Genomic DNA, 72,089 nt, shown 5'->3' on the forward strand with positions numbered 1-72,089 from the left:
ATTTACAGACTTCAAGATCATGCTGTTGATCTTCCCCTGCTGGGACAATCTGAAGATACAATCCTGATCACTGTTGAAAGAGAAGATGATGTTCCCACTATTCTCCAGATTCCACGACAGATTCCCAGGGAAGAATTAAAGCAACTCATTCCTATGGAATGGATTTCCAGCTATGAACAACTTCATCAACAATCGTCACCCATCCATATCTCAGATCCCAAGTTTCAGAGACTTTCAGATGGAATGGTAAAGACGGTGTTCAACCCAAAAGATACAGCTTCATCAAGCACTCCTCTAGTGTTCCAATCCTTAATGATAAAGCCTATAACTTTTGAAGATGACATTCTTGTCAGCCACGTTGAAGTAGACGAATCCCCCATCTACACTGACAAAATTGAAGGACATTTCATTTGGGATGTTGATCCTTCGATGTGCAATCTAGATTGCACTTGCTTCCAATCAAACCAGAGAGAAACCAAACCATCTTATAAACCTTTCTCTCCTCACAAAAAACCTGATGACCCAAGCAGCCCATGGATAGGAATCCGACGTCCAGATCCTAAACCTAAGCCCCTATGGATTTATGATAGAGCCCTTGAAATTCTTCGTGAAGAAGGACTCCTTCCTCCAAAAGAACCTAATCCAGAACCTTACCAAACTCCAGTTTCTAAACTACCCCAATCTCAGCCAATTCCCTATTTCATGGCCTCTCCGTATGACAAATAATTTCCACCCTTGGAACCAAGATCATACACAGACTCCAACCTTCATACCAGACCCTTCATCCAACCCTCTGAAGTCCAACTAGACGGTTCCAAAAAGCTTCCATCATAAGCTGAACAAGTTCTGAACTGGCAAACTCAGAATGCCAAAACCCATAATACAACTTTAACCGCCATTGATCACAAGGTCGATAAACTCATACATCATGGCACTCAGATAGACCAACGATTTGGCAACCTTGATTATAGAATTGATTGTCTTGATGCTGAACTTAGACAGTTCTTTTCTGCAAGATATTTTGGATCCATGTTTAATGATAAAGAAGCAGAAATTAGAAGACTCAAATATCAATTATCTCAGATTGAATGAGATCATCATCCAATCCCCTCAACTACTTACATTCCTAAAGCCTTTCCATATATACCACCGTACTTTTTCATTCCTCAGTCTCCACCGACTCCGTCCTACCAACAGCCAGATTATTCCAAACATTTCAAATCCACTGTTGAAATTTTTAAGAGACATTCTCTTATTCCATCAACACCTGTTCCTCCAAGATTTCCAATCCCGGCAAAACCTTTGCCTCCTGAGCCTATTGATCATAAACTCAAAAGCCCATTTCCATCACCCGACCAATCTCCATCTTTCCTTGCTGACTTTGTTCCTGAAGTACCCACTGATGATAACAGTGATGTTTCCACTGAAACGACGTCCTCCTCCTCGGACCAAGAGATCACTGATCTCACCAATATAATGATGACATCTCCCACTAATCCAGGATTATCCAGAACACAAGAATTTCATGAAGAGACCGACACCACAGTTCCTATTATGGAAGAACCTTCTGAAGCTACTTCAACTACTCCTCAATCGGTTCCCCATCATTCAACTAATGGTTCTTGGTTCTCTTTTGATGGATTACCTCCAACAAAATGGAGAGATCGAATTGGTGAATTTGGTGCATGGATTGACCTCCAACTTTCAAAGCATGGGAATAATTTAGAAATAATTCTCATTGAATTCACATCTAGATTTACTGAAACTCTAAGAGATTGGTTTCAAAGTCTTGGTGAATACAGACAAGTAACATTCATTAAATTCCAGACTCCCTCTTTTGCTTTGGGCACACTTTATAGAGAATTTGTTGGAGATCCAGATATTCATGCCAATGAAGTTCGACAAGAATATTTTGAAATGAGATGCTGTTCCTTAAAAAGAAAATACCTTGATTTTCACTATCAAAGGATGTCCAAACGATATTATCTTTTTGGTGGATTTTATGATGATAATCTCAAACAAGTTTACATAAACTCTCTACCAGAAGATATCCAGCCATAGTTATAGAGAAAGATTGCATCTCTCTCATGACCACTCAAAGATATCTCATTAGGGGAAATTCATCAACTGGCACTCTCTACTCTTGAAAAATTATGTGATACTCACCAGTTGTTTTCAAAGATGATGAAGCAGAATTATAAGTTCACAAAACAATGCAAGAAGCCTTACTTGCAGATCAAATGCAAAGAAAAAGATTGCATCTGTAGTCCTAAAAAGAAGAAGCATTTCAAAGACTATGGTTCTGACAATCATTTCAGAAAAGATCCCAGAAAGAAGAAAAAGTTCAGATTCTTCAAAAAGAAGTTCCGACAAGGACATGATAAGTCTCCTCGATGTTTCATTTGCAAAAAGAAAGGCCACTATGCAAAGCAATGCCCAATGAACAAGACAAAATCTGCAAAACTTGCCCAGCAGCTACAGAATGAAGAACTTGATGCAGATGCAGAATCTGTTCTTTCAAAACAAGAAGAGATCATTGAAGAAACTATTCTCGTCCTTACTGATTCAGAAAATTCTGATTCAGAAGATGACTATCATTCAGATGAAACTCTTCAAGTCCAACCTATTCTCTCTTCTCAAGATTCTCGGATAAGTTCTCATGTTCAAATTCAGCTCCTTCCTGAAAAATATGGTAAACCCATTCCTACTGTTGCATTCATTGATACAGGATCCCATAAGACCATGATTAATCCAAAAGTTCTACCATCAGATTGTTGGTCTTCCCATACTCAATTCTTAGAGCTGCTAATGATCAAATTTTTACTACCACTTTGATTTCCAAAAGGAAAATTGGGATTAAACGCCTTCCTAATTGCATCATTTGGACTCATGTTATCGGTAGTCCACTTCCTCAAAAAGATGTTTTATTAGGATGGGATGTTTATTGCCTTTCAAAATCCTTAAGGATTTTTCCCACTAGAATTAAGTACAAAAGAGAATTCAAGCCTTCTACCTAGACAAACAAAATCTATTCTCTTTCGTATTCTCCTCCAGATTTCCAGCCCATTCAAAATAAACTTTTGAAATTGTGTGCAGAAAGTCATTACCAGTTCATCCATAATCATCCACTCTAGAAAAACCCAGACTTTTTAATTCATATTCCCTTCAAGCTCAATGAAGATATTAGTCCGATTGAACCAACCAATTCCTTTTGGGCATGTCAAGTATTTTATGTTGAGAAAAGATAAGAGAAAATTAGAGGAAAAAAGAGATTGGTTATTGATTACAAGCCATTGAATGTGTTCATCAGGGATCATAAATTCCCTATTCCAAAAGCTAAGACACAGTTTATCCATCTTGTTGAGGCTGAAATATTTTCAAAGTTTGATCTCAAAGGTGTTTTTTGGCAACTCGGCATTCATTCAGATGACAGATACAAGACAGCTTTCTGTATTCCAAATGAACAGTTCCAATGGATAGTTTTGCCCCTTGGCTTAAAGATCGCACCATCACTATTCCAAAAGGTGATGACCAGGATTTTCAATCCTATTCTGCATAGTACCCTAATTTATATTGATGATATTTTATTATTCTCAAAAAGTCTTGCAGATCATCATCACCTTCTTGATCATATCTACCAGCTGGCATCACAATATGGGATAATGCTGTCAGAGAAGAAAAGCATGATTGGACAAAAAGAAATTGATTTTCTAGGGATGAAAATATCCCATGGAACTATCTGTCCAGGTCCTCATCTCGCTAAACAATTATTGCAGTTTCCTGATGATAATCTTTCTATCAAAGAAATACAACAATTTCTTGGCATCATTAATTACAACAGAGACTTTATCCCGCATGCAAGTCAATTCATCAGTGCCCTGTCACAGCTGTTGAAAAAGAAGCCACCCCCATGGGGCCCTGACCAGACAAAGGCTGTCAAATACCTTAAGAAAGCTACAAAGGATCCACCGCCTCTAACTATTCCATCCACAGGAAAACTTATCCTCTAGTCAGATGCAAGTGACCATTATTGGGGTGCCTTACTGCTTGAAGATAAGGATAACAAAAGGTCTTATTGCGGACATGCCAGTGGAGAATTCAAAGATTCTCAAAAGCACTATCACACTGTGTTCAAAGAAATAATTGCAGAAAAAAATGAAATTTAGAAATTTGACTTCACGTCAGATCAAAGCACTTCACAGTTGAAATGGACAATTCATCTTTCTCAAAGATGCTTGAATTTCGAAATAAGATTCTCCCTGATCCACAGATTCTCAAACTGAAAGACTGGTTTTCCAGATATGACTTCTCCGTGAAGAATATAAAAGGCGATCACAATACCCTTGCTGATATGTTATCTCGCCCTCGGAAAACATCCTTCCTCATATCCAAATACCGAGTCATTCTACTAATCCTCATGGCCTCATCCTCTTCCTCACCACCAGATATCCTCTACCTTGGAGCCTCTACCCAGATACATTTCCCGCTAGAAATACCTCCAGAAACCACTGATGTCTCCTTGATCAAATTCTATGCAAAACTCTTCTGTAGCCAGTATGCTGATTTGATAAACCATCACCTAACCTTCCCAGCATACCCTTTCCTCAATCCTTATGTCATCAAATCATCATCCTTCAATACTCATGTATTGGTATCTATGGTATCTCTCTATTTTGCAGGTACATATTGTTTTCCTCCCTCTTCAAGAGACGTACGCCCATCTTGATGATCCAGCCAACCAGAAATCCCTATCCTGGACTTTCCTCTAACTGTTTGATCCTCTGTTCACATGGAGAAAGAAGCTGACTACCCTCATGGATAATCACAATCTTTGGAAGATGGACCCAGCTGAAGCAGCCGTAGTACACAGTATCTTCATTTTACATAGGCCGTATTTCTACAATCCAAACAGGAACCTCTCATGGTCCCAGAATCAAGCCTACGAATGAGATACGCTATACAACTTCCCTAGTTCATGGCCAAGTTACAAGCCCTCACTATTGAACCATCTCTGTGAAATGAACGACCTGAAGTTCTGTTCTGAGCTCATCAAAGCCATTCCAGACGAGATTCCTGCTCCCAAGCCACCTGACAAGGACCCTCCTGATCAAGATCCAATGGATACAGATAAAGATGAAGACAATCCCTAGAAGCAGAAGATGTACTACCATCCGATCCATGGAGAAATCATGGATGAAGACTACGTCAACCTCAACCTCTCGCCATCTCACCGAAGTCCATAATGACAGGCTACTTTATGTATTATTATCTCCTAAAGTCCACAATGGTAGGCCGCTATTGTCTGATTGTATGATAAGTTTGCTTGTAAGTCAGAGTTTGTTGGCTTAAGAGTTGTTGCATAATTAAAGGTGGTAGATCACTCCCGCACAAATGTAGCTGCCTATGTGCTGTCACCTTTTAATTATGTCTGTTGTCAGTTGTTAGGTCGTCTTTGTCGGTAGTCAGTTGACACGACAAAAGTCCTTGCCTTATGTCATCGTCTATCTTTATATCTTTATCAGGTTTGCTTTATGTCGTCCTCGATGTCTGCTTAGCGTGTAAACTTTGAGGTTTCAGACCTCTATATAAGGGATTGCCTTCCCTCTTGTAAGGCAGAGCTCCATAGAGAGCATAATTAGAAATAAAATTCCTCCTTGATTTTAGAGCTGCCTATGGAACTTCTTTATTCTTTCCTTGCTACTTCACTTGATCAATATACCAAAAAGCAAAGAATAATTTTAGGAAGCCAATCTCCTTCACCTCAACTTGCAGCACACAATCATATATATATATATATATATATATATATTGAGAGAGAGAGAGAGAGAGAGAGATCAAATTTGGCTTCAAAGTTCTTCACTACAATTCGCAAATCCAAGTTCAATTTGGGCCGCGTGGAAACCCAGTTAGATTGGGACCGTTGGGTGCCTTCCAGGCCCATTTGGTTTTTCTTCTTTTCCAAAAAAAACATAACACCCCCCCGACCTCTCGAGAGTTCTACGAGGGCCGCTCCTCCTTCTCACTCTCTCCGTTGGTATCCATGGAGGCGACGTCGCTGGTGTATTCTGCAGCAATGGTGACTTTGGAAAAGGTTTGGCTTCCATCAATGTTCGTCTCTCGTATCTTTTATCTTTTATCTCTATTTTGACGTTCCCACTTCTGCAACACAAAACCCTAATTTATACCATATATATACTCATTCTCTGCACGCAGTGCGAGCGAAATGGCTAGGGATGGAGAGAAGACCAGAAGGTAGCTACAAGCGGCGTCGAACATGTTCAGAAGGAAACCTGAATGCAGGGGATGGCGATGGCTCTCCATTAATCCAATCGCTGCTCGTTCCTTCTCCTTCTCTCTCTCCGAAGTTCTTTCATTCGCTCCACCGGACCTTGTGGTGATGCCGTTAGGGTTCCCAGGGTCCGCATTTCTTCAATTTCTTTCTTTTATTTCTGTTTGGATTTGTCCCTGGTTGTCGTGTAGATGTTTGATCTTTATTTTGTGTTCTTTAATTCTTCTGCTAGGGTTGCGATTGAAATTCATGGCGGTTCACATTTGAAACCCTTGATTGTTGAGGAGAAAGAAGATGAAAGGTAAGAATTTTTATTTGTCTTTTTTTGGTTATCCTATATATATACATTTATTAATTTACGATTTTCTCCCCCAAAAATGAACGGAAATGATTGGTTAGAAAATTTATTTTCATAAATTTGAAGTGAGTTAGTATGCTGAATTGTATTTTGACATTTGTTTTTTTATTTATTTATAATTTTTATTTTCAGCTTTGCCTTTTGATTTTAAATATCCACACAAAAGTACCAATTTAACAACACAACCATTCATTTTTATGAAATTGAGGTCTTCATGTCCTAAATAGTTTTGTTTGACATCATTCATAAGGTAGTTCTTGAGCAGTTGACCAAGTTTCCAACCTTATTAACATTCAACACTTCCTTTGCTTCTTTTTCTTGGTAACTTTTTCCCCCATTAAATTTCTTTTGTATTGAAAAGTGTATTTGAACTGATAGTTTGTATTGACCTTGAATCCTATCTTATGGTGCTGTAGTGACACAATATTCATGATGGTGAGAAAAATTAATGAATTGAAATCCCTTATAGATGTTTGATTATGTCATGTTGATATGTTGGAAATATATGGATTTAAGAGTTAGGAAGTTTTGGTTGGGCTTTGGATTAATACTAGAAAGGACTATTTAGTTTTGGAAAATAATTTTTATTTTTTATTTTAATTTTTTGTAGAGTTATAAAAAACAATAAGCTAAGATTTCAGTTTTACGATATTAGTATAAAACCAATGAAAAACAATAAAAAAATTTTAATACTATTTGCTTGTGGAAATAGTTTTATTTTATATTTCTAATATAGTCACGAAATTATCCCATTATATTTCTATTTTATAAATTTATATATGGAAGTTAGATGACATATTTTTATTGTTTTCTTAATTTCTTATATCTAACTTCTCTTTGAGAACATGAAGTTTGGATTTTGAATTCGAATTTATGTAAATCTAGACAAAATATAATATAAATTATATTTAGTTTCATTTAAATTCATACAAATCCAAATTCAAGTTTCAAAATCCATTAAGATGACATTGGCATGTTAATGATGGAGCACACAACCTTCCTCTTGTATTGACTATTCAACTGCCTTTTTTGCTTTGCTTCCATCAAGATTGCCAAGTCATACAAAAACCTTGCAATTTGCCTGGCTTGGGGTTAGACACTTGCTTCGGACCCTAGTCCTCACCTATTCATCTTGTGGGATGGCGGATCTCATTTCATTAAAGGTGGAAGGCTCAATATTTGTTAGTTGGACTAGTCCTTTATGGATCTTCATACCCTTGTTCTTTGCATACTTCCTTCACTTGACTAACAAATCTTCCTCATTTTTGGCCATGAAATCTGCACTAGTGTGTGCTTAAACCTTCTTCCTTGGGTTGCATAGGGCTATCAACACTTAGAATCTCAAGCTCTACTTTATGATGGAGAAAGGACCTAATGGCACCCTTTTTGAATTTCAAGCTCTACATTGTGAAGGAGAAAGGACCTAGTGGCACTGTTTCTTCCCTCCTCGTTTTGGTCAATTATGGTTACGATAGGATATTGAAGATGTATAGACCATTGTCTTAATGTCTCACAATCTCCACTACCAAATAATGAAGGATCTAAAAATCAATGTGGGGAGGAGCTATATAACCTCCATTTCTATGCAAGGCAATTTGGTCTCATACAGTTCATCCTAATTCCTTTCCAAGCCAAACTTGTGAAGAAAAATTCTTGGGGAGATTGATTTTTTAATGATTGGGTTGACGTCGAGTGGATAACTTGTGGAAACGAATTATTTCTTGTCCATATCTACTTTACTTACTATTGACTTTGCCATGAAATAACCAAGCTGTATGATAAGTGGGGCTGGCTTTGTGGGTTAGGAGGTATCTGGCACAACCCTTTAATGACTTTTAGAAAAGTTTGACCCTTCATAAGGACGCTCTCAAACTACTGCCTGGATGGGGAAGGTGTTAGGAGAGAATTGCCAAAAGCCCAACTTTGAAACCCCTCGCCCATTAGTGCAAAGCATAAGTGGCGTGGCTTCATTTGCTGAAGGTTGCATAGTGACTAAAAATAGTAAGATAAGAAGCATTGGGCGAGTAATATTAAGTCCATTTTGGATTTTAAGGCTACATATAAAACTACATACAACCTTAGAAATAGATCTATCATGGAAATGTGAGATTAGAGGCATTGAAATGCTTTAAAGTTCATGAGGTGAGGTTAATCTATCGCTTTGCCTAGCATCTTCAAAAGTTTCCCATGGGTTCTTTCTATTGGGCTTATGGACCATTTGACTTGAGCAATTATCCCTCATGTTGGAACTAGATTTTGATATGTGAAAAAACTTATATATGTGTGTTAAATATATGTTTGGATTGCTAGATGAATTACATATGCATTCATAGATGGAACAATGCAGTCCTTGGAGAATAACTAGAATAGAAAGAACTAGGAAGAAACAACTCTAGCAACTGGGAAAGATAACTCCTAAGAGTAAGAGCGACTATTGGTGTAGGAGCGATGACCACTTGCCTTTAGTCCAAATTTCAGTAGGTGTCACAAAGAAAATTTGTCACACTAAATTAAACAGAACAATGCGTTATTCATCTTAAACACATGTTGAATGAAATTCTTTAGAAGACTATAGTGGCTCATGTACAATGATGTTCTTCTAGGGACCAAGACTATTGGCCCCTTTTCTTTTTGTAAACATGCCCCAACCTTGTCTTCCTTTCTTCTTATCTTAGAATTGTGCAAGTTCAGTTGTTGGCCTGGTAGATCTGCTTTATATGGCCTTATTTAGCGAACTGAGTTCTTTTAATCAATTTCTAGGTTGACGTCCTTAAATAGATGAAGTCAATACTCTTAGAGCTACAAAAGGATTATCATAGCACACCATATGTAGGATAATACTTAATGACAAAATGAGATGAAATATAATGTGCATAGAGATTTTCTGAAAATATTTTCTTTTCCTTTTTTTTTTTTTTAGAGAAAACAAATATAGAATCATGAATTCACTTGGAATTAAACAACATCGCACGTGCTCATCCCCATTGCGATGAGACTTTAACTCAATCAAGTACACCCAACTTTTTCTCTAGTTTCATGACACCATAGAGTTCAATCCACAAAATTAAAAGGACAAAATGTACATTATCAAAAAAGAATTACTTTTGCAATGGTTGTGCAATAGTCGAACATTGCAAAGAAATTTGCATGCTTAAGATTCCTTGTATTTTTAAATTCATGAATAAATGCATGAATGCATGGATACGGGGATGAACACATGGATGGTTGCATGAATGACTTATGTATAAATGCATGGATGGCTTATAGTGGATGCATGAACGAATGCATTTAGTAAATGATTGAATGAATGGGTATACACTTATTAGTGAATTGAATCCATGATTTTCTTATATAATGATATGGATGGAGTGAATTTCCACTCATAGGGATTGGAGGCATGGCCCCGAAATGCTTTCATGTTAGACCAAAGAGGGAATGATGCTCACAAGTTGAGCATGCATGGAAAAATTACTACTTGAGATGTTTGAGGCTAAGCATGCGTAGATGTTATGTAATATATATGTATTAATGCTCATAACTTGAATATGAAAAGACAAATGACCACCTTAAGCATGGATTGGTAGATGCTTTCACATTGATTATAGACCTATGAGTGCCCCAGATTGGGCATGAGAGATAGATGCCTAGGGATGGATGTTTTCTCACAAACAAGCATGGATGGGTAGATAGTCACATTTAGGCATCACTAAATGCTCTCACATCGTGCATAAACTGATAAATTCCCTAGTCTGTGAGATGCCTACTACGAGTTTAACCTAGATTGTTACATGCTCACAGATTGAGCATAGAGAGATAAATGTTTATAAAGAGATTATTTTGCCTAGGTGGTGACATGCCAATAGATTGGGCAGAAGGGATGTCACAGATTGAGCATAAGAAAAAATGCCTTAAACTAGACATTGATGGTGCAGTGATGAGCATGTAGTAGGATATTCCAAATTGAGCATAAGTGGATGCTCACAAGTCAAGCATAGAAGGACTCAAGTTCACAAATTGAGCATGGAAGAAATGTGCTCACAGGTTGAGCACAAATAGGCGGGTGCCCTAGCCATGGAAAAACAATGAGTTCCTAGTAGGATGTGCTTAGTGGAGCATGAATGGATGTTTACAGGTTAAGCATAGAAGATCTCAAACTCACAGATTGAGCATAAGAAATAGGTGCTCATAGATTGAGCAAAGACAGATGGATGTCTCAAATGCAAGAAACAATGAGTTTTTAGGGGGGATGTTCCAAATTTTATCATGGATTTTGGCTTAATGCTCATAGACTAAGCTTAGATGGATTGAACACAATTTGGTATTCACATAAATGGGTGGATGCTCACAGATTGAGCATGGTTGATTAAGGTCCACAAATGAGTACTTCATTATGAAAGTTGAAAAACATGTTCTTATAGTTTGAGCATAAACTAATGGAAGGAACAAATGGGCGCTCAAGTTAAGCATAGCTAGAGTGCTAAAGGATTGAGCATGAGTATCTAGTGCTTGCAAATGGAGCATGGAATGGGTGGATGGGTGGATGCTCACAGCTTGAGCATGGAATCATGAGTGCTCACATCTTGAGCATAACTGAGAGCGTTGCCCCCCTAGACGAAGGGATGGATAGTGGATGCTCATGTATTGAGCATGAGAACCTAAGTTAAGGTGTAAGTACCCCATTTTTTTTTTATTGAATAATGCATTCTAGCTTTAGGATGGAACACATTACACGCTAAAAATGATCACATCATTCATAATCAAGGGATTAAGGAAATATACGAAACAAAATTTAATAGATAGGCAAGCCAACACTCATATGGAGTGTCGATAGTTAATTTTTGACCAAACACATTGTATATCTTCTTTAGGTGGTTAACCGACCACACTAATTGGTCAATTGCCTTTCTTCTTTTTGAAAATGTAGCCATTGGCTATAAGTGGTCGATTAGCCCTTAGATGTGGTTGACTGCCAATTCCTAGGCCGGTCTACTGCCAATTCTCGGGAGTGTATATTTTGCATTTTCTCTTGATTTCTTTGGTGATTTCAAGTATGTCAATGTCTATAAACATGGTAGACTACCCATGATTGATGTTAGGGATATTTTATTTTGTGTTTTCATGATTTTTCCACAAAAAGCACTTCTTTATCAAATCATTTGGGGTCATACATCTATGAAGTGGAATTTGAGTGTGCTCCAATCATTTCATATCAAAAACATGATTTTATTTATTTATGTTTTTACAAAAGTTTTCATTTTACTTGGGATCAAACACCCATGAAGCGGCATTTGAGTGTTTTCCAATCTTTTCAAACTGACAGTCAAGGCGGGCTTGTGGTTCTCCTTCCTAAAATCTAAATTTTTCAAATGATATTATGATTTTTTCTGCAAAATAAACTGAACATGTCTTTTAAAAATTTTATTTGTTTTAATGGGACCATTCGTGATGCGGCTCTTGAGTGGATTAAAAGGCCTCTTTTCTAAAAGATACTTTGAGAGATCTCAACTTAGGTTTTATTATTTTCCTCCTAAAGAAACCAAAATGTTGCAAATTCATGTTATATGATATCTTTTTGAAAAATCAAATTGTTTTTCAAACTATAGATGACTTGATTCCTTTTTTAAGGATATATAGGCACCTTACTTCCTAAATTCAGCTATAACAAACAAAATACTCAAATCCCTTTGTGTTTCTCACTTATTTGGTATGCATGTGTATATTATGTGTGTTCTTTGTGTTCTTTGTTTTGTTTTTTATTTGACTTCAAAGTAATAGGTTTTTAATAAATCCTATGAAAGCCTTTTCAAGGGTTGGTTCTTTCAAAAATCAATTTTAGATAGGATGTATACACACACACACATGCAAGGTAGGCACAACAACCATTCAATGGAATGACTGTTTAGGGTGCTAAACCTTTGAATTTGCAAAAATGAGGATTAGTGTTACCTTCCTTATGCACAATCGTACTCCCGAACTCAAACTTTTCAAAATGTTTCTTTTATTTTTCCTTAGTAAAATAAAGTGGTGACTCTGTTTTCGCAATTTATTTATGGCCATCAAATGTTGGCAGTCGAAAGGTGTCCAAAAAACTTGATATCAACAAATTTGGCAACCTTGCTGGAGACACTTGAGAGTCAGGCCGCTTCTTGTATGTTTTGTGTGCGTTTATTTATTTATTTTTATGTACCTGTGATTGCATTGTTCATTCTTTCCATGTCATGTATGTATGCTATGTATGTGATGTTATGTTGTTTATTTATATGCCATGATGTTTATGTTTTGCCATGCCCATGCATTTGCATTTCATAAGTGCTCTCTAATTCACTTATTTCACTACATTGCACGAGTCCTATACTTGGGCTCTTACCTTGTAGGAAATAGGAGAAGAAAAAATTAGTGAGGACCTTTGAGGGGCTAGTCTCCCTCATAGGCTTTGTGAAAATTCTTTTACTCAATTTGTTCTCTTTAAAGACATTTTGTGAGCCTTTAGAGTCCTTGTTACATAGAGTCTTACCATGCACTAAATAACTTTCATCCTTACCATAGGATAAAGACTTCACTTGGTGTTTGGTGTTAAATAAGAATGCTAAGACATATAAAGCATTGACATTATTCCCAAGGGTTCATTCATTGTGTGTTTTGTCTTCATTCTTGTAGAATTTGGTTCGATAAAAGGTATTACATGCCAATTGGATTGATTAAAGAGGTTTGTCAACTAAAATTATAGCAAAACCATTTGATATGTTGTACAAGTTATGCTATTGAATTTTGTCTTTTTTGTCACTTATGCATTGTTTAGTAGAGTGTTTGCTTTATTTATTTATTTATTTATTTTTCATAAACTTTGATTCGTACATTCCACAGGGTAATTAAAATTTCACCAAGATGGAAAATCTAGCTTACTACTTGTGACTCAATCATTACTAGAGTTTGGTCATAAGACATGAAGTTACTAGAATCTAGTCAAAATGAAGAGAATGAGAGGAGAATGAAATTTCCATTGGGTAAAATGATTAAGACTTTGGAAAGTCTATAGCGAATCTAGTTCAACTTATAAAAAGAAAGCCACTTGGGATGGAGTTACACAATTACTTACTCAAGAATTTGTTTTCATCAATATTACTGGATAAGGGGCAACTAGTGAATCGATAAGGTTTGAATCGAAATCAATCTAATCCAAGGATGATGAAAGTTATTCAATTAGAGGCAAAGATTGCATGACTTATATAGAAGAGTTGTTGAGACCAATGCAGAACATATAGGACGGAGATGTAGGAGACTTTGAACATATATGCCTTCTCACTTATATAAACATTCCAAAAAGGTTCAAAGTACTTGACTTTGATAAATATAGTGGAATTGATTGTCCTAAGAAACATCTTTAGATGCATGCTGGTAAGATGATACCATATGCTAAGAATCATAAGTTGTTGATTCATATATTCCATGAAAGTTTACTTGGACCAACTTTGAGTTGGTATGCTTCACTTGACAAAAATTAAGTTCAAGAATGGTGGGACTTGGCTAATTTGTCCTTGAAACAATACCAGTTCAATGCCGAGATGGCTATAGATTGTTTGAGTCTTCAAAACATGGAAAAGAAGAGTTTAGACTCTTTTAAGGAATATGCTCAAAGATGGAGAATGACTGCTGCTCAAGTAAATCTACCATTGTTGGATACTGAAATGGTCAGCTCTTTGGTGGATACATTGAAAGGTGTATACTATGACAAGCTGATTTCACAAAGTCTATCCAATTTTACAATAGTTGTGGCCGTTGAGGAAAGAATTGAAGGTGGACTGAAGTCTAGGAAACTAACTGATTACATTACCTTGAAATTAGTTGAGCAAGTGCTCGAAAGAAAATTTTTGTCAAGAAAGAGAAAATTAAAGGAGAAGCGGATGTAGTTTCTAGAACAAGGCACATAATCCAAGTACAACTCAAGCTATTTGCACCTATATCACCCAACCTGTCATCAACTCACAACCAAATCAAGCCAATCCTAACTCGGTACTAAGAAGATAATTCACTACTCTTCCAATTTCCTTAGTTGAGATACCATTAGTTGCTAGCTCAAGAGAAAATTGTGCCAACACCCATGAAATTGGGGCAAAATATGAAAATTTATGATTCAAATCAAAATTGTGAATATCATATAAATGCACTTGATCATGCTACAAATAATTGCCTAGCTTTGAAGCACCAAGTCCAATACCTCATTGATGCCAATGTTTTGAAATTTTAGCTAGTTAGGAGTACTTCGAACCCCATTGTGAAAACAAATCCATTGTTGGATCGTAGTAGCACATCCATTAATGCTTTTGAAGTATTTGAAATTCACGTATCAATCGATCCACACCTTTCACATCTTCTATTACCATCATCTTCACACCAACAATCATCTAATAGAAACCATAATCCATATCCAACACCGAAACCTTGATTTTCAAAGCACCTACCCCATTTCCATATTCCTCAAATTGAGTTGTGCCTTGGAAATATGAAATAGAAGTATTGAAGTAAGTGAGCTGTCAGAAGTGGTTGATTTATTTGGTATTGGTGGCATGACAAGATGTAGTTGTTGTTACACTCCAAAAGACTTAGAAAGGAGAAGAAATATTAAAGAGAAAATGAATGAAGAGAAAGAAAATGAAGTAAGCATGGAGAAGAGCAAAGAAGTTGATGAAAAAGTTCAGAAGTTCTTACAATAACTAAGTATTAATAACTATATTGTGGAGCAATTGAACAAAACTCCAGTTCGAATCTCCATACCCAACTTGCTTGCATCCTAAAAGGTCACAGGAATGCCTTTTTTTTTTTTTTTTGGTATTAACAACAGTATCCCAGACATATATTTTTTTTACCCAGACTAATCTGTTGCCTACGCCAGTCGTGCCCACAGCCAACACGCAGGTGGTAAATTACGGATGTGCAGTGCGAGTAGCTGGAATCGAACCCAGACCACTGAGGTTACCAACATGTTTTAAGGCTCGCCCTTACCACTCGGCCATATGCTTAGGGGCAATAGGAATGCCTTTTTTGAAAGTATTTAAGGAAGCTCATATACCTCAGAAAGTATTAGTGAAATAGTTTGAAAATGTTGTCAATGCTAGTTGTAAATAATGTCGCTTATGCGGATGATGAAATTTTACTAGATGGAAGAGGTCATGTGAATCCTTTACACATAATTGTAAAACATGGGCAGAAGATCATACCATAAGTTTTGGTAGATAGTGGTTCAATATTTAGCATATGTCCATATTCAACAATAGTGAAATTGGGAATAGATAAGTCCTTAGTAAGAGAAAGTCATACAATAGTTAAGACTTTTGATGGAACCATGTAAGGAGTTGCGGGAGAGTTGATCTTAGACATTGAGGTTAGTCCTCGAATCTTCACAATTGAATTCCAAGTCTTGGAAATTGAGCCTTTTTTCAATTTGTTGCTGGGTAGGCCATAGATGCATATAGTTGGGGTAGTGCCATCTTTATTACATCAAAACTTAAAGTTCATTCTTGGCAATCATTTGATTATTGTGAAAGAAGACAAAAACATTGGGGTAATTCAACCAAATGTGGTACTCTACATTAAAGCTGAGCGAAAGGATTGAATCTTTCATAATGAAAACCTAGAGGTTGTCAAAATCAACATTGTAACTACAGAAAGGATGTTGGAACAAGAAGGTAAAACAAAAGGAGACAATTTGTATGATTCTAGTTAGTAAACTCAAATATTTGCTACAATTTTTCTAAGTCGTCGCATGTTATGAAACATATATTGGAGATTGTCCTAGAAGAAGACGTCAAGATGAAGCAGCTTACTAGATTGTTCGAAAGCAAGTCATCATTGATCCAGGGGGCATCAGCTAGATGTTCCCATGCATGAGTGATTTGCTAAGCACTTACTTTTCTTTGGTTTGACACGTAGCCAAAGAATAGGTCATCTTTGTACAAACTTATCTCTTCTAATTTCCCTTGTATATCTACAACTTCCTTGTACCATTCCTTAAATCCTAAAACATTGTTGGTTGCAATGAGTAAACCTTATCTAGTCTGAGTGGAATAAATAAGAGATTAGAGATATATGGAAGCTTTTGAAGATGATTGAAGCATGAAGATCAAGCATATGGAAGATACAAAAGGAAAGTTCATTATAAAAATAACTATGTTATCTCGTTGAATCAAAAGCGATGGAGTTCAAGGATGTATTTATTTAATCAAAGCAAATATGGAGTTTTGAAGATGACAACAACATCACCAAGGAAAGATCTACATTACCAAGAGCCTTGTGTAGTGAGGGTAATTCTTTGGAAGAGTGATGTAAAAAAAAAGTCTAAATCTTGTCAGTTTTGATTCTCAAAAATGATGTAATGATCTTTTAATAAGCAATAAATTCAAGTTTTTACCTTAATATATATTCAATTTCATTGTTATTTTATTATTATCTATGGGAGATTGTTATTGAAAAAGGAAAAAAAAAAAAAAAAGAAAAAGAAAGCAAGAGCAAAGAAAAAAGAAATTACAAGTACCATCTCAATAACATCTAAACTACGAATGGGACGCTTGAAATGGGGTACATAGGCAACCTATCAAATAAAATAATGAGTTCAATTTAAATAGCTACAAGATTTTGGTTTTCCAATGAAAATTTAATGCATGCCAATTGACCATAGAAATCAAAGCTCAATTCATTAAAAAACTTGGAATATTGGATGGAAGATTGACTCAATTAAGATTGGGATAGTTAAAGATGTTCTTCGAAGTCTTAACGATATTAATTAGGACAACTTTAAAAGATAATGGACAGTCATTTTTAAAATATTATTCTTTTACACTCTAATATATTATATATTTCATAAAAAACATGGGAGGTTTTGTCAAAACAATCAACAATGATCTTGCTATCATACCAAATTTTTCCTTAACCTTAATTTCCAATAATTTTTCATTTTCCTAACCTCATCACTTAAAATTTCAAATAAATACTGTTTACAAAATGTTTAGCAATATTAGTGATGACAAGAGTGCAAATGCAGAAAACTTCTTGAAGAAGCAGGTGTGAAGAATGAAAAAGTATAAATAAGTTTTGAAGATTTCAAAAGTTCTTAAAAAGTGCTTGGCTAAAATAATAACCAAGTCATGGGAGGCAATTTATATCTTTTTAGTTGGAGTTTGGTTAAAAAAAAATGACATCTCTATCTTTTCCTAATATTTTAATTAAAAAATTTCAGTAAAAAAAGGCAATTGTAGATAGTCAATTTTTTACCAAACACATTCAATTCAAATGAAGGTACAAAAATTCAGGAAAATGAAGAAAAAAGCTAAACATTACACTAGCAGTTGATCGGTCCCTTAGGGTTGTCGACTAGCCCTTCTCCAAATTAGTTGTTGGTTAGACCCTTTAGGTGGTTGACCAGTGATAAATTTGATTTTTTTGATATGTCCTCATAAGATTGACTCTATATTCTTAGCCAACCATGTGTCCCATTAAAGTCATATGTCAACCTATGACATTGGTAGTTAATGGATGACGATTATTGATAGTTATTTTCGAATTCGAATTTTGAAATTATAAAAGAATATTTTTTGTGAGACTTTATGGCAGATTGAAGAGAGGACGAAGTTGAGGATTTTCAAAAGGATCTTCATTTGAAGGAGAGAGAAGAGATATCACACTTATCTTCCCTTAAAGGAGAATTTGGGGGCGTAATTCGAAGTGAGGGGTCTTCCATTTGATCTACAATGGGTTTTTCTTTAAAGAGTTTAGTGTCAAACCCTTAAACTTCATTCATTTCCATGCATTACAGTGATTTTAGTATGTCAAAACATGTTTATGTTTTCTTAAATGTTATGTTTGATATTTCATGATTTCTTCCCCTTATGTTAAAAATGCATGTTAGGGATCATAAAACATGTTTCTTTCATATTTGCATAGAAAAAAGCATGATAGGATGTCAAAATCATGCGTGTGCATTGAAGATCTTCTTCAGGGAGTCACGACTGCACTGGGTTGTTGACTAGCCTTTCTTTGTTTTTTTGTTTTTTTTTTTTTGGGGAAATGTAGTTGTTGGTTACAAGCAGTCAATCTGCCCCTGCTTCTAGTTTATTGCCACTTCCTGAGAGTGCATATTTTGCATATTCTCTTGATTTCTTTAGTGATTTTGACTATGTAAATATCTCTACATATGGTACACTACCATTCACAATGCACTCGATGAGTGGATTAAAAAGCTTATTTTCTAAAAAATACTTCAAGGGATTTCAATTCGAGTTTATGATTTTTCTCCTCAAAAAATAAAAATCATGAAAATTCATGTTGATATCTTTTTCAAAAATCAAATTGTTTTTCGAATTATAGATGGCTTGTATCCTTTTTTTTGAGGATGTGTTGGCAATAGATTTAGCCATAGAAACTAAAAAACTCAAATCCCCTTCCATTTCTCACTTATTTGGTGTGCATATATATATATATCTCTGTGTGTGTGTGTTCTTTGTGTTATTTGTTTTGTTTTTTATTTGACTTCAATGTAGTAGGATTTTTATAAATTCTATGAAAGCCTTTTCAAGGGTTGGCTTTTTTGAAAAATTATTTTCAAATAGGTTGTACACACACAAGGTTAGCATGACAATCATTCAATGTAATGGATGTTTAAGGGTGCTAACCCTTTTGAGTTCTCAAAAACGAGGATTTGAAATGTTACCTTCCCTATGCACAATCATGCTCCTAAACTCAACCTCTTCAAAATGCTTTCTTTTATTTTACCTTTTGAAAAATAAAATAAAGTGGCGATTTCGTTTTCAAAATTTGTTTACGATCACCAAATGTTGGCAACTCAAATAGGTCCTCAAAACCCAATGTCGACATAGAGAAGGAAGAAGCCTTTGTCCTAAGATGGTAGGTCTCTAAGCATGAGGTCTTTAGCCCATTATGTGAGGTTAGGCTCTAAACCCTAAAAATTGTAGGTTCCGAGCCTGTCTTTGTGTGCACTAAGGCTAGCAAAGCCCTAGTCAGAACTCATTACATGTTATAAATGGATAAGGTACATTCTAAGTGGAATGTTTCTGGTGTTCTAAAGGAGACTCATGTCTCTCAAAAGCTAACACTACAACAATTCAAACTATAATCTTAGAAAAGGAACAACGTAGGTATAGGGCTTGTGAAGTTTGTTCAGGAAAATGCTTAAGAAACCTTCAACCCAAGCACATAGAATGCATGGGGTTTGATTATTCATGCTAAGAACCTAAGAAAAGACACATGTATTTAGAAAGAATATCAAATCTTGATTGTCAACTCATTCCAGAAGGTCTCCTCTTCAGGGCGAATCTTCAAACTGCCTCAACATGAGTGACAAACTCGAATTGTGAAATTGATATTTAGGAATGCGATATGAGTCAATAATATGTCAACGAAGTTGCCACTAACTTATTTGCCATAGGTAAGGTTAAAACACCTATTTAATTACTATCGATTGATTTGGTCGAATAGCTATCCGAATAATTGATGGTCAAAGGTCTACGAACTAGAACCAAATTTGGGAGTGTGATTATGCAAAGGAAAGGTACTAGCACTATTGTGCACCCATTTTGACGGTACCTCATTAATATATGATTATCTTCGAATTCAACCTATCATGACTTTAATTCTTTTATTTTGCATTTATTTGCCATTAATATATTGGATAAACCTGCACAAGACTACGATTATCCTCACTTTGAGATCCTCGAAGGTATGCACAAGATGCCACTTTGAGATCCATCGTGAGATGAATTTTATGTATGAATGTGTTTTGATGTATATTTACCTTTCAATAGATATTGAGTCAACCTTGCACAAGATGACAATCACTGTCACCTTGAGATCCTCAAGGTATGCATAAGACACCACTTTGAGGTATGTCATCGAATTTATTAAAGTATTTGAAGGTTTTTTGTATTTCTACTCATTCTAGACCATTCCACATTCAAGTACGGATACAAAACACTTCACAATAAAGTGACAACCAAATCATAGTAAGCATTATACATGTCATTGGGGTGTCATGCATGATTTGGCCCAAACACACATCATAAGCGTATCATTCCACTAAAATTTTAAACAATTCAGTCATCCAAACATTTGTATGAAATGAAGTACCACGGTCCATAGAGGCTCTATTTCCATACATTCATTGATATTCACATTCAAATTAGGGTGCAAAGAGGCTCCAAAAAAAAAAAAAAAAGCCTTTTAAAACCTTAAAAACAAAATGAAAGTCTCTTTATAAAAGTTTTGTATTTTTCAAGAATTTTTTGTAATTTTTATGAATTTTTATCAATTTGTGAAGCTAAAAACACAAGAAAATGCTATAAAAATCAAATAAAAAAATATTTAAGATGAACAAAAACCCAACTAAAAATCCCTCAATGTTGAAAAAGGATTGCCTAAAATTACCAAACTTAAGTTTTAAAAAGCCTAAAAGAAAATATTTTTAGAATTAGGGATAATCCAATTAAAATAAATATAAAAATGAATAAATAAATAAAGTAAATTAGGATTTTTCTTTGAAAAAAAAATATGATTCAATTTTTTTAGGCTGCCTCCTATGTTTTCAAAATTTTCTACAATAAAAAAGATATTTTTTATGAAACTTTTTTTTTTAAATTAAAATAGTTTATTAAAATAAAAAAAATAAAATTGGTGGACCGGTCAATTGATCGGCTGAGACTGGTCCAAGGGGGCAGAGCATGTGATACATGTGGGGGAATTCATCACCTTAGTTACTATTTTGGCATCCTCTCTAATAATAGCATTAGAACCCTAAAACTTTTAAAAACCATGTCTTCTTCATTTGTACTACAAAATGAGTGTCCCTTTTTATTTTTATTTTTATCCCAGGAATCTTTTCTAGCAAAAAAAATAGCCTAAAATCCATGAAATATGACCTGACTCAAGCTTGACCAGTCGTCACCAATGACCATGGCAACGATCAAAATTTGGCTATTTTAGGACTTAGCGTCCTACTTTTTCTACTTAATTTAACCGTGGGAGTTCCATTTTATCTTCTCATCTCCCTTTTTCCAAGTTGGCGAAGCGCCATCAAGCCCTCTTTGTCATTCTGTCTCTAAAAAACCTAAAAATAATTGATTCTACATAGCCAAAACCTTACAGTAAAGGAAAATATAGAGTTTAAGGCATGAAAATCTGAACTTTCAATAAAACAAAACCAAAAACCCTTGCCTTTAAGCAATTTTACCTTCTCGTGCGTGTCAGGTCATCATCTCCAATCATAAATTAGAGTTTAAAGTACCAAATACTAAATTTTGTTGAGAAATCATGATTAAAAGAATTTCCTCCTATCTTGGTACTTTGAATTTTTAACAAATCCTATGTTTTCCCACGTTAGCGTCTCGATTTCGGCAGTCTCATAAGCATCAAAACATGCTTTTTTTTTTTTTTTTTTTTAAAAAAAATTTTTTAAAATTTTTTTTATAAAATTTTTGCAATAGTAGTGTCCGAGATCCTTTGGACACTCGACTAATTCACCAAGAGAATGGTCTAGCCTCTTACCAATCTCCACTTAAATACCAAGGTATTGTCTCAAATGGAACTCCATAGTCTCTAAGACTTGAACTTTGGTTATTTAACTAGGAGAACCTTGAGTTTACCACATACTTGGGGGCATATTTAAACATGAAATTAAAGCTCCATATTACTCTAGGTGCAAGATTCGCACACTGAAATGCAGAGAGAGAGAGGGCCGACTTTCCATTGATTGCTCGTGAACTAAAATTCACCCCTCATTGTCCATTGAACTCCAAATTATTCCATATTTTTGGCAAAATTGACTGTAAACAAAATTAGGTGTCTACAGACGTCAACAAATTCAAAACACGAACATACAAATCTTGAAAAGCATTCTCATTTATCATTTCTCAAGCATTACAAAAAATGTTAAAGATTAATTTCATCTAACATCGATTGTAAACAATTTAATACTCACACGTTAGCTCCCATTTTTTTTTTTTTTTCCCTCCAATTATTTATAGCATCCATCAATTATGAATTTCATGATCTTTGTCATAGGCATAGAATTGGAGCAACTTGGGTCTCTTCCCTAAGTCTACTAGCAAGCAACCAATTTTATGAAAATTTGATCAATTAACACAAAGATGCATGGACTGCGTCCATCGACCACAGTTTGATTAATTTTTGTACTGGTCAAAGTAAAACACAACATTAATAGCAAGCAACCAATTTTATGAAATTTTGATCAATCAACGCAAAGATCCATCTACCACAGTTTGACTAATTTTTGTACTAGTCAAAGTAAAACACAACATTAAGTTATATGTTCTTATACTTCTTCTGAATCTTGAATCACCACCACATGATTGTTGCAATAAACGAAGAGTGGTTGGCGACAAGGCAACGCCATTGCCCATCTTCATGGTAGCGGTAAACTCAGGTTACTTTTTGTGCTTGCTCACTCGTCATCCAACCATAAAAGGGTCTTACAAGAACATCAAACAACTATTCTATTACCAAGCTCCAAGTTGGCAGATAATATTTCTTCTAGAAGGAAACGTTCAGTGACAACGTGCAGCATCATTAATATGTATATATGCATTAATGACATCATACACCCTATCTTACATAATTATATTAAATAGTTGTCTTTCAAAAATTACCATCAACTCAAGGACTACTATAGATCATCCTCGATTCATATAATTGATCCTCTTGTCCACACCATTCATTCAATGTCTACCATGATGAAGAAAATTAATGAAATATATAAATAGAAAGGTTTATTTTAGTGAACACTATTATGGAGTATTTCTTTGACTTTGGCCTAAGAGTTCCCTTGAGCTGAAAAAACTTGGCTTTACTAGAACACCCTTAAAATCTTCTATAAAGAGTTCCTTGGTGTTAACAAGAATGTTAAGCTTCACAAAAAATGTTCGGAAACATACTTTCAAGAGGGAAGCATATTTTATATTGTCTGTCTTAAACCCCTAGAAAGACATACCCTTTGAGGAGAAGTAGAAGACAAATGGGAAGTTGAAGGATAAGGGGAATGAGACTTGGTTTTATTCCTAAAAAGGAAGCATGATTCAGGAAAAAAAATCAAAATCTATAATGCAAAACTAATTAAGAGGTATTTCAAGCAGGAGGGCAAACAAAGAAACAAGCCATGCATACCTTAAAGCCTGAAGAAAGCCTAATACCTCTAATGGAAGAGGATGAATGTTAGGGGTGAACATAAGAAAAGGAGAATCACATTGGAGAGAGCATTGTAAGGAAAGTAACGCGAAGGAAAGGAGACTCGTAGAGATAAATCAAGAAAGTGTTAATAAGATGCATTTGGGTTTAAATACCTAAAGGACATAAACTTAACAAAACTACAATGCAGAGGACATGTTTTGGATCCAACAATGTGAGGAATCTTAGAACATTGCATATGCCACACATACACTTGCCTTGAGCCAAAACATTGCACATGATAGTCATACAAGCCTCCTTAAGTTGCTATCTATTGCCATCAAACTCAGTGACCCATTTATAGCCAACAAGTTTGATGACCATTTTGAAAAAGGAGAGGAGTATAAAAAACTGAACCATCGGTTCCCTAACTCACTCTTTATTTTAAATGGAGCCGCTACTTCATTTTTTTTTTGAAATTTTTTGAAAAGGTATATATAAAGGAAAGGTTTTTTTTTTAGAGAGTTGAGTTCAAGAGTGCTTTTGTAAATAGGAAAGATAACCCATTAATTCTTGAAAAAGGAATTAATTGATTAGCACACTATAACACTCGTTTTAAAATAGTTATTGCGCTTATATTGTGCGTCTTCCTTTAGAAGATATGTTTTTTTTTTAATTAGATTTTTTTGAAAATATTACAAAAAAAAAAATAATAATAAGAGAAAGCACGGATCAGTCTACTGGGCCTTATTCTTTAGTAAGGACCATTCCTTAATTGGCGATTGACTTCCTATAGTAGGCTGCCATACCTTTTTCAATGTTTTAGAAATTATGTGATCATGACTCTTTGGAAAGGCTTTCACAAGGTTTGCATAGAGGACTATGCTACATAAGACTATTACTTCATTTGTCTTTTCAAATTGCAAAAAATAAAATAAAACATAAAAAATGGCTCAAAAATGAAAGACAAGGATTTGCTTTTTTAATTTTTGTTTATGTTATGTTGGATATGCATTAAAGTAGTTTGCTTACATACCCTCCAAAAATAGGGATAAAGCCATTTGTAGTTCCCAAAAGATGTTTAAATTTTAACTTTAAAACATTTTGTGTTTTATTTGAGAATAACCTTGACTTCTTGAAAAAATCAATATATAAAGAAAAAAAATGATTTTTTTTCCAATAATAAAAATCCTTGAAAAATGTAGAACCTTGAATCCACACATTTTTTTTAAAAGAAAAATTCACTTTTACCACCCTAACATCATGGTAGTTGTCTTTAAAAAGAGATCTTTTAAAAATTTGAATTTTTGGCTTCTTTTTGATCGAGAATGATACAAATTTGTCTTATATTGGAATTGGTGTATTCCGAAGAGGGGGGAGGGGATGAATTGGGTATTTAAAAATTTGTCTTAAGTTTAACTAATCTAACAATCAGTATTACATAAATCTAGTATCTATCTATGTAATCGCAAACTCAATCAAATATTCAAACAATAAACATAAACATACAGGTGCAGAAAGTGAATTGTGAAAAATAAAACTAATACTAGATATGTTATCGGGGCTTGACCAATATTGCCTATGTCCCCGCCTCAGCGCGCAAGCCAGAGGATTACTACTATTGTTCACTTAATAGGTGAAGCAATACTATTTACAATGAGGTCAAAATACAGTAGGGTTGACCTCAACCTTTACAAGTTCTCCTTACGAGGCGGAGAAGACCCTACCGATCCTTACTAGGTAGATTAACGCCCCCTCAGATTATGCCTGAAATACAGCAATGAAATACAAATTTGTGTACAATTTAAATGCTTCTCTAATAAGCAGATATGTAACGATATCAATTAATACACAACGCAGAGATATGAACTATAAGCTTAGTGCTAATGATGTGTAATCACACTCAATCTAATGTTAATAGGCAATCAAGTGTAAGAGTGTATTTACGAACAATCTTTGAAATAATGAACCAAAGTATATCAATCACATGTATGGTTTCAAAGATCTCCAACAAGTGTAATGAAAAATATCTTATAAAATATTTTTCTCAACAATCTAGCACAAGAGGTATTTGTAGTATAAGCTTGTCAAAAGTTTTTGCAAGAACACAATACAAGACAAGCTTAATGAGTCTTGCAACAATAGTGCAAAGACTCACTAGCTAAAAGTTTACCCCACTCAATGAGTTTATTAGTTAAATCGGGGGGAAAAACATTGGCTGAAAACTCTTAATCAAAAATCAACAAGCGATTAAACTAATGAGAGTTTGTGCAAGTAAGAACAATGTGGAATCACTCAGGAACACTCTAACCAAGTTTGTTTTAGTAAGGGAATAACAATGTGTGAGTGTATAAGATGTGTATTGAAAAAATAAGCTCTCAAAATATTCAGAGGATTTTTGGCTAATCTAATCACTAATCTCTTTTTAATTGTGCAAAGGAACACATATTTATAGACTTGACCAAAATTATAGCCGTTGGGCACACCAAGGGAATTATTAAAATTGTTTTAATTGAATTTTAAAAAATTAACCTTGTTTAACCCCAATTAACCTCGATAAAAATTATGTCAACCTGAGAGTTTCGGTTGACCGAGCCATAGGTTCGGTCGCCCGAACAGATATGTGAAGAAAAGTAGTTTTTGAATTTTAGGTGCCTGAAAAAAGGTTCGGATGGCTGAACAAGGCGATTTTCCAAACTGTTTGAGGTTTGGTCACTCATTCTCAAGTTCGGTCGCCTAAGGGTATTTTGAACATAAACGTTCGAGCGCCTGAGTTGTTGGTAAAAGTCAAGGTAAATGTTCGGTTGACCAAAAACACTAAGGTCTTTTTAGTTTGGTTGCCTGAAGTCAGGTCAAGACTCTGATTTTTCTTATGTTCGGTCGCTTGAAACCTTACTATTTTAGGACTTGAGTAGTATATGTTCCCCTAATTGCATATTTGAAAGTGGAGACTTATTCTAAGTGTATGTGCAAGGTCCTAGGGTCTTTCTAAGGTCTTTGAGCTTATCAGTTCCTATATGAATGATATGCATATTATTACAGATTGATAATTAAATATTATAGACCTAATGAATTGAATATGAATTACAAAGAAATTAGACACTTTGGGTTTTTTTTTTTTTTCAAGTCACTGTGTGCCATCTTATGATTTTGCCAATTTGATCCTGCATACAAACTTGGCAAACATTAAATACCTTGTATTTCTCATTATAAAAAATAAGATAAGACTCAAAAAGCCAACAATCTTCCCTTTTTTGGTTATGACAAATACAAATGAAAAAAATGAGTACAACTAAATAAAGCTTCCCCTAAGAATATGCATACCAATTTTTGCAAGTGTATTTCTTCCCTTTTTGGCATCAGCAAAAAAGGTTAAGTTAAGTAAAACAATTTGAGCATTTTGAAAAAAAAAAATATTAGCTTAAGAGAACATCCCTTATTTAAAAGAATTTTGGGTATATAAAAAATATAACTGTTTTTGAAAAGAATGGCAATTGAGCACACAAACAGTATAACTAGTCATTAAGAATTGACATGACATGGCAAACAAGGTTAGACCATAAATATATACAAACTATTGCAAATGAAACATATCATAATACTCGTGAAAGATTGAGTTTAAAGCACATGATATATGATAGCAAATAGTTGGTTTGAGCACAGATATAGTCTAACTAGTTCGCATGCATTTCCATGTGTAGTCACTGAACTAGTTATGCATTTCAAAAGTGTATATATATATATATATATATATATATATATATATATATATATATATATATATATATATGAATATTAATAAGGCAAGACATAAATGATTTTTGTTTTGAAAGAATTTCTTGCCAAAAAAAAAATTTTTTTTTCCCCTGAAAGATTTATCAAAAGGTACTAGGGGGTGGTGCTTGCTAAAAAAAAAAAAATTTAAAGATCATGCAAGCAAGCAACATGATTATGGTTAAACATTTAAGCACACTTCATAAAACAACCAGAATAGGACAACCATATAGATCTTAAGAATTTAACAATCACATGCAAGACTATATGGTAAAGAAGAACTATTGTGGCTAAACAATATGTATCTAATCATGATTTCAATAAAAAAAAACATTATTTTAACACATAAACCACAATGAATTCAAGAACTGATCTAAGCAAACATTTGTGAGCATAATATGATAGACATTTTAATTTTTGGATGCTTACCCTATCGATTTGAATTCTAACTTAGATATAGTGAACTACTTATACTAGTCAAAGATTAAATTCATTTAATATGTCAATCAGTATAAGCCTTCATTTTAAATCTCTTAAAATAAATATACTGATAAAGATTAATTTACTCTTTTATGCAACCAATATAGCTATCCCTATGGATTACACATGCATCAGAAAAGATATATTAAGACATAATTTTGTGTTCACAACCAAGAATAATCTATATCTAAATATATAACTTTAAGAGCTCGATATAATGTTTAGGGATCTTAGAAGAGCCTCAATATTCAAAAATCAAAGTATGATGCATATAAGTTCTTTATGCTCTTTCTCTAGGGATGGAGTTAAGCTCCTCTAAGTGTTCGATGATTATGCCAGGATGAATCGTAATATTTTTAGTTTGCACTCATCATTTCAAAATTTTTTTAACATTTATTCTATCATAATCATCATTGTACAAGGTTTTATTTTTGAAAAAATTCTGGCAAAATTTCGGCAGCATGTCGTTTGTATATAGGACATTTTCCCATCAAATCTATACCTGATAGATGGTTGTTCTTAAAAGATAGATCATATATAGTATGCAACAACCTAAATTCAACTACCAACATATAGTTCACATCCACTGTATCCATCATGTAGGAGACATTCTAGACTATGCATGCAATCAAATAACACAATTAATAATTCACATAACATATAAATCATTCATAAAAGAGATTCAATCGTTTAATGCATTATGGATATCAATTTGCAATGCTGTTTTTAACGACATATGAGCACAAAAGATATGATATCAAGGGAGCATTTCAATTTATAACAATGAAAGATAAATACTCTCCCTGAGTTATGCACTCGACTCATTTTATGCCTTTTTCATTTCTAAATATTTTAGCCAAGGTGCTTAAGATTTTCAATAGTTTAAACTTGGCGATGGATGCATTAGGCTTGTCGGACCAAAAAGTCACAATGAGTATTCATTTAGGTAATAAGCCTATGTCTATCTCTTTTCTTATGAATTTAATACATGTGAGAGGCACAAGTTCGAATGGTTTCCAATTTAAAAGTGCGCGTGCATAGGTCTACTTGAATTTTATGCATTCATCTAGATTAAAATCTAGTGCAATCAACTTAGCCATTCAACTCATCTCTAAGGATATGAAGCTCTAAAGGATATGTTTTTACTATTGAGAGCTTGTGAGAGAAGTAAAGAATAAATACTCTTAACATTTAAATTTCTATTTAGTTCAGAAGATTATTTAAGAGAGGTAAAATGTATTCGTGCTAGCTAATATGTCTTAACAGTTAGACTAAGAGCAACTAGGAGTATATTATTATTTATGGAATATTGCTCTTTGGAGGATGGAAAGTATCCTTTAGATATGATTACAATTTAGAGTAAGGATACGGATCAAGGAATGGGAGAAACCTTATCGAATATGATCGTGGTTTGGTAAGGAGTCCTATGGATGGGATGGTGAACCAAAATAGAGGATTTTTATATTTTAAGTTTAAAGGGAATATTTTGATTTAATCAATAAAACTTGAATCCCTTAGTGGTTACCTCTAATCTTGATTGTAGCGAGATGTCTTATGAAAAACACACTTAATATATATTAATCATTTATAATCAATAGCGTTTTAAGCCTTAAGTAATGACTTGATTTTGATTTAGGCCTTTCATATTCAAAAATGAGTTTAGGGTATAGTGATATATGATATAAGATGGATTCCTAACACTCAAATCTTGTGCAATGGACAATAGTGGCTTAACTTAAAGTATTATATTTAAGCAAGAAATTAATTACCTGGCAAAGATGTCATGTCCATTTGGAAGTGGATTTAGATACTAGGTTTATATGTGTTAACCCCAAACCACTTCCTAAGCTTGCAGTCATCACAACCTCAAACCTAAGATTTAAGGATGGATTAAATGAATATGTAATTTAAATCTGAATCCATTCATCTTTTGGTTCTGAGAGGTTCGCCTGTAGGATTACCCAAATCATTTTCTTATTTAAGCCTTTGACATTTCTACATTTACAAGAACATTTGATGTGCCCTTTCTTTTTGTTATATAAGCAAGTATTATATGCATGTGAAGAATTTCGCTTATATCTCCTATTTTCATTTGATGAGGTAGTTGAATGACTGTGAGTTTAATGAATCAAGCCTGAACCCTTTTTAAAGTGATTTTTCTTTTTGATTCCTAAAGATTTAGTATTCTTATCATTTTTAGCTGTGGATGTCATTCTAGAATGATCGTTTGTTTTTCCCTCAAAGTAGATAATTTTCAAGATTTTCTCCAACTTTTTCTTCTCTAGGGCGGTATAATATTATTTTAAATCTTTTAATTGTTTTGCCACTTTCTTATTCTTGTTTTTCAAAAACTTTTTCTTTTCAGATATCCTAACTAGAAGCTTATGTATTTTCAATGAAGTTTTTTCTAGTTCTTCATACACATGTGACATCCCGAACTCGGAAATGAGCCCTAGAGTGTGATTTAGTAACCTAACCTGTCTCTGTATCATACAACCATCCATGATACTACACAATATAAGGGTCCGACCTCGTAGGGTTCACGTATACCCTATACACAGTAACATACACAATATACGTAGCGGAATAATTTTACCTATTAAATCATAACACCATACCAGAGTCTATATAAAACCAGGATCTAGTCCCATAATACAACGCATAGCCCCGAGCGCCTACATAACCCAAAAATGACAACTTGACCAAAGATTAGTACTTACACAAGTACTTAGACAATACTAACCAACAACCACGCTCCTAAAACGCTAGGACGCTAGTGTTGGCTACTCAAAAGACCTAAAAAACATTTGTATGATAGGGGTGAGACACTTTTCGGTAAGGGAGAATTAGGTTATATCAGTGTGTGGCACATGAGTGTAATTTCAACAGTAAAACATAATACTTCACAATTCAAGTATTTTCGCAAGCAATTCCAGAATATTTCACAAACACAGTTTCAGTATATTTCTCAAAACACATCAATTGATCTATCTAGTGTCGTCACACTCTTCGGCTTAAGCCGGCCGCATTATATGATGCCCCCGGTAACCTGGCATAGCATAAGCCCCCACAACGTTGAACCGACGCAAATATGGTGACTCACACCCTTCGGTGATAAATCGGTATAATAGGTGGTATTTCACACTCTCGGCAAAAGTCGGACCTCTCAGCCTACGATATTATTCTGATTCGGCTCAATATCTTTGCCTACGATATTATTCTGACCCGATAAGAATATCTCAGCCTACAGTATTAGTCCGACTCGACATCAATATCTCAACCTACGATATTATTCTGACTTGGCTCAATATCTGAGCCTACGGTATTATTCCGACACGGCATTTTCACAAAACTTGGAATATTTTGAAACTCCTGTTCCTATATCTTATTTCAACATTTCACCAGTCAAATCATTTAAATATACAAGCTCATGCCACATTTATTTGGGTAAATAAATAATCACATCACATTCGATCCTAGAATGCAATTTAACATAGATGAAGGTACAGTCATCTCTATATTATAATTTATTCAAATATGTGATTTTCCAATAGAAACTGAGATGACACCTGAAACCCCAATTTTCCCAAAAAAATTGTAATCCGAAAATTCCGTCATTTCACTCGATAAATTTTCCCAAATAAGTATTCAAAACATCCACATGATGGTAAACAACAGTTTTACTGAATCATATTTCACAAATAACTGATATAAACAAAATCCTCTTAGCTTTCTCTGAAAATCGAAACACGAGCTAAATGGCTCCAAAAGTGCGAACCGAGTTCCGAAAACCTAAAAACAAAGAATAATATTTCAATACAATCCTATTTACTGCATATCTACCAAACCAAAATTGAACTTAAGCCTTTACCTAGATTTCAGTATAAAACCAGGAAATCTTCAAAATGAAGATTCGATCCACTATTAAAAATTCTCCCCTTGATCCACGTAATAACGTTGGATCGTTGGTTCGGGTAACAAACAATTCGAGATCTTAGAGAGAGAGAGAGAGAGAGTCGGTTCGAGTTCTAGAGAGAGAGAGGGAGGATTTGAGTTTTTTCAACCCTTAAGAAAATGAAAATTCAACTTATAGACCTACATAGCAGCCCCATCTCAAATATATTACATACCCTCACTTATGGCGAAGGAATACCATAATTACATATGCACTATCTGGGGAGCTCTCAATATCACAACACTTTCCCAAAGACTAACCACACATCATTACTCTAATTAAAAGAAACATTACATACCTACCTAATCGATTCTGCAACTCTATTCCTCATAACAAATGTGGATATTTCCGGCGTATTTTCGTCTCTAATTCCCAAGAAGCTTTCTCAAACGCGTGATTTCGCCACAACACTTTCACTAATGGTATCTTCTTGGTACGTAGCTTCTGTACCTTTTGGTCCAGAATTTGAACGGGTATCTCCTCATACGCCAAAGCATCCCCAATCTCCAAAGATTCATAATTAATCACATGTGACGGATCCAACACGTACCTCCTCAACATAGATACGTGGAACACATCATGGATCCTAGAGAGTGCTGGGGGTACTGCAATCATGTAGGCCACTGGACCCACTCTCTCAAGTACCTCAAATGGTCCAATATACCTCAGGTTCAACTTGCCCTTCTTCCCGAACCTCATCACTTCCTTCATCGGAGCAATCCTTAGGAATATCTTACCCCCCACCTCGAATTCCAATTCCTGAAGGCACACATCCGCGTAACTCTTTTACCGACTCTAAGCTAATTTAATTCTATTCCATATCAATCTAACCTTCTCAGAAGCCTGTTACACGAGTTCAGGTCCCAATATCTACCATTCACCGACCTCATCCTAGTATAGAGGAGACCGATACCTCCGACCATATAATGCCTCGAATGGTGACATACCAATATTAGTTTGGAAGCTATTGTTATAGGCCCACCAACGATAGGAACCAATCCAGCTACCGCTAAAGTCTAACACACAAGCCCGTAATATATCTTCCAAGATCTGTATCGTCCTCTCTGACTGTCCGTCATTTTGGGGGTGGAAAGTTGTACTAAAAGTAAGCTTTGTCCCAGTGCTTCCTACAAACTCTTCTAGAACCAAGAAGTGAATCTTGGATCTTGATATGAAACCTCGTGCATTCTGACTATCTCCTGCATGTATAGGTCTGCTAGCCTACTCAAAGGGTAACTAGCCTTCATCGGCACAAAGTGAGCAGATTTAGTCAACCTGTCAACGATCGCCCAGATTGCATTCTTCCCGTGAAGCGCTGGTGGTAACCCGATGACAAAGTCCATGGATATGTGCTCCCATTTCCACACCGGAATGCTTAATGGCTGCAACGGTCCTACCGGCCTATGATGTTCAGCATTTACCTGCTGACACGTCAGACATTACTCTGCAAATTGAGTAATCTCCCTTTTCATACCACTCCACCAAAAGGATTTGCGCAAATCCCGATACATCTTTGTGCTACCCAAATGTATCGTATACAAAGAATGATGTGCCTCCTCCAAAATTGTCCTCTTTATCTCCTTATCATTTGGAACACACAATCTGGTTCCAAACCTCAATACACCACCATCAGAGATACTAAAATATGTAGCCAACCTCTGCTGTACTTTCTCACAATCTCCACTAACTCCAACAACTTTAATACTTGCAAACAATGTGGGCCGGATCACCAAACTAGCAATGAAAGCGTGGTGATTTTCGTCCACCAATTCCACACCAAGACCCTCCAGGTCCCTCCTAATATGATGCTGATCTACCATTGTGATACTAACGCATGCTCTAACTTCCTAGTCAACGCATCAGCTACCACGTTAGCCTTCTAAGGGTGATAGGTAATGGTACAATCGTAGTCCTTGATCAGTTTAAGTCACCTCCTCTGCCTCATGTTCAACTCCTTCTACGTAAAAAAGTATTTGAGGCTCTCGTGGTCTATGAAGATCTCACACTTCTTGCCGTATAAGTAGTGTCTCTAGATTTTCAGCTCATACACCACTGTCATCAACTCCAAATTATGCATAGGGTAATTCTTCTCATACTCCTTGAGTTGCTGAGAAGCATAAGCAATTACTTTCCTATTGTTGCATCAGTACACATCCCAAACTCTTCAGAGATGCATCACTATAAATCACAAAACCACCGTCCCCATATGGGATAATCAAAATTGGAGCAGTGACCAGTCAATGTTTCAACTCCTGAAAATTCTGCTCACAATCATCGGTCCAAACAAATTTCACGTCCTTCCTCATTAATCGTGTCAGAGGGCTAGAAAACTTAGAGAATCCCTCCACGAATCGACGATAATACCCTGTCAGTCCAAGGAAACTCCAAACTTCCTACATGCTCTTTGGTTTCACCCAGTCAACCACAGCTTCAATCTTACCTGGATCAACTGAGATACCATCTCCTAACACGATATGACCCAGAAATGCAACCTGATTCAACCAGAACTCGCATTTCTTCAGCTTAGTATACAACTTCCTTTCCTACAATATTTGAAGCACCAACCTCAAATGATTTTCATGCTCTTTCGGACTCCTAGAGTATACCACAATATTATCAATGAATTTCACTACGAATTGGTCCAAGTATTCATGGAAAACCCTGTTCATTAGATCCATAAATACCGCCGAAGTGTTAGTCAACTTGAATGACATGACCAAAAATTTGTAGTGATCATATCTGGTTCGGAAAGCAACCTTCGCAACATCCCCAGTCTTAACTTTAACCTGGTGATACCTTGACTGTAGATCGATCTTCAAAAACACTTGCGTTCCATACAACTGGTCAAACAGATTATCTATACAAGGTAATGGGTATCTGTTCTTCACTGTTATCTTGTTAATCTCATGGTAATCAATGCACATTCTCATTGATCCGTCCTTATTCTTCACAAATAATACTGAAGCTCCCCAAGGTGAAACATTGGGTTTGATAAAACCTTTATTTAGTAGTTCCTACAACTGCTCCTTCAACTCTTTAAGTTCTGTTGGAGTCATTTGGTATGGAGCTTTAGAAATTGGTACCTTACTTGGTAGCAATTCAATAACGAACTCCACCTCACGATCAAGAGGTAAACCGGGTAAGTCTTCCGAGAATACATCTGAAAATTCGTTCACCACTTGGATATCTTCGAGCTTCAGATCATCTCGAAGTGGTTCCTTCACACAAGTTAGGTACCCCTAACACCCGTCCAAGAGTAACCTTCTTGCCTGCATTGCCAAAAGAATCTGTGGCGTCGAACGCAAACACGATCCTATGAACTCATACTTTTGTTTCCCAGGAGGTCTGAACACCACTACTTTCCCATGACAGTCAATCACAGAAAAACTGGAGGATAACCAATCCATCCCTAGTATGACATCAAACCCGAACATATCGTATACTACCAGATTCACTGGCAGCGACCTTCCCTAAATTACCGCTGGTCAGTTCCCTAACATCTTCCTACAGATCACCACACTCCTAGATGGTGTAGCAACGGAGAGCCCCTCATCCATCACTTGGGTTTCAACCCCACACAGTTTCACAAAGTTTGCAGATATAAAGGAGTGGGTTGCTTCTGAATCAAATAAGATAGCAACTTTATTTGAAAGCAGTAACATGGTAACTATTACCACGTTGCCAGCATGCTCTGCATCGGCTGGAGTAAGTGAGTATACTCTCACTTGAGCTGTGTTTCCCTGAAAGTTTCCCTGAGGCACCTAATTATTTTCCCAGTTCTGACTCGGTGCAGGTGTACCAATCATCTGCATACGACAGTCTCGGGCTTTGTGGCCCAATTTTCCACAGCTATAACAATTACCCACAAACAGCTAGTATTCACCATTATGTCATCTGTTGCACTTGGTACAACGCTCGCGAGATCGATTCCCCTGTGGACCCCACGGTTTCGTACCCAGGCGATTACTCAAACTATAGTTCCTCTTCGTCCACTGCCCCTGACGAGAACTAATCTGAGAACTAGAAGGCATTGACCTCTTCTTCTGATTTTGTACCACCTCATCTTTCAAGAGACCAACCTCAACCACGACGACTTTATCCACTAGAACAGGAAACTCCCGAATCTGCAGCATTCCCACCAGCCTACGAATATCTTTCCTCAGACCCTTCTCGAACCTCCGAGTCTTCTCATACTCGTTCGAGATCAGAAACGACACAAAGCGAGACAGCTCGATGTATCTAGCTGCATAACTCTGCACTATCAAGGTCCCTTGGGTTAGACTCGAGAATTCGTTTGCCTTTGCGTCACAGACGGAAGCCGGGAAGTATCTCTCAAAGAATACCTCTTTAAAATGGCCCCACGTCATCCCTGATGGATCAACTCTATGCTCCTTCAACAAACTAACATTCGTCCAGTATCTCTTAGCTTCTCCTGCCAGCTAAAACGTAGCATAGAGAACTTTATGCTCGTTGGTGCAATGCATAACTTTCAGTATCTTTTTTGTCTTCTACGCCCAATTCTCTGCCACAATCAGGTCGGATCCTCTAGTAAATGTCGGAGGATGCATGCGGGTGAACTTCTCAATGGTGTAACCCACAGCCATAGGTGGACGCTCCCATCCCCTAACACTTCGTTCGATCTCTCGTATAATCTTCCGGGTCAATCCTTGAGGCACGGAAGGTGACCCTTCACTCGTAGTCACCTCTGAGCTACTATCTTAGTTGCTATCCTTGGGCTTCATTCTAAAAATATGATAGGAATATATTAGTATTCCTTTATCATAGTACAATTAACACAATCATTGTAGAATAATCATGTTAACTTCTAAACTCTCGGGTCCAGGTCTACCCCACCGCACAAACACGAAACCATTAATAGTTTGTCGTGGTTTTACTAAAATCGTCATTCCAAGAAAAACACATAACACCATCAATAAATCCTTATCTGGCTACAAGACAACCCTCGACCTACTTTACCAATTCCCTACATTCCTATACTCTGGTAAGTTCATACAATCATGCATAACCAAGTCTACAAGACCTAACAACCCGGTTGATACCAAGTTGTCATGCCCCGAACCTAGAAATGGGCCCCAGGGTGTGATTTATTGACCTAACCTGTCCTTATATCATACAACCATCCATGATACTACACAATATAAGGGTCCAACTTGTAGGGTTCATGTATACCTTATCCACAATCACATACACAATATACGCAGCAGAATAATTCAACCTATTAAATCATAACACCATACTAGAGTTTATACAAAATCAAGATCTAGTCCCATAATACAACACATACCCCTGGGCGCCTACATAACCCAAAAATGACAACGTGGCCAAAGATCAGTACTTACACAAGTACTTAGACAATGCTAACTAACAACCACGCTCCTGAAAAGCTAGGATGCTAGTGTCGGCTACTTGAAGGACCTGAAAAACATTTGTATAATAGGGGTGAGACACTTCTCAGTAAGGGAGAATCAGGTTATATCAATGTGTGGCACATGAGTGTAATTTGAACAGTAGAACATAATACTTCACAATTTTAGTATTTTCACAAGCAATTTTAGAATATTTCACAAACACAGTTCCAATATATTTATCAAAACACATAAATCGATCTATCTAGTGTCGCCACACTCTTCGGCCTAAGCCGACCGCATTATACGTCACCCTTGGTAAATTGGCATGTAAGAACCCGAACCGTGATTAATGGATTTAAATAAAAAAGAGGGGCAAATTGGAAATTTGGCACATTTCGTCGACGAAGCCAGATTTCATCGACGAAGCCTTTGTTCTTCTCGTCAACGAAATTCAGAGACTCGTCGAGGAGGAGAAGCCGAGGAGTTTCGGAAAAATGGGTGATCTCAAATTCGTCGACGAGGTCACTGATTCTTCGACGACGGTAGTGAAAGATTTGTCGATGAAGGCACCATTTCTTCGATGAATTGGGCCGGGTCAAAGGGCTGTAAATAGGATTTTTCATTACTTCGTCACTAAGTTACTTCAATCTTATCTCTCACTCTCTCTCTAAAACTCTCCCTACTCTCTCTCTCTAGATTTCTTCGCCGATTGTTGATGGAATAAAAAATCTGAAGTTACCATGAGGATCGTGGAAGGATTCTTTACAATTTCTATGGATCGAAATCTGGTTTCGGAGATTTTCGGGTTTTGGCGAAAAATCGAGGTAAGACTCGATTTTCATTTCTGATCCGGTAGTTTTGTAGGTAACTATTTTGTGAGTATATTCTATACTGTGATTTGTAGGTTTTGGAACTCAGTTTACTGTTTAGGGGCCTTGGAGTTCGAAATTTGTTATTCGGGGAAAAAGTAAGGAGAACTATGTTTATATTGGTTATTTTTGAAATCGGACTCAATAGAATTGTGGTTCACGGTCTTGTGTGTATTTTGGCTACTCATTTGGAGGGATCTAACAGGGGAAAACTATGATTTTTTCATTATTACAGTTTTTAGAAAAATGGGACGAGGGGCTGCATCCCTGATTTTGTTGAAAACTGAGTATATGTTGATTTATACTGTGATATTGGGATGGCCGTGCCTTGACTTGTTTAAACTGTATTTTTTTGAAAAACCATGATTTAAATTACCAAATGAGTGTGGTTAGTTTGGTTATATAAGCATGCATGTGTGTGTGATATGTTGAAATGCTAGTAAGAACTGGGTTCCAAAAATTGTTTCAGGTACTGAGAGTGTCCGACTCTATATTCGAGGGCGTGTGTTTATTGCCTGCCACGTAGGCAAAAGTGTCTGGCTCTATATCCGAGGGCGTGAGCCTATACTGGCAGATCAGACCGAAGGGTGTGGATCCACCAGTTAGTACCGGTACGATGCCATGGGAGTCGGGGACTAGCCATGTGCCAGTGGCGCCGTGCTTCGCGGGTTGGCCGGACCAATGCCGGATTGTTGCAGACCGGGATTGCTGATTGAAAAATAAAGAGCTAACCCATATCTACAAATCTTTAAGGTGAAGAGGGACTTGAGGGCGGTCATGGAGAGGTCGATCTCATCAAAGTAGTTGGTGAGGCGGTGAGGCGAATGAGGAGGAGATTGTGTTGCAAAGGACAGCGATAGAGAGGCTAGATCTACAAATATTTTATGGTGAACTAATGAGGGACTTGAGGACAATGATAGAGAGGTCGAGTCATCGGAGTAGTCGGCGAGGTGGAGGAGGAGAAGGTAGTAGAAGAGTTTGGAGTCACCACAAGCGGTAGCATTGTGGTCCCATCGAGGGTGGCGACAAAGGTTTGAGGAGTTGTCATTAAGGGTGGTGGTTGGTGCGATGTTGCATGCTGTTAGAAGCTTGGAAGCTGGGGAGCGGAGAGATTGAAAAGAGAAGAAGGGAGCTAGGGTTTGATGTTTAATTTTTAATTTTTTTTTTCTTCTTCTTTTGAGTTTTGATCAAGTATGGTTAGTCTCGCATTATGTTTAACTAAACTACTAACAAAATATACACACGTCTCATCATTTTTAATTGAAAGCATTATATATATATATATATATAATAATGTATTATCTAAACCAAAATCAAACTGAAAAAATTGATTAATTGAATTTTAGGTTCAATTCAGTTTGGTTCGATTTTTCAAATCGGTTCAAGTTTCAAATATTTTTAATAGCCCTACTTATAACACCTCCCTCACCTGCCCCCCCCCCCCCACCAAACACAAAAAAAAAGTGCAATCCCTAGGTTTCATTTAGAGATTCTTATGTTACACTTTTCTTATCTTCTTGGAGATAAGCTCATTATATCATTATAGTTAGATTTTCCCTCTTAGTAATCCCATCCTTCCAAAAAATAATGAGGGGAATGATGTAGTCCCAAGAAAGGGAGGGGATGAATTGGAATTTTAAAAACTTTTGCGGATAATGTACACGTTTCACCCAATAATATCTCAATCAAACTAAGATGCGCGTATGTAAAGCAGTCACAGCAATTAATAGATAAACATACATTTGTAGGAATTTAAAGTGCGGTAAGACAGAGAGAGAGAGAGAGAGAGAGAGAGAGAGAGAGAGAGAGAGAGAGAGAGAGCCCTTAAAGGATGAAGCCCTCCTCTTCAGGCGATACCCCACGCTTGGTACACTCCTTACAGAATGGAGCCCTCCTCCTCAGGTTGTAACGCCCCGAACCCTTAAGCCTGGGTCCGATGCATTATACCTGATAAAATCCTTGATAATGCATAATCAACATATACGCAGTGGAAAACATAAATATAATCTCCACAAATATAATACCAGAGTTTTCTAAAATCTATCTACATACCTCCCAAAACATTTCAGTAGTTTCAAAATCATTCCTTACTCAACAACCTTAAAACATAAAGATATAAAACATAAATATTTACATTCCCCAAAATTAACATAGAAATATACCATTTTCTTTTTCTATTTCCTAATAATGCTATAAAAACCTCGAGCTCTCAAAGCTCGATCTTAAGAAAATCCTGAAAAAGATAAATTCATATTCGAACAAGACATATCTCAGTAAGGGAAGAAATAATACATTAAACACAGTGTGTGGTTAGCATGAGTTTATATATAGCATATTATTTAACATTTGAAAATCGTTAACACAATTTCTGAAATCATTTTCTGATCCTAATCAAACACACATCCAAAAGATTTAACCCACGAGATTACCCGAGGATAAGGGTGATTACCCGCCCATACAAGTAGCACCCCTCTGCTTTGATATTTAGGCAATCCTAAGGTCACTAATAAAGCATACCAGGGCACTCACCTTATTTAGTAAGCCCTCAAGTGTTAGATTGATCTCGTACTCACACCGTTCAACAATAGCTTACCGGAAAATGCCCTACGGATAGGAAAATTTACCTGCCCATACAAGTAGGTTCCCTCTGCCCTAGTATGTTATGCAGCTACTGCCACATCTGAAGCTACTAGTGCACTCGCCTTTCTCAACAAGCCCTCAGGCGAAGAGTACGCCCCACCAAATCGTAGCACATTCTACGTACATAAGTACTTCTAATATCATAATGCATCATTCTTTTTTGTCATTATTCAATCAAACACATCTGTTCATGTTCATAGCTTAAATATTGCATTTTATTTCACTTTAAGTGACTCTTTCCCATTTTACATTGTTCACATTTCACATTTTATTTCTATTTCATTCATTTCCCTTTTCATTTCATTTCATTTCATTTGATACCCAGCATTTTTCAACTGTTTTATCCAACATCTTTCAACTATTTTACCCAACATCTTGCAGCTGTTTTACCCAACATTTTTCAACTGTTTACCCAACATTTTTCAGCTATTCATATGGTTGCATTAACACACACAAGCAACATAGTCAATATCATGTTTGATTCACAATGCATTACTTACTTAACCTGTATCTCGTACATTTAACGTATATTTGCACAAAATTTACATTTACTCATGCCACACAATTTAGTAATAAAATTCATACAATGCCTGTAAAATAAGTCAACCAACATTTTATGTTTATATAGTGAAAATACCTTTCATTTCTTACATAATTATCCTGAAAATATTTCCCACTTTCATCAGTTCATTTTCACATATACGTATCTAATAAACAACCATAAACTCGAAAAAACATAATTTAAATGGCTGACATTTTACCCATACTGAAACATATACATGTACATATAACACAATTTATTTTTCATTAAATTCATAAAAATTCTGATTTAATATATATTTTTTCCTTTACCTGGTTTCTTGAACTACACCAACAAGGACCCCGAAAAATACATGCGGCGCTCACGCGGATCCTGAATCAAAAATTTCAATTCCATGTAATTAATCCTGAATAAAATATTATTTTAATATTTTCTAAACCCATAAATTCTAAATAATTAAATATATCCTTAAAAATAGCCAAATTACCAAATTTCCCAAATCCCACTCTCGCTTTGGAGTAGAGCCTAAAAAATCCCAATTGAAATTTTACTTATGTCAAAATGACGACGATCATGACTAGGATCCCGTGGTGCTGCCTGATCATCAATTTAACAGCAAATTTAACAATAAATTGAGAAATTAAGAGAAATTTGTCTTACCCTAGGAATGGTGCCTTCGCCGCTTCCACGAAAAATCCGCTCTAGTAAAAATGTCGGTGGTGGAGTTAGGAATTCAATGGTACCTTCCGTTTTTCAATCGGTCGAATGTCTGTCGAGAAATGAGGGGAGAAAGAAAGGCGGAGACGGAGGAGTGGACGGAGAATGAGAGACTGAAGAGATGAATGATGGGGCTTTTGTTCTTCTGCAATTCTCCAGGAAGCTTCAAGCTTCTTCGTTTTTTTTTTTTCTTTGCTTTAACTTAACTTATACATATACATACATACATACATATATATATATATATATATATAATCACTATTTTACTTAAATTAATTAATTAAAGTTAATAATGTTTAACTAATTAATTACTAATAAATAATTCTAACTTAATTTAATTCTTTTTTTTCTATTTCCTTTATTTGTTTATTTAATACATTAATTTAATAATGTTTAACTATTTAATTGATTATAATTTTAATTAATTAATTAATTTTTATTTTTTTTCGGGTTATTACATTCTTCCCTCCTTTAAGAAATTTCGTCCTCAAATTTTTACTAATCCACCATCCATAGTCAAATTAAATCATTATTATCTTAATCATAAACCTATACCTGCGTCCCTGACATTATCTGGCTCAGTCGGGATCAACGAGTACTCGTGTTGATCCACCTCTACCTAGAGGTACTTGTTGGTTTCCCCTAATACCATAACCTTTGAAACCAACGAACCAGCCTCATACCACACATTTCCATATACTCCAATTTAAATAAAAAACACATAACTTGACCACAAACCATTAAATCACATCACTTAAATTATTCTCCTTCAAAGATTTTCCTCTACAAATCAATCAACCTAACCTTCGAGTTCAAATCCCAAGTTCGAATTTCTCTGCTCGGAAACATCACCATCGATGGATTTACCATGATTTTCTGAAGCTAACCACTTCTTCAGAATTCCTAATGATATCTTAATCTACCAATCCCTATCCTTATCGCAATTCAATCCTATACTCTGGTATAAATCATCCCTAACCTAATACTCTAATATTTCCATTAGGAATTCTGAATTGTGTTTCGTAAGTTTGGGGGCAGAAATCCCTTGATGGTCTTCTATGTTTTTCTGAAGAAGTGGTTAGCTTCAGAAAATCATGGTAAATCCATCGATGGTCATGTTTCTGAGCAGAGAAATTCGAACTTGGGATGTGAAATTAATCACATTCAGGCGATGTGAAATTAATCACACTTTTGGCTGGACATTGCTTTGATACCATAATGTAACGCCCCGAACCCTTAAACCCGGGTCCGGTGCGTTATACCTGATAAAATCGCTGATAATCCATAATCAACATATACGCAACGGAAAATATAAAATAATCTCCACAAATATAATACCAAAGTTTTCTAAAAGCTATCTACATACCTTCCAAAACATTTCAGTATTTTCACAATCATTCCTTACTCAACAACCTTAAAACATAAAGATATAAAACATAAATATTTACATTCCCCAAACGTAACATAGAAATATACCATTTTCTTTTTCTATTTCCCAATAATGCTATAAAAACCTTGAGCTCTCAAAGCTCGATCTCGAGAAAATCTTGAAAAAGATAAATTCATATTCGGGTGAGACACATTTCAGTAAGGGAATAAACAATACATTAAACACAGTATGTGGCTAGCATGAGTTTATATATAACATATTATTTAACATTTGAAAATCGTTAACACAATTTTTGAAATCATTCTCTGATCCTAATCAAACATACATGTAAAAGATTTAACCCACGAGATTACCCGAGGATAGGGGTGATTACTCGCCCATACAAGTAGCACCCCTCTGCTCTGATATTTAGGCAACCCTAAGGTCACTAATAAAGCATACTAGGGCACTCGCCTTACTCAGTAAGCTCTCAAGTGTTAAATTGATCTCATACTTACACCGTTCAACAATAGCTTACTAGCAAAAGCCCTAAGGATAGGGAAATCTACCCGCCTATACAAGTAGGTTCCCTCTGCCCTACTACGTTATGCAGCTACTGCCACATCTGAAACTACTAGTGCACTCGCCTTTCTCAGCAAGCCCTCAGGCGAAGAGTACGCCCCGCCCAAATTGTTGCACATTCTACGTACATAAGTACTTCTAATATCATAATACATCATTCTAATATCATAATACATCATTCTTTCTGTCATTTTTCAATCAAACACATCTGTTCATGTTCATAGCTTAAACATTGCATTTCGTTTCACTTTAAGCGACTCTTTCCCATTTTACATTGTTCACATTTTACATTTCATTTCCATTTCACTCATTTCCCTTTTCATTTCATTTCATTTCATACCCAACATCTTTCAGCTGTTTTACCCAACATCTTTCAGCTGTTTTACCCAATATTTTTCAACTGTCATACATTTACCCAGCATCTTTCAGCTGTTTTACCCAACATCTTTCAGCTGTTTTACCCAACATTTTTCAGCTGTTTACCCAACATTTTTCAACTGCTTACATGGTTGCATTAACATACACAAGTAACATAATTCATATCATATTTTATTCACAATGCATTACTCACTTAACCTGTATCTCGTACATTTAACGTATATTTGCACAAAATTTACATTTACTCATCTCACACAATTTAGCAATAAAATTCATACAATGCCTGTAAAATAAGTCAACCAACATTTAATATTTATATACTGAAAATACCTTTCATTTCTTACATAATTATTTATGAAAATATTTCTCACTTTCATCAGTTCATTTTCACATATACGTATCTAATAAACAACCCTAAACTCAAAAAAACATAATTTAAATGACTAACATTTTACCCATACCGAAACATATACACGTACATATAACACAATTTATTTTTCATTAAATTCATAAAAATTCTAATTTAATATATATTTTTTCCCTTACCTGGTTTCTTGAATTACGCCAACAGGGACCCCGAAAAATACTTGCAGCTCTCACCCGGACATTGAATCAAAAATCTCAATTCCATGTAATTAATCCTGAATAAAATATTATTTTAATATTTTCTAAACCCATAAATTCTAAATAAATAAATATACCCTTAAATATAGCCAAATTACCAAATTTCTCAAAGCTCACTCTTGCTTTGAAGTAGGGCTTAAAAAATCTCAATTGAAACTTTACTTATATCAAAATGACAACGATCACGTCTAAGATCCCACGGTGGTGCCTGATTATCGATTTAACGAAAAATTTAACAAGAAATTGAAAAATTAGGAGAAAGTTGTTTTACCTCAGGAATGTTGCCTTCGCCGCTCCCACGACAAATCCGCTCCAGTAAAAATGTCGGTGGTGGAGTTAGGAATCCAACGGTACCTTCCGTTTTCCGATCGGTCGAATGTCCATTGAGAAATGAGGGTAGAAAGAAAGGCGGAGACGGAGGAGTAGACGGAGAGTGAGAGACTGAAGAGACGAATGATGGGGCTTTTGTTCTTCTACAATTCTCTAGGAAGCTTCAAGCTTCTTATTTTTTTTTTTCTTTACTTTAACTTAACTTATACGTATATGAAATTAATTAATTAAAGTTAATAACATTTAACTAATTAATTACTAATAAATAATTTTAATTTAATTTAATTCATTTTTTTCTATTTCCTTTATTTGTTTATTTAATAAATTAATTTAATAACGTTTAACTATTTAACTTATTATAATTTTAATTAATTAATTAATTTTTTAATTTTTTTTCGGGTTATTACACAGGTGATACCTCACACCTGGAACACTCTTTACGAGATGGAGTCCTCCTCCTCAGTTGATACCTCACACCTAGAACACGGTTTACGACCCGAACTACATGGATACAAAAAATATAAAATTTTTCGTACAATAAGCAGTACTTCTCAAAAAGCGTAATTGTACAATTTTAAAACTAGATGCACTCTCAAATGATTTAAATGAAGCTCAGTAGAATATTTGATTTTCCTCTCAAAAATATTTTTCAAGTTAAAGCTGAGAGTATGTAAGATGTTATTCTTTCAAAATTTACCTTTTGTAAAATCAATTTACAAGTGGCTTTTCAAGCAAAAATATATGAATAAGTATATTGCTCAAGCACTCTTGATTTACTAAAGGATTTTCTCCACAAACAATATTCAATGATGAAGTGTGTAGGAGAGTTTGACCTTTGAGATTAACACCAAATATAATAAAGGCTTTCAAGCTACATATATGAACTTGAATATAAGCTCAAGCATTTTTTCAAGAATCCTTAAAAAAATGTCTCCAAGAAAGTATTTTCAAAAAGAAAGTTGGAGAAATAATTTGCTCTTTGAAGTCTCAAGAAAAGAGGCTTATTAAGCAAAATATATATAACTTGAATAAATGCTCAAAACCAACTTGTAAACTCCCAAGATTTTTCGAAAAAGATTTTTCTAAAGGAAGATTATGGGAAAATGAATTTGATCTTTAAAATTAAGTAGAAAATATGAAATGAAATCAAAGAATACTCAAATGATCTTGCAATATGTTTTTCTAGCTTTTGCAAAGTGTTTTGGCCAAGTATTTATAGGAATTTTCAGAATATGACCATTGGGCATTAAAATAATATTATACTTGAAAAATCTGACCGTTAAATGCCCAGAATTTTGAAATCCCGAGAGGCCTGGTTGATTGGCCCTAAGGCGATTTCCCAATTTGCGAGAAACGTTTGCCAGATTGAAGATCCGGTCTGCTTGATGAACAGTGCCCGGTCAAGTGGCCAACTAATGCCTTTAAGTGGCCGGTCAACTAGGCTTATATATAATGCCCATTTCTTTAGTCCAATCGACTGGTCAAGCATGACTTAAGTGTGCTCGGTCTTCTAGGCATGTTCAGATTACATTTTTTCCCTTATGTCCTCGTCGGTCAACTGGCCCAAATATAACTGTGGGAGGCCGGTCAAATGGCCCTTTAGTAAAAATCTCTTTTTCACTTTAATAGCACTCTGGTTGATTCGGCTTTACAATCCAGTCGACTAGCCTTAACAAAAAAGGAGATTTTGGCCAAGTTTTTGAGTTCAAAAAGTATTTTAAACCTTTGTAGAAGATAGCCTTTAAGTATAAAAATGTTTTCATTTTATTTGGGGTTCTCATGGTCAATCTATGGTTTTGATAGAGCTTCAGTTAAATCATGTGAGCATGCATGCACAATTAAAATCCTAATTACTATTATGACTTAAAATTCAAGGTCTTCATCAAGCTTTACTCCCTTGGAATGTGCCATGGAATACGATCTTTTAGCTGCATTTCAAGGCTTCAATATTGTATCATCATCTGCGCTATCAAAAGGATGAGCCTGTGCAAACACTAAGCACACAATGAGATGATGTGATTTTTCATAATCAAAACAGAGATCGGATTCAAAAATTCAACAATCTCCCCTTTTGATGATGACAAATACGGGAGCAAAATTAGGTTCAACCTAAAAATGCTCCCCCTAAGAATATGCATAACTTAAATGATATTCAATATATGCAAGCATATGCAAACATGAAGACTCCAAAAAATTTAAGATTAGCATTTGTTAATTCTATGAGTCCAATCCTGTTTTGATAATGACAAATTGCTTGGTATTTGATCTGTGCATTGAGATTGTGAACAAGAACAATATTTAGCATGCACGGAAGGCTAGAAAGTCATGCAAACCATGAAAATTAAAGTATATACATCTTGGCACAATCCATGGAACTAAAAGAGTAGAAGAATGAAGATGCAAACGGCAAGTTCAAGATCATCATGGGAATGGGTATTTAGAACTAAATGTATTTACATATTTCATATGATTTAATTCGAAACTCAAAATATACCTTAGACTGACCTTAGGACTCATGCATCTTATGAAAATCTTTAGGAGATATTTATGGAGTTAGAGATCTTTTTAAAATCCCAAAAAATATTTTATAAAAGAGTAAAGAAAGAGAGTAAAACAAATTTTTGAAACTAAAATGAAAAAAATCAGAAAGTGTTCTGTTCAGAAGACCGAAGTCTCTGCCTAGAAGTGTTCTCATGAAAGACAAGGATTTAAAAATTGAGGAGTTAGAAAAGAATTTGAAAGATAAATCTAAGATTGTTTGTAAATTTAGAGAATGTCAAAATAATTTTGAAAAATTCCTAAGAACTCAACGAAATTCCCTAGAGAAGGAAGGTCTTGGTTTTAATGGGAAGGAGAATCTAAAACAGAAACATATCTACATGGATATTTTGTAAGAGAGTCAAAGTCGTATGTTCCAACTAAAGACTATCATAGAAATATTACATGTTTTAAATGTAAGAGGTTGGGTTACATAAAATTTGACTGTCATTTCAAAAATAAAGATGTCAAAATTAAGAAAGTTTGGAAAGTCAAAGGAGAATCTAGCACTAACCCCCATGGACCCAAGAAAATCTGGATACCAAAAGTAGTTATCTGATTATGTCCTATAGATGTGCTTGAGATTGTTCTCCTCGAAGGATAAGTGGTATATGGATAGCGGATGCTCGCAACATATGACAGGAGATAAAGCTAAATTTGCATCTATTATATCCAAAGATGAAGGATTCGTTACATTTAGGGATAACTCTAAAGGTAAAATCATTGGAGTTAGTAAAGTTGGTAAGGAACCTTCACTTGTCGTTGATAATGTGTTATTAGTTGATGGATTGAAACATAACTTATTGAGTATAAGTCAACTATAAAGGTTATAAAGTCTCATTTGAACATGACAAATGCATTGTAGAGAACAAGACTGAAAACAAAATATTGTTTACTGCTAATCGTCATGAAAATGTATACACCACTAGCCTTGACAACCTTGCTCCTCAACTTGTTACTTGTTTTTCTGTTATAAATGAGATTAGTTGGATAAGCATAGGAGACTAGGACACGCAAACATGGATTTAATATTTAAACTTGTTACGGAAGAATTAGTTAAGGGATTGCCTAAGACTAAATTCGTGAAATATAAAATCTGTGATGCATGTCAACTAGGAAAACAAACAAGAACGAGCTTTAAGAAGAAGAAAGTAATCTCTACTACTAGGCCACTTCAAATGCTACACTTAGATTTATTTGGTCCAAACCCAATTCAGAGTTTAGGAGGAAAATCATACGCATTCGTCATAGCTGATGATTATTCAAGATATACATGGGTACTATTTTTAGGTCACAAAGATGAAGCGTGTGAATAATTCATATATCTGTGTAAGAAAATTCAAAATGAAAAGGGTTATACTATTACTAAAATTCGAAGTGATAGGGGTAGAGAATTTAAAAATCAAAGTATGGAAGACTACTGCAATTCATTAGGAATAACTCATAATTTTTCAGCTCCTAGAACACCACAACAGAATGGTGTAGTTGAAAGGAAGAATAGGTCTATATAAGAAATGACCAAAACTATGCTTAACGAACATAAACTACCTAAGTACTTCTGGGCTAAGGTAGTAAATACCACCTGCTATGTTCTAAATATAGTTTTGATTAGACCATCTCTAAATAAGACTCCTTACGAATTATGGAATGACCATAGACCAAACATATCATATTTTCATGTCTTTGACTGTAAATGTTTTGTGCTTAGAGACAATTAACATTTAGAAAAGTTTGATGTGAAATCAGATGAAGGTATCTTCATAGGGTATGCCTTAGATAGTAAAGCCTACAAAGTATATAATAAATGAACATTAACTGTTATAGAATTCATTCATGTAGTATTCGATAAGTCAAATCCCTTCTCAAAAAGGATTGATGAAGATGAATTGAGATAAATAAGGAATTTGAAAAATTGTCCATTAAAAATGATTCAGAAAAGAGAAATGAAATGAAGGAACTATCTAATGAAACTAATCAAATTGAAAATGAGGTTAATGAACTACCTAGAGAATGGAAGTACATAAAGAGTCATCCCATTGATCAAATAATAGGTGAACCATTATGTGGAGTAGCCACACGATCCTCACTTAGGAACATGATTAGTCATTTTGCCTTTCTATCTTGAGAAGAACCTATGAATGTGAGTGAAGCAATTGAGAATGAATCGTGGGTGATGTCCATGCAAGAAGAGTTAAACTAGTTTGAGAAAAACAAAGTATGAATATTAGTTTATAGACCTGAGGATAAAACAATTATTGGAACAAAATGGATATATAAGAACAAGAAAGATGAACATGGGATAAATGTTTGAAATAAGGTAGGACTAGTAGCTCAAGGATATAACCAGGAAGAAGGAATAGAATTTGAAGAAACCTTTGCACCCATAGCTAGAATGGAAGTCATTTGAATGCTTTTAGCCTATACTGCTTTTAAGGATTTCAAGAATGCTTTTAGCCTATACTGCTTTTAAGGATTTCAAGTTATATCAAATGGATGTCAAAAATGCGTTTTTAAATGGCTACATAAGTGAAGAGGTATATGTAAAACAACCTTCAGGCTTTGAAAACCATAAGAATCCAGATCACGTTTATAGACTACAAAAGCATTGTACGGTTTAAAGCAAGCTCCTAGAGCTTGGTATGAGAGACTAAGCGGATTCCTACTGAACAATGGAATTATCAGAGGGAGGATAGACACAATACTTTTCATAAAGTCTAAGAAAGATGACATGCTCCTAGTTCAAGTATACGTAGATGATATTATATTTGGTGTTACAAATAAAGACTTGTGCAATGAGTTTGCAAGCACTATGCAAAATGAATTTGAGATAAGCATGATGAGTGAACTAAATTTCTTCCTAGGACTTCAGATCAAACAAGGGAAATATGTAATTTTTATAAATCAATCGAAGTACATTAGAGACACCTATGAGCTCTTCTTTGAAATTAGACAAAGATGATCAAGGTATACCAGTAGATGTCAAGCTCTATCGTGGAATGATCAGTAGCTTACTATATCTGACTGCCAACAGACCTGACATAATGTTCAAAGCTTATACGTCAAATCTGAGCTAAGACTACATTGATCTTTAAAAGGCATTCTTGCGATTGTTGTGCATTCAACTTAGTATTGAGGTTTGGTAAATTGATCTGTTTTTTACTACTTATTCTCAAAGAGTTTTTCATCTCAAAATCTATCATTGAATATTATTTGAGAGATTGACCTTGAGTGTACTTATATGCATATAGATTGTTTTGAAAACATCACTACTTGAGAAAAGTTTTGCCAATGGTTAAATATTTTTGATTCAAGTGTGTATTCATTTAAAGACTCGATATTTTCGATATTACAAAACCACTTGATTAAATATCCTTATAGTTCATAACTATATATATATATTATAGAGGGATATTTTCTGAAAAATATTATATTAGGTCTTTGATCCTTGGAACACATATCATATATATATACATATACATATACAAAGATCATATTGTGTTTTGGATATTTGGAATAAAACTAATTAATCTAGATTTTTAGGGAAAAATTGAATTGCATATTTGTATTGAGCTTATTTGGTTGGATTCAAAATTTGAAGTGGAATAGTCATATTCTTTTAAACCAAAGATTATTTAAAACCCTAACTTCTCCAAAGCACTTACTTATATAATTATTTTGGGAGATTTGATCAAAGGGAAATTGTGTGAAGCATATCATTAATATAACGATTACATCGTTATATACATACTAAGCTTCAAGTTTTATCATATGAATATGTGTTAGGTTTTCCATTGTACTCACTAGCTTTGTTAGAAGTAATATTGAGTTGTTTTGCATATTTGAAATTCTATATTATAATCACGGTTTGGGTTGTGAACCGGGTGAGGAGGTAGCTATGCCTCTTGTAAGCAGCGGATGTTAGGGAAGCTCCGTCTCGGTTAAAGGAACATGGATTTAGTGGAATCTTTGAGTGGGTTGCTCGAGGTGAGGACATAGGGCGGGTTTTTTTAACTTCGTAAAAATTGTGTTTGTCTTCTCTCTTTCCTTACTCTTTTTAATTTACATAACGTATTTCATTACCTATCTCGCATGTGTATATGTTGAATAACCTCACACGCACTTGATAATTAATTGGGGTAAAATCGAATTTATTGAAATAATAATTTGAATCAATTTCAAATCTCTGCAATTAATTTGTTGAATATATAAATAAGGAGTAAGTGGTAAATAATCTTAAAGAATTTTTAAATAAACTCAATTCACCCCCTCTATTGGGATTACACCTAAATTAACAACATTTAAGTCCAGTAGATCATTGTGCAATTTGTATTGAAGCGTATTTTAAAGATATTCAATAAAATTTACATGATACAAGAATGATTTTTAAGTTTGCAAAAAGTATCATGTTTATCATTTTCCAAATGAATGGCAAAAGGCAGGAGAGATAGGAGAAAATAGTTATAAATAAATTAGAATTTTACTCATAAACCTTCTCCCCCCTTTGTCATCAAGGGCCAAAAACAATTTCTTCTTAGATAAGAAGACCATTAAACAATCAAGCCCTTAAGTTTAAAAAAGTTCATGACACATGAAATTTTAGGTACTAAGTAGTGCATGTCATGAAAGCTTTAAGCATACAAGCAAAAAATATACCCCATATAAAATTAATTCTTGCCATAAAAATTTCGTTTAAAAAGAATTCCCCCTTGATATTATCAATGAGTACTGGGGACTATGCTTGCTGAAAAAGAAACTTTAATATGAAGATCTAAGCAAGCTCAATTTTTCTGGTAGTCATTTTAAAACAAGACGAAATATAACCAGACAAATCAACCATATAGATCCTAAAAGTAATTTAGACAATTTAATCTGAGACCATATGGCTAGAAAAGAAGGTTATGGAAAAACAACATATTTCAATTTAAGATTTTAAATAAATTTAATCTAACTTTAATGCATATGCCATAGAAAAGTTCTAATAAAAAATCTAAGCCAATCATGTGGATAAGCACAAAAGAATAAAATTTGAGTTTAAAAGGCTCCCGTTATTGATTTGAAAAACAAGCTTAGATGTTGTAAATTGCTGAAATGTGTCAACTAGTTTTAGCAGTCGTCTTACTCTTTTAAAACCAATTATACTAAGAAAATGATTGAGTCATTTTTTAAACATGCAATTAGTATAATCAACCTAATAGAACACACATGCATTAAAAGATAAACATTAAGACAGCAAGGTGTTAATGTGCCCCAAGAACAATCCATCAAATTATGTTCAATAACAGCGAGATATGATGTTCAAGGTAATCAAAACAGCTTTAGGATTCAAAAACAAAGCATAAGATGCATATGAGTCCATGAGAATGAAGCAAGGAATTTTCACAAAACATATGCAACATGTGTATTCAAGGATGAAGTTCAATGTTCATTTATAGTTCACTCATCCTTTCAAAAATATTTGGACATGCAACATATCATAATCAATCTTAGCATATGATTTATGGACTTTGATTATTTTGGGAAAAATCAAACAAAATTTCGGCAGCAAGTTGTCTGTAAATAGGACATTCGCCAAACCCCCAGATCATGAAAACATGCACCAGATAACCTAGTAGATTCTACAGCATACAATTCACAAGTCACTGCATCAGTCATGCTGGTGGCATTCAGTTCAATCAGCATGCACTCCTAATATCAAATATCAGGATGCATTTCACAATATAAACAAAAAGAAACCATCCATCAAATATAAACAAAAATGGATAGTGGGTGTGTGTAGTGTAGTGCAATGTAGTGTCATCAACATAAAAAAACAAAGTGTAAAATGTATATGATTATAGACCCAACAACAAAAATTTAAAATTGTTCATCAGCTGAGAAGTTTTAGAGTCTAGCTCCCCCTCATATGTAGCTCCTAAGCCTCTCCATCATGAGCACCTCCACCAAGTGATCTTGCTTCACCACCGCTGATGTCCATATGATCCTTTCCTTTCTCATTATCATCGATGTGTAGCTCATTAATTCGATCACTCCTTTCGGTGACGTTTGTAGGCACCATAGCCTCCAAATCAACGTAATTGTTCTGAATATCTATGTATTTGTTCTCTGAAGCAACTGCAAGCTCCTTTAATTCCTGCTGCATGGAGGCGAGGCGAGCGTTTGTAGACTCCAAAGATTTAGTTGTGAATTCTCTGAACTCACTGAAGGACAAGGAGAGACGCTCAATCGCAGCTATGATCTCGGTGTTAGTCAGTTGTGGAGGCTGGTCTTGAGGTCCTGGTTGATCTCCTGCTTGTCTAGGAGCCACGAGTAACTACATATTACTTGCTAGCTTATACCCCATCTGCTTTATAGTCGTCGAGGATAATATGTCTGTGTGTTTCCTCTTTAAAAGTAGTGATTACCCCAGTTTGGTGACTCCTAACCTCAAGAAGACCCTATTAAGTATGCCCCTACAAGGCATAATTATCCTATTGCCTATGGTCTTAATAAACATCCATTTAATGATCAAGTTGGTTAGGTCCACTTTCTTCCTAGTGAAGAGACACCACATAATAAAGCAGTTCAGGAATGATACGTAGACCTTGGACCCACTCTTAGGTAGGATATTATATGAGAGCAGGTGGTGTACTACTTTGGCCTCTAGAGTAAATGACCTATACTCAAGGGTATGGTTGCGGTTCACCACTGGGTGAACCATGACTAGGTTCACAAAAGCCTCTATAGTGAACTCCTGTTCATTAATCCAGGTCGTCACGAGGTCAGGACATTCAAATTCAGCTCTTTTAATTTCAAAATTTTCTGCAAGGAGCTGAGCGTCAAACCTAGAGGGCTACTCCAGGACTCTAGAATAAAATCCCTGGTCATCTCGTCCTAGATTTGCATAGATTACTCTAATAAGGATAGGGTACACTCCCTTAGCCTAGTAAGTAATAAAAGGGTACCACCCTTGGTACTTGAACATCTCTAACATGTTTCTAAAATGTTGTTCCATAAATGAGATGTCTAGGATCTTACCCAAAATTGCCTCCTTTGGTTTGAAATCCCTCTCGTATTTAGCCCTCTTGTTTGGGGAAATGAACCAATTCCCCAAGGCATCGTCGGCTTCTTCGACAGCTTTGCATTTATCCGGCCTTGGCATGATGGTTTGAAGGTATATGGGTGTAAGATTTTTAGCCAAAACACGAAAATGGGGAAAATAGAATTTTTGTTCTTAAGATAGTCATGAAAAATGAACTGTATGGGCGCTGAAAATATATATTGCCTAAAGATTCGATCGATTGGGGAGAGTCCTGGTCGACTGGTGAGCATTAAATGAGGCACTTTTCTTTCTAGGGACAGGGTCCGGTCAACTGGCGCTGAAGGACTTTTCAAGTTCCAAGGCCCAACCGGCTGGGGGAATGGACCGGTTGTCTAACCTTCATAATCTGTACAGAAAACAAGTGTCTGGTCGACTGAAGCTAAAAAAAAAGGCCTCAATTTTGGGTCCGGTCAACTGTGGGTAAACCAAAGGGGTCCGATTGACTGGGAAGTCGACTAGGGCAAGTCCGATCGATTGGGCGTGTAAAACTTGTCAACTAGGGCTTGCCAATTTTGATATTTTGCCCATTTTTCAACCCTTTCTCATTTAACATATTTAGCCAAGGTATTTTAATTTTTTAATAACAAATAATTGGCTTTTAATTTTTAAGCACTATTGACCATATTAAAAAATTTAAATAAAAATTCCTTCAATAAATTCATTTATTCTTGATTTTGAAGAATATGAAGGGTGCATTTAAGTTCTTGAGCCTAAAACCAAAGATGGGAGCAATAGAACTTGTTTTGGTACCCTTTTTTTTTTTTTTTTTGGAGTTTTGGCGGGTTAGAACCCGATGTTTCTTTGACTCTCTACACTTATTTAAGTCCCACACCTTTCCTTTTGAATGAGCAACCAAATTTGATATGACCCTTCTTTTTGCACAGGAAACAAGTGGTGTGAGCATATGGACCAGATGAGGCACTAGCATAAAATTTAGATGTTCTTTCAAAGTACCCCATGTATAGGTTCTTTCTCTATCTATTTTCAATATTATTATAACCTATACCCTTTTTGTCTAAGGTCATCTTTTGTGAACCTAAGTGCTTATCAAAATTTTCTTTGCCCCTAGTGAATGTGTGGGTGATCTTAGCTTGGTCCTCTATTTTACTTTCTAGGCCTAGAATTTTCAAGTCTTTTAGGCCCTTATAAACAGCTTGTAATCTTATAAATTCTTTGATCATTTTGTTTGCTTTATCCTCTAGTTTATAAATTTGAAGATCCTTTTTATTTTCAATGGAAATTTAGGATCTTAACTTTTTCAGCTATTTTTCCAACATTGCATTCTTGTTATCTAATCTTATGATTTTCAAATCCTTTTCTTTTTCAACAAGAATTTTTTATTCTAACTCTTTCAGTGATGCCTCATTTTTTTTATTTTCAAAGACATATCATTTGTTAATTTTAACAAGAGACTTATGAGTTTTAATATATTCCATTTGTAATTCCTTATAAGTAGGCATGCTTTCTCTATCAGAACTATCACATGATTCACTATCAGAATTATCACAGGATTTATCACATGAATCATTGCACGACTCATCAATAGATATAGAAGGAGAGGAATGTACCTCTTCGTTAGTCAAGACTGTATAATAATGATCTTTGCCTTCTTGGACGTTTGAGCTTGAAGCATTTGGAGTAGTGGACTCCTTTTTCTTAGTTTCTCCATATCTCCTATTGAGTTCCTCCCAAGTATCTTTAGTGTTAGCTTTACCGTGATCCCAAGAGGGGGGTAAATTGGTACTTTTAAAATTTAAGCCCTAGGTAAATCTCTTAACAACAGTATATTTATAACCCTTTGATCAATCTAGTGCAAGTAATGTAAATTAGTTGTAATATGTACAAGTAATTAAATAGAGTAGTCTAATTAACAGCACATGCACCAAAAAGCAGTAAAGGAAGAGTGACACGAAGAAATGTTATCAAGGTTTGGCCAATTGCCTACGTCCCCACCTTGACTAACAAGCACAAGGATTATCACTATAATTGCTCATTTAAACGGGTGGAGCGACAACTAAACAAATCAGGTTAATTAGTACAGGGCTGACGTCAATGTTTACGACCAATCCTTATCGGACTGGATTACCGTCCCCTCAAGCCATGCCTAGAAAATACAACAGTATTCTCTTAATCAGATGGTACAGTGATTATGCTTTCACGTAAAGTAGATATGTACCCAATACACGCATTTACATACACATCAATGATATGGATATAGTGTAAGCTCAGTGATGCAAATTATTGTGCTATCAGCACTCAATGTAATATAATCAGTGATATGCTCAAGAGTGTTCAAAACAAGTAGTATCTTGAAATCTAAGCAATGCACAATTTAGTAGCAAATCAATATTCCACATATATGAATCAGATAATCAAACTAGTTCAATAAGATTTTCCTCAATGAAATACGCACAATATTAGTTTGAAAATATTTTTCTTGTTTAAAAAATATTTGCACAACAAAAACCAAATGATTACGCGCTTAAATTGCGTAATTAGGTGCTTTAATTCATGCATTGCAAATGATATTTTGTATTTAAATGTCTAATTACTCTCAATATTCTAACATTGTGTTTCATTTATAAAATTTGGGTTTTATTGAGTAATGTATGAAATTTTGGTGTTTTTTATTGCAGAGCAACTGTTGGAAGCTAAAAAACCGACGGTACTTTGAAATCTGTACGTAACTCTCTTATCTAACCTCTAATTCAGATAATTCAAGACGCTGTAGAAAGATAAGAAAACAATCTACAATTTTCATGTTTTGTGTTTTGCAGAAAACTGGCAGCATCAAGGCCGAAATCAGACGTGAAGTTAGCATACGCCGTTTTATGGATTATTTCGACAATTCTTCGTAATCTTGGCGTAACTTTCTCATAAGAGCTCCGATCGAGACGATTCAAAATTCTAGGAAAAGATAAAAAAGAGCTATACATATTTTGTGTTTTAAGATTTGAGAGTTATAAGCTGTAAGAGGGTCGAAAGTGGGCTTGAAAGAGGAGGAAAGTTCATGTACCTTTGAAAAAAAAAAGAAAAAAAAAATCAAAAAATGAGATGTGACCCAGCCATGCAGCCGGGTCATCTCAGAAGGGCAGTGTGCGCTGGGTACATAGAAAGGAAAGACAAAAGAATGGAAAGAAAAAAAAAAGAAAGGAAAGAAAAGCAAGGAAAGAAAGGACAAAAGGAAAGTAAGGATTGAAAAAGGAAAAGAGGAGGGTTTCCTTGGGAGAGTGCCATGTGCAAGAAGAGAGGAGGAGAGAGCAGTGTGCGCTGGGGGCTGAATGGGGAGAGGCCGCACCATAGGAGAAGGAGAGAATTTATTTTTTTTTGGAGACACACAAGGGAGGCCAAACCACATCGAGTTTCTTGGAAAAATTATTTTTTGGGAGCTTTCTTGTGGTTTTCTTTTAGGGGTGCTGCGAAGATACACACACAGCCAGCAAAGGAGAGTTGGAAGCACGCAAAAATAATATCTTTTCAGAATTGGAAGGCGGCGAACAACGGCGGTGTTCGGGGTGTTCGTGACGCACGACGGCGGTGCGGCGAGTGTTGATCTTTCCCGTATGCTCCAAATTGAAGAAAATATGGTGAAATTTATTATGTTGGTTTTAATTTTCGGAATGAACTAAATTTTTGAATTCTAAGAAAACGATGTAGCCAGTTTCGAACTATGCTTGCTCTTTGATGCTAATCTGAAGTAGTTTTCATTAATGTTTGTTTGAATTATTCTGTGCCTAATGCTTTTAATTAACTGGTCATTAATTAAATGATTTTAGTCTTGTGATTTGCTACCGAAAGGGGGGATTATAGGATAGATCTTGGATAATTCAGCGTAGGTAAATATAGAGATCGAAAGACTTGTATGAACCTACATAGCATTAAAAATTGAGGGTCTTACTGCGTTCTTGCGTTATTAAGTTGCATACTCTTATGTTAAATAATAAACAAGAATAGGTTCTAATTGACTATCGAAAGAGGCTTTTGGAAAAATTGGCGATTTGCTAACAAACAGAGAAAACAAAATTTAATTAGCTAAATGAGTAAAGCATAGTGAGAAACTCGGTGAAATCGGTTTCCTAAAAGTTTTCACCATCATCAATTTGACATGCGGTATCCAGTTTTAAATTCTCCTGAATAGTTTATTTAAAGTAGCTTTGTTTAAATTTTGTAGTCTAAAATTGTTAATTTTTCTAAATAAAATCAAGGTTAGTAAAATTTCGGTACTTAGTAAAATTAAGACATCAATCCCTGAGGACGATACTCTACACATTACTATATTATAAAACTACGATACTGTGCACTTGCAGTTTGCACCGGTCACCAAACTATTGGACACTTGCAACAAAGATGCAAATATCCTAAGCTCACTTAGTTTATCCCAGCACAAGATTTATAATCAAAATTAATGGGATAAACTTAAGCTAAAACTCCCCAATAGAAATATTGCAAACAAACAATCAAATGGGAGTTTCTAGCAATCCTAGCAATCACAAGCACTCTAAAAATGTTCTCACAATGTCAGAATATATCAAGGAGGTGAAGATTTGAGAGTATTTGGTCAAAGAGTGTATTTTGAAAAGAGAGAATTTTGGCTAATGTAAATTACTAATCATCTTATAATTTTTGCAAATGTGCCTATATTTATAGGCAGGGGTAAAATTTTAACCGTTTGGGATATGTTGGGAATATTAAAAAAAGTCTCAAATAGTTAAAACATCATTAGCTCAATTTAACCCAGTTTTACCGCGGTTAAAATTATTTTAACCCGCTGAGGTTTGGGTGGTTGAACTGAGGTTTGGTTGCCCGAACAAACATAGTAATCAAAGTAATTTAGATTAGTTTGGTCGTCCGTGTCATGGTTTAACAGCCCGAATCAGAGTTAGTAGCATTCCTTCATAACTTTAGGTGCTCGATCCTTCAGTTGGTGGCCTGAACACAAGTGTTCGGTCGCCCGGGGATCAATTTGAACTAAAAAGGTCGGTCTCCCGAGTTGGTGGAATGTCCATTTCAAAGGGTTCAGGCGTCCGTGAACAGTATGCACAAAATAGTTCGGTCACCTGAGAGCCTAAGTCAACTGTTGACTTCTCAATAGTTCGGGCACCCGAGGAGTTTTGAACTCCTGAGATTCGGTCACCCGAGCCCTCTTAAATTCTTGATATTTGTTCAATTTAAAGCATAAACTTAACACTCTTATATATTATTTGATATGTGTGTGAGTGTTAGGAGACCTAGAGTCTTGCTATGGTCTTGTTGAGCTTACTATATATCCAATATGCATGATGTGCAGGTAAGATAAATACAAACCACATCCTAGGTTACTATTATAGACCCATATTACAATCATTGAATTTTCAATTACAAATTAAAGTCTTCAGGGTCTCCTAGTTGCTTCAAGTGTCATTCTTTTTGATATTCATTTAAGCCTGCATAAACACTTGACAATCATCAAATACCTAAGTATTTGTCATTATCAAAACCGGGTGCGACCTATAAGGTTAACATTTAGCAATCTGACAAGCTATGATTTCTTTAAACACATTTGAATCTAAAGCACAATAAAGCATGCTCATAGCACTGGAATTAATTTGCAATAAATTATAATCATGCTCATTCATTTCACTTTCAATCTTTGGAAACTCTACATTTTGAATGGTTTTCATTGGGATATAGCTCCCTTGATCAATTACTTTCCAAGCCCTCCAATCAATAGTTTGAATAAAAATAATCATTTTTTGTTTCCAAACATTGTAATTTTTACCATAAAACATTGTAGGCCTTTAACAAATATCGACCCTCATTAAATATAGGTACACCATTCTGAGTTATTGCAATCTTTATGCAAATGCAGTTAAACTTATTGCAACCGAACTCTGATACCAATTGAGGGGAATGGTGTAGTTCCAAAATGGGGAGGGAGTGAATTGGAATTTTAAAAACTTTTGGGGATAATTTACACATTTCACCCAATAATATCCCAATCAAAGTAAGATGCGTGTATGTAAAGAAACCATAGCAATTAATAAATAAACATACACTTGCAAGAATTTAAAGTGTGGTAATGTAAATGAGATATGAGGGAGAGAGTGACACTAATATTTAGCGAGGTTCGGCTGTACCCTACATCCTCACCTTAGGCAAACCCCCCAAGGATTCCACTAACTCTGCTCACTTAACTGGATGGATCAGAAATTGTTATATCCACTCCTTAAAGGATGGAACCCTCCTCTTCAGGTGATACCCCATGCCCGACACACTCCTTACAGGATGGAGCCCTCATCCTCAGGTGATACTTCACACCTGGAACACTCCTTACAGGATGGAGCCCTCCCCCTCAAGTGATACCGTACGCCTAGAACATGATTTACTACCCGAACTGCAGGGATACAAAAGATATAAACTTTTTTGTACAATAAGCAGTGCTTCTCAAAAAGCGTATTTGTATAATTTTAAAACTAGATGCACTCTCAAATGATTAAATGAAGTTTGGTAGAGTATTTGAATTTCCTCTCAAAAATATTTTTCAAGTTAAAGCTGAGAGTATGGAAGATGTTACTCTTTCAAGACTGACCTTTTATAAAATCAAAATACAAGTGGCTTTTTAAGCGAAAATATATGAATTAGTATATTGCTCAAGCACTCTTGATTTACTAAAAGATTTTCTCTGCAATGAATTAGTATATTGCTCAAGCACTCTTGATTTACTGAAAGATTTTCTCTGCAAACAATATTCCATGATGAAGTGTGTAGGAGAGTTTGACCTTTGAAATTAACACCAAATACAATAAAGGCTTTCAAGCTACATATATGAACTTGAATATAAGCTCAAGCCTTTTTTCAAGAACGCTCAAAATTTTTTTCCCAGAAAGTATTTAAAAAAAAAAAGTTGGAGAAATAATTTGCTCTTTGAAGTCTCAAAACAAGAGGCTTATCAAGCAAGATATATAACTTGAATAAATGCTCAAAGTCAACTTGTATAACCTCCCAAGATTTTCCCAAAAAGATTTTTCAAAAGGAAGAATATGGAAAAATGAATTTGATATTTGAAATGGAGTAGAAAATATGAAATGAAATCAAAAAATACGCAAATGATCTTGTAATATGTTTTTCTAACTTTTGCAAAGTGTTTTGGTCAAGAATTTATTGGCATTTTCAAAATATGACCATTATATGACCGTTAGGCATTAAAATAATATTATATTTTGAAAAATCTGACCATTAAATGCCCAAAATTTTGAAATCCCGAGAGGTCCGATCGACTAGCCCTAAGGTGATTTCTCAATTTGCGAGAAACGACCTACAGGGCTCAGGATCTGGTCTGCCTGATGAATAGTGCTGATTAACTAGCCAATTAATGCCTTCAAGAGGCTGATTGACTGGGCTTATATATAATGCCCATTTCTTTAGTCTGGTTAATTGGTCAAGCAGGACTTAAGTGTGCTCGATCTTCTGGGCATGTTCAGATTACATTTTTTCCCTTATGTCCTCGCTGATCGACTGACCCAAATATAATTGCGAGAGGCCGGTCGACTAACCCTTTAGTAAAAATCTTTTTTTGGCTTTATGAGCACTTTGGTCGACTGGGCATTACAGGCTGGTCGACTGGCCTCAACAAAAAGGGAGATTTTGGCCAAGTCTTTGATTTCAAAAAGTATTTTAAACCTTTGTAGAAGATAGTCTTTAAGTATAAAAAGATTTTCATTTTATTTGGAGTTCCTATGGTCGATTTATGATCTTGATAGAGCTTCAATTAAATTATGTGAGCATGCATACATAATTAAAATCCTAATTACTATTACAACTTAAAATTCAAGGTCTTTAAGCTCTACTCCCTTGGAATATGCCATGGAATATGATCTTTTAGCTACATTTCAAGACTTCCATATTGCATCATCATTTGTGCTATCAAAAGGACGAGCCTGTGCAAACACTAAACACACAATGAGATGTTATGGTTTGTCATAATTAAAATAGGAATCGGACTCAAAAAGTTAACAAATAATAAATTATCAAATGAAAGACTAAAAATTTAAACTAACTTGATTATATATGCATATAATAAGTTTGTTAATTGATTAGTTCAATCAACTTAATTATGTTAATGAATTGTTCATATGTTTGGATTTTAAAATTATGCTTTTTATGGACTTGTTTGGATGAACGATTTATTTAGGAAAAGGAAAGGAAAGAAAGATAAGAAAGAACTTTTTATTATTTTATTTTTTCTCTATCAAATACTATTAAAAGTAAAATTTATTCTAATATGATTAAAAATTAGGAAAAATAAAATATTAATTGTGTAAAATTTATTTTCAATTATTGATTTGATATATATATTTTTTCACTTTTCTTGATAACCAAACCTGAAAAAATGAATCTCTTTATAATTTTTTTTTAATGTTTTTCAAGTTCCAAAGAAGACTTAATATTATTATTTTTTAAATGATGTTGTCCGAAGTCTTTTGACCGATGAACTAATTTAATAGGATAATGGGTCTATCCCTCTACTCTTTTTTCATTTAAATATTAAGGTATTACCTGAAATAAAAAGTTGCAACCTCCAAAACTCGAATCTTGATCATTTAATCATGATAGTTTTGAGTTTATAACTTGAACGACGAGAGAGAGAGAGAGAGAGAGAGAGAGAGAGAGAGAGAGAGAGAGAGAGAGAGAGAGAGATTGCTATATTTTAAAAACGTGCACTTCAAATTTTAAATAATTTATATAGATATGAATCAAATATAGCATAAAAATTTTGCTGAATTTTATTCAAAATCAAGGCATGAAATTTAAGAAAAAAAAGTAGGCTCTCTTAAAAGACTAGTGTGATTTTTTAGCCATATCTCTCTTAGTAATGAAGTTGCTTTTAGCAATAAATTTAATGTTTGAAACGATCTCATTGGCCAAATTCTTTTTTTTTTTTTTCTCTCTCAACTTACTTTTCTAAGAAGTAAAAAAAACTATGGTGGTAATTGGGGGTGACAAAACAGATTGGAACCCAATGGGTGATTCATGACTTGCCTGTTTAAATTGGGCCCGAGTTTAATAGAAAGTGACCCGTTTATGAATGGGTCAATTCGAACTTGACCCGTTTAATAAACGGATTAGGTGGGTTTGAATTGGGTACTCATCGGGTGACCCGTTTAGTTTGATATATATATATATATATATATATATTACATTAAAAAAATATTAATTAAAGAGATGCATTATTTTTTACATTTTATGTATTTTTATTAAGATATTAATAAATAAAATAAAAGAGTGTCCTTTTTTTATTTTTTTAAAAAAAATATGTTTATATGAAATATTTTAAAAAAAATTAAAATAAATAAATTATATATTAAACAGTGCATCATTTATTAAATAGACGGGTTTTGATTTATATGTTAATCACCCGTTAATAAATGAATCAATCCGAGTCCAAACTCGTTCAACTTCTATTTGTTTACGACCCGCTCAAGCCTGATTGGCTCACCCGTTTTGCAATTTTTCCAATTGGTCAGTCCATTGACGTTGTGGAAAAGTCGGACCTACCGATCGTGGATTTACACGCGAAGAAGGCCAAAGCCCAACTGATTGATTGGATTGTCCGGGCCCCAGTCCAGTAGGCCACATGTGGAGACCGATTGTCATCTGTGGGCTCGCCTGGTTTAGTGGGCTAAACAAGTAGCCTTGTGATGGTCCACCAGCCCAGCCTTACTTTAGATATCACGTGGGCTCGACGTGGTGGGCCTATTATTTGCCTACCTTCTAGTTCGAGTTAGGTATACTTTGGGGATGAGGACTGTGAGGCGTGTAAGTTTTTGTATTAAAAAAATAATAATAATAAAGATATTAAAAAGTATAGTTAAAAAGCTTAGGACTTATTGGTATTATTTTTACTTTTCAATTTTAAATTTTCATTGCAATGTAATAAAAATCATGTTATTGTGATAAAATGTTTACTTGTGTGGCTAGTTTTTTATTTTTTCATTATTAATTTTTATTTATTTCAACCATCATGGACAAGTAATTATTTTATTTTTTAAATTTTCAGTTATTGTAGTAACCAAGTGGCATACTACTAAAAATTTGGAATTCCTTTCATGAATTTAATTGTCATGTTTATTTATTTTTTTAGTAAAGATGTTAAAATAAAATTATCATGTTAATTTAAAATAAAATAAAATTAAAAGATTTTCTATAGTTATAAATATTAAAAAACAACAATAACAAACCAAGCTTGCATCCCACTGGGGAAGGGTTGGCTACATAAATCTTTTTGCGCTAATTTATGCGATTATGGATAATTTTCTTCTACAAATTCAAGACTATTAAATCCTTATTCATTATCTAATTCCAAGTTATTTTAGATCTATTTCTCCCCCTTCTACTACCTCTTAGAGTAACTAATTCACTCTTCTTGTCTAGCGCACTATGTGACCTACGTTGCAAGTACTCAAACTAAGTTATCCCTCTCTTATCTTATCTTATCTTTTACAAGAGGTACACGAAGTGTACTTTGAATATGTTCATTTCTTAATTTATCTTTCAACATTGTACCGTTCATCTATTGAAGCATTCTCATCTCATAAATGTCGATCCTTGATGTACACCTATAGTTATTGAAAATTCTCTAGTCTCTCCACCTATAGTCCTAGCACTGGTTATTACTCCATCATACATATCCTTAATGACATCAATATATCTACTGCATACACTTTATTTTTTAAATCCACCATAGAACTTCTGTAGGTACCTTATCATATTTTTTTTCTCTAACTCAATAAATATCATATGCAAGTCCTTTTTCTTGTTCCTAAACTTTTCTATTAATTTTTTTAAAAGATATATAACATCTATAGTAGATCTCTCAAATATAAAATCAAATTAATTTTCTAAAACCTTTGTTTCTAGTTTTAATCCTTATTCAACTACCTTTTCCCATAATTTCATTGTATGACTCATAAGTTTAATTTTCTAATAATTATTACAATTTTAAATATCTCATTTATCTTTGTATATAGGTATTAAACTATTCCCTCCTTTCGTCTAACATTTTCTTTGTTTTTATTGTTGTGTTAAATAAATTAGTTAAACATGTAATTCCATTATATAAGCATTTTCAAACTTCAATTAGGATGTTATCCGGTCTTATTGCTTTGTCATTTTTCATCTCTTTTAGTGAAAATTTTAAATCGTTACCTCTAATCTTCAAAATAAATCTCATATTTTTAACTTTGCTTTATTTTTCAATTTTAAGTTTAAGTATTCTACTTGATTTTTATTAAATAGCTTATTAAAAGTAATTTCTCCATTTTTCTTTTATGTTTTCTTCCTTAACTAAAACAATATCATCCTCACTTTTTATATACAGTTTACATTACTTAAGTCCTTACTTTTTCTTTCTCTAACCTTCGTAAGTTTAAATATATCTCTTTCCACTTCTTTTGTATTTAATCTAATACACATATATATTTTTCATCTTTTCTCTTCTCATTATGCTTTTTAAAGTTTTATATGTTTATATGTTTTTGCCATATTTTATACCAACTTTTTTATTTTTTATTTTTTATCTTTACAATTTTTTTGACATCTTGATCTCATCACTAACTTTCTTTGTTATTCGTTAATCTTTTTCTTGATTCACTTAAAATTTCTTTCTTTATCTTTTTAATAGAACTAATTATCCTACTTCAAAGAATGTTTGTGTCTATACCATCCTCTATAGTTCAATCACCATCTTTGATCATTCTATTTTTAAATTTTATTATATTTTTTCCTTTTAGGTTCCACTACTTAGTTCCCTTACATTGTTTTATTTCATCATTTATTTTTTATTTTTTAATACATATATTTTAACATTAAAATTCTATGTTGTGCAATTAAACTTTCACTGAGGATAACTTTACAATCTTTACACAATAAACATTCTACCCTCTTAGTAAAAAAAAAAAAAAAATTTTGTTTGACTTTTATTTTGTCTACCTTTAAAGGTTATTAAATGTTATTCTCTCTTCTTAAAGTAAATGTTCATTGTAATAAAATCATATATCATGAGTCAGTCTAAAATGATATCTCTAAACTTATTTTTGTCTCTATATCCATAACCTCCTTCTATCATCTCATAACCTTTATTATCCTTTTCAACGCAAATTTGCTCCTATAAATATTTTCTCAGGTATTCCTTGTATAATAATATTTATATCTTTTTAAAATTGTCTCTTGAGGTTTTTTTCTAAGTTGAGGAGCATAATCACTAATGACATTTATTATCTTTTGGCCTAAGACCATCTTGATTTTTATAATTCTATGTGCTTACCCTTTTGACATTTACAATGCTATCTTTTAAGTTTTTTTTTCTAAAATAATTTCTATCCTATTGTTATGTTTTTCTTTTCCAGTATATCAATGTATAAATTTTGATTTTTCAATTTCTCTACCTTTCTCCTCCACCCACTTAGTTTCTTGAAGGCAGTTTGTTTTTTTTCTAATCATTGTGTTCACTACTTTCATGCAAGCTTTTACTTGTAAGTATATATTCCAAGTTGCAAATGTAATTCTAGTCTCTTGAACTACCTTCTTTACCCGCCGACACAAGAATGATGCTAGAACCTCCACATATTTGACATCATACCTAGGTGCCGACATAGCATGTCACTTCGTGGCGACAACCTAGCTCATCCTTACCCACTTTTCACTACACTCAGTTGGTTATAAGTGCAACGAATCGCTCAAATGGGACACCCCAAGAAATAATTGGTAACTATTTATATAATAATAATAATAATAATAATCTAACAAGTTTAACGTTGGATGTTAGCTTCCTAATGAAACTGTCATCCTTTACCTTGGCTTAGAACCGGTTGTGTTTGAAAAGATTAGTACATTAAGTGGATCACATGTGGAATTTCTAAAGTTATAAGTATAAAATTATAAAATTATAAATTATCCACAAAAAAAAATTCACTAATTTTAAACTTGTTTTAAAATATAAGAATTAAATTACATAATTAGAATTAATTTTATTTTTTATTATAATGTCTTTTAATTTGTGTGTGTGTGTGTGTGTGTGTGTGTGTGTATATAATTAATTGTTTTTAGTTCTACTTTTTAGTTTTCTTTTCATAAATTTTGATAGTGATACAAACTACCCTTGTACAAAATAATTTTATTTTTTAATAAAAAATAGTGCAACTTTGATTGAATTTGAATTGTATTGATAGAGTGATTGAATTGAATTGAATTGTCAATTTGATTAAAATAGTGAAAAAGTTTGTCGCAATGTTCCCAACGTGAACTGGACAAAAGGTTGTGAAGGTGATTTTAAAAAACTATTTTAGTAGAAAAGATGGTGTAATGGAGTCGTCATTAACCTTTGGAAGTATGGTTAGAATACTTGATTACCACCCAATTAAAGGTAAAATCGGTTTGCGTTACCAGAGTCGGGTTTGGAATTTCAGTTACACAAGGGGAAGGTATTAGTATCCCCTACACGCCCGTTCTTACGAACGGTACCTAATTAATCGAAAATGATCCCACAAATTAAATTTAATAAACCTTTAAAATTACTCCCTTTAAAAAAGTGTAAAGAAATGCACAAAATAAAATGCTACATAAGTATTCCCTTAGAATCGGGGCATACCATACTTTGAAGAGCTCATGCCTCACTTTGAAATCATTAAGATCGAAAAATCGAAAAAATATTTTAAAAAATACACTCCTGAGAATTTCAAAATTTTTATAGAATATTCTAAGTGTGAAAAATAATATGCTGGGAGGTTTGGGAATTTATTTGGGATAGAAAAGAGTGCCAAAAATGAATTTCAAGTCTCAAAATATTTTCCCGATTTTTCTAAATTTTTTACAATTTTTTTATATTTTACCGAACTTTGAAATAATAAAAAGACAATTAAAACAAAATAACGAAAATCAAGTCCCAAGAATATTTTTAACATTTTCTCCTGAGTTTTTTGAATTTTTATGATTTTTAGAATTTTTGTGAATTTTTATGATTTTTTCGAGTACAAAAAAAAAGTAATTTTTTAACCTTAAAATATTTTTGAAATTTTTATAGTTTTTTTTTAATGATTTTTTTGTGATTTTTAACATAAATATTATTTTAAAAGGAAAAAGCAATGAAAACTGGCCTAGAAGCATTTTTTAGAAATTTTCCTTACTTTTCTTGATTTTTTTTTTGGTAATTATTTCATGATTTTTCCTGAATTTTTTTATGAATTATTTAAAGTTTAAATAATAGGCAGAATCAGTTCCACTCTAGTTCAGAGAACTAGATCGATTCAAGAGAGCACTGGTCAAAAAATGGGGGGCTGGTTAACCTCTTTGAGGCCTGGTCCAAGCCACTTGTTAACATCTGAGTGAATGGGTCAATGAAGACCTGGATGGGCTATGTGGCACCGTCGTGGCCTTTGATATGGGGGTGATGCGATGGCTGCAAGGAAGCACGCGTGCTTCTGTGTGCGTGGGTAATAGGTGACCCACCTTTCACCTGGCGTATGGAGGGGCATGTATACGAGGAGGCATTCATTCCGATGCAATCTTGGTCGTTGCTGGGAGCAAGGATCTAACGGTGGGGACTTGTGCACGCATGGATCGTGGAGGCGGCTGATTCTAGACCATTGATGTGGGGCAGGGATCGAATGGTGGGAGATAAAGCAACCTTTTGCATTAATTGCGAAGGAGACAAGGGCGCCACGTGTTGGCTAACGCGTGAGGGGAAAGGGCACACGTGAATGGAGGAGTAGGCAGTAATAATTGCTTCTGATAGAAGGATGATCGCCACCGTTGATGCCGAACAAGGATCTAACGGTGAGGGGTGATTCTAGATGGATCACTAACGTAGAACGATCACGTTCCTCCGATGAAAAAAATTTTGGACGCCCCGAATTCAGACACGTAGTTCTTTAAATGAATAGTAGATGGAGCTCCATGTGTCATCATCCTACGATTCTGGGGGCAATCATATTTAAACTAAAATTTTTCCTTCTTCTCATTTCCACTTCTCCTTCCTTGCAGCAATCCTTCCTTCCTTTTCTTTTCTTCCCTTCTTATCGTTTTCTTTGTAAACCCTAAGGTTAGAACCCTAGCTCCTCTCTCATTCCTCCCTGCCTTATTGTGCGAATAGAAACCCTAGGGTTTAGTTCGACTCCCTCTCGTCTCCTTTGATTAGATCTCAAAACCCTAGCCCCTGTTCTAACTCATCCACGCTCCTCACCTTCTCAAGCTACCCTTGCGCAAACCCTTTTCCTTTCTCGAGACCTCTCTACTCTTTACAAAGCTTGAGGAGAAATCCTAGCCCTGGTTCTTCATCTTCTTTGTCTTCAAGTAAAGCTCTCTTTCAAACTCTCTCTCTCTCTCTCTCTCTCTCTCTCTCTCTCTCTCTCTCTCTCTCTCTCTCTCTCTCAATTTCTCCTTTTATTCTCTTGCATTTCTTGAAAGCCCTAATCCTACAACTGAAAACCCCATGACCTTTCTCCTTTTCTCTTAGGCTCATGTCTCAGTAATGCCAGTCCTTTAGCACCCCAAGGTCTCTATGACCGTGAAACAGGAGTTAGCGATCTATGCCTAAAAGGGAAATCCTAGAGTAAGGCTAAGCTCAAAACCCAGGGAATTGGTTCGATCCGAGACCTGATTGGATCGTTTGAAATAGAAATCTAAGTATCTCTCCCACCCCTTCTCGTTTTCTTTTTTTTTTTTTCTATGTGTGACTTGTGCAATATTGATTGAATGCTGGATTATTTGAGTGTTGGTTGTGTTCTTAGGGTTTCATGTTGGAGCCCCTGGCTTGTTAGGATTAGGTTCGAATTAGTGGTGAGAACAGGTCAACTCATCTTCACCCAGTGAGTGAGTAAGGGAGGGTTGACTCGAGTGAGTCAACCCTAGAGACATGTAAACTCGGCTAAGCCCGAGTCAGGCTTAACACACGTGTGATAGGCTTTTGGCATGTGCAGGACTTTGGGTCATTTTGAAGATGGGATTGGTTTAAAATAAATAGGTCCCAAGTTCTGTTTTAAAACAATTGGCTTGAGTGGGGTTTTTTTTTAAAATAGGCTTAGTCAATGTCAAAACTCATGGGCTTTGGGTGAGTGAAAAATTGGGTTGTGGGTTAAATTTTAGAGACAGCAGCTTTGGTTATTTTTGAAAATTGGGCTTGGTTTAGTTAAATTGAACTAGGCCCGGGGTTTAAGTTAAACCAGTTGGGCTTCAAGTCAATGTTTTAAAACTGGGTTTGAACTAGAGTTTTAGAACTGGGCTTGAGGTATTTTAAAAGTGGGGCCCAGGTGGTCTTTTAACATTGGGCTTGGCACGGGGGTCTTTAATGAAACTGAGTTGGGCTTGTTTAACAGTTAAAAGTTGGCTTTATGGGTTTTGATTTTGAAAACAAGGCCCGAGTGGATTTTGAAAATAAATGGGCCTGGGTTATTTTGAATATAAGCCCAACTTACTTTCAAAAACAGGCCTAAATAATTTTTGAATGCAGGCCTCAATTTGGTTTTGAAAAATGGGCCCGATTGATTTTTAGAGAAATGGGCCTCAGGGTTAGTTAAAGGGGGTTAGAACCTCAATTCGGGTATGGGTTCAAACTTGGGTTTGGATCAGCAGATTCGAACCCCAGTTCAATTCAGGGTGAACTTCAGGTTCAAATTTGAACCTGAGGCTTGGGGGATGAACACCTGCAATCACACAAAGTCATAACATGGATTGAATAGGATAAGCAAGACAAATTTAAATGTTACCTCCCCTTCTTCTCTCCCCTTTTCTTTGTGTTCATCTGTCTTGGTACTCTGAATCAACCCCTATACTCCTCTGTTATTTTGCTCCTCTCTGCTTTCTATACTTTTGTACTTCTCTCCTCTTCTTCACTACTTTTCTACTTCCCTTCTCTTCTTCTCTACTCTCTGCAATTGAGCAAAGCTTCTCTAACCTCTAAGTTTTTCTCAAATTCTGTAGAATCTCCCTCCTCTAACTCTCTCCTCTCTCAATTTCTATAGAGTGTTACTATGCTCTCAGATGGTGT

General features: G+C 34.8%; 1 protein-coding gene across 10 annotated transcripts; it reads left to right on the forward strand.

Annotated features, from left to right (window-relative positions):
- Positions 1 to 5,850: 5,850 nt before the first annotated feature.
- On the forward strand, positions 5,851 to 58,781 carry LOC131149489 (uncharacterized). 10 transcript variants are annotated; one of them, XR_009135224.1, is made up of 6 exons: positions 5,892 to 6,091; positions 6,214 to 6,417; positions 6,522 to 6,590; positions 20,459 to 20,537; positions 57,709 to 57,751; positions 57,850 to 58,781. XR_009135224.1 is itself a non-coding variant. In XM_058099956.1 (5 exons), exons 2-5 carry the CDS (start codon positions 6,275 to 6,277, stop codon positions 18,297 to 18,299), a joined length of 309 nt encoding a protein of 102 aa, XP_057955939.1. In that variant the 5' UTR covers positions 5,880 to 6,108; positions 6,214 to 6,274; the 3' UTR covers positions 18,300 to 18,514. The 10 variants fall into 10 exon arrangements, 3 of the variants coding, with proteins under 3 accessions (XP_057955939.1, XP_057955938.1, XP_057955940.1); XR_009135223.1 differs by lacking the exons at positions 57,709 to 57,751; positions 57,850 to 58,781 and adding exons at positions 13,305 to 13,353; positions 45,403 to 45,461 and having other exon boundaries at positions 5,893 to 6,091; XM_058099956.1 differs by lacking the exons at positions 20,459 to 20,537; positions 57,709 to 57,751; positions 57,850 to 58,781 and adding exons at positions 13,305 to 13,353; positions 18,252 to 18,514 and having other exon boundaries at positions 5,880 to 6,108.
- Positions 58,782 to 72,089: the final 13,308 nt, after the last annotated feature.

Source organism: Malania oleifera, chromosome 2 (genome assembly GCF_029873635.1).
Source record: "Malania oleifera isolate guangnan ecotype guangnan chromosome 2, ASM2987363v1, whole genome shotgun sequence".
In the NCBI taxonomy this organism is placed as follows: Eukaryota; Viridiplantae; Streptophyta; class Magnoliopsida; order Santalales; family Ximeniaceae; genus Malania; species Malania oleifera.

What these genes read in the sequence shown, in the direction of transcription:
- LOC131149489 (XM_058099956.1), top strand. Translation starts at nt 6,275, where the DNA reads ATGTTCAGAAGGAAACCTGAATGCAGGGGATGGCGATGGCTCTCCATT. An exon ending in GAGGAGAAAGAAGATGAAAG is followed by an intron (nt 6,591 to 13,304) that starts GTAAGAATTTTT and finishes TCATTCTTGTAG; the next exon opens with AATTTGGTTCGATAAAAGGT. An exon ending in CAATTGGATTGATTAAAGAG is followed by an intron (nt 13,354 to 18,251) that starts GTTTGTCAACTA and finishes ACTTTATGGCAG; the next exon opens with ATTGAAGAGAGGACGAAGTT.